General features: G+C 36.5%; 10 protein-coding genes, 1 long non-coding RNA gene and 1 pseudogene across 16 annotated transcripts in view; 9 read left to right on the top strand and 3 right to left on the bottom strand.

The window, feature by feature from the left end:
• Positions 1-5474, top strand: part of LOC133871836 (uncharacterized) — an 11153-nt gene extending 5679 nt beyond the window's left edge. Inside the window, exons 1-8 of one of the 2 annotated variants that reach the window (XM_062309275.1) lie at positions 2356-2377; positions 2556-3357; positions 3521-3765; positions 3868-4101; positions 4212-4304; positions 4425-4526; positions 4618-5071; positions 5179-5474. In XM_062309275.1, coding sequence (XP_062165259.1) covers positions 2360-2377; positions 2556-3357; positions 3521-3765; positions 3868-4101; positions 4212-4304; positions 4425-4526; positions 4618-5071; positions 5179-5351 — 2121 coding nt within the window. In that variant the 5' untranslated portion in view covers positions 2356-2359 and the 3' untranslated portion in view covers positions 5352-5474. Of the gene's footprint in view, positions 1-2355; positions 2378-2555; positions 3358-3520; positions 3766-3867; positions 4102-4211; positions 4305-4424; positions 4527-4617; positions 5072-5178 lie in introns of those variants that run through there. The other variant, XM_062309276.1, reaches the window with a different exon arrangement.
• Positions 5475-12374: 6900 nt separating this feature from the next.
• On the top strand, positions 12375-15694 carry LOC133871876 (uncharacterized). 5 transcript variants are annotated; one of them, XR_009900895.1, is made up of 9 exons: positions 12375-12659; positions 12754-12800; positions 13006-13129; positions 13591-13695; positions 14042-14344; positions 14467-14585; positions 14695-14763; positions 15209-15352; positions 15459-15694. It is a non-coding gene; the product is annotated as an uncharacterized LOC133871876 (long non-coding RNA). The 5 variants fall into 5 exon arrangements; XR_009900894.1 differs by lacking the exon at positions 13591-13695 and having other exon boundaries at positions 12378-12659; positions 15206-15352; XR_009900893.1 differs by lacking the exon at positions 13591-13695 and having other exon boundaries at positions 12379-12659; positions 15450-15694.
• Positions 15695-18089: 2395 nt separating this feature from the next.
• LOC133870377 (uncharacterized) lies at positions 18090-18845 on the top strand. Its single transcript, XM_062307486.1, is given in 2 exon segments — positions 18090-18470; positions 18472-18845. Coding segments are annotated over 2 exon segments (696 nt in total). The 3' UTR covers positions 18787-18845.
• Positions 18846-21216: 2371 nt separating this feature from the next.
• LOC133870226 (NADH dehydrogenase [ubiquinone] 1 beta subcomplex subunit 2) lies at positions 21217-26025 on the bottom strand. Its single transcript, XM_062307308.1, has 4 exons — positions 25844-26025; positions 25058-25103; positions 24881-24955; positions 21217-21486 (listed from the first exon to the last, which is right to left on the bottom strand). The coding sequence occupies exons 1-3, from the start codon at positions 25945-25947 to the stop codon at positions 24881-24883; spliced, it is 225 nt and encodes a 74-aa protein (XP_062163292.1). The 5' UTR covers positions 25948-26025; the 3' UTR covers positions 21217-21486.
• A 1439-nt stretch (positions 26026-27464) lies between these two features.
• LOC133870224 (probable CoA ligase CCL5) lies at positions 27465-30382 on the top strand. The gene is made up of 5 exons (XM_062307306.1): positions 27465-28786; positions 29335-29480; positions 29598-29665; positions 29873-29975; positions 30076-30382. Exons 1-5 carry the CDS (start codon positions 27562-27564, stop codon positions 30187-30189), a joined length of 1656 nt encoding a protein of 551 aa, XP_062163290.1. The 5' UTR covers positions 27465-27561; the 3' UTR covers positions 30190-30382.
• A 220-nt stretch (positions 30383-30602) lies between these two features.
• Positions 30603-31283, bottom strand: LOC133870225 (auxin-responsive protein SAUR66). Its single transcript, XM_062307307.1, has one exon. The coding sequence runs from the start codon at positions 31255-31257 to the stop codon at positions 30982-30984; it is 276 nt and encodes a 91-aa protein (XP_062163291.1). The 5' UTR covers positions 31258-31283; the 3' UTR covers positions 30603-30981.
• A 2036-nt stretch (positions 31284-33319) lies between these two features.
• Positions 33320-33721, top strand: LOC133871694 (auxin-responsive protein SAUR68-like). The gene has a single exon (XM_062309113.1). The coding sequence runs from the start codon at positions 33320-33322 to the stop codon at positions 33719-33721; it is 402 nt and encodes a 133-aa protein (XP_062165097.1).
• Positions 33722-34810: 1089 nt separating this feature from the next.
• LOC133871692 (lysine histidine transporter-like 8) lies at positions 34811-40525 on the top strand (annotated as a pseudogene).
• Positions 40526-46370: 5845 nt separating this feature from the next.
• LOC133870144 (lysine histidine transporter-like 8) lies at positions 46371-50513 on the top strand. Its single transcript, XM_062307202.1, has 5 exons — positions 46371-46801; positions 46927-47060; positions 48658-49085; positions 49234-49365; positions 49629-50513. The coding sequence occupies exons 1-5, from the start codon at positions 46404-46406 to the stop codon at positions 50112-50114; spliced, it is 1578 nt and encodes a 525-aa protein (XP_062163186.1). The 5' UTR covers positions 46371-46403; the 3' UTR covers positions 50115-50513.
• A 922-nt stretch (positions 50514-51435) lies between these two features.
• Positions 51436-56630, bottom strand: LOC133870098 (uncharacterized). The gene is made up of 2 exons (XM_062307144.1): positions 56275-56630; positions 51436-51822 (listed from the first exon to the last, which is right to left on the bottom strand). The coding sequence occupies exons 1-2, from the start codon at positions 56385-56387 to the stop codon at positions 51615-51617; spliced, it is 321 nt and encodes a 106-aa protein (XP_062163128.1). The 5' UTR covers positions 56388-56630; the 3' UTR covers positions 51436-51614.
• A 1551-nt stretch (positions 56631-58181) lies between these two features.
• Positions 58182-61072, top strand: LOC133870800 (lysine-specific histone demethylase 1 homolog 1). Its single transcript, XM_062308022.1, has one exon. It carries the CDS (start codon positions 58247-58249, stop codon positions 60680-60682), a length of 2436 nt encoding a protein of 811 aa, XP_062164006.1. The 5' UTR covers positions 58182-58246; the 3' UTR covers positions 60683-61072.
• A 3749-nt stretch (positions 61073-64821) lies between these two features.
• Positions 64822-66511, top strand: LOC133870473 (phosphoprotein ECPP44-like). The gene is made up of 2 exons (XM_062307603.1): positions 64822-65229; positions 65748-66511. The coding sequence occupies exons 1-2, from the start codon at positions 64945-64947 to the stop codon at positions 66288-66290; spliced, it is 828 nt and encodes a 275-aa protein (XP_062163587.1). The 5' UTR covers positions 64822-64944; the 3' UTR covers positions 66291-66511.
• Positions 66512-69759: the final 3248 nt, after the last annotated feature.

Below are 69759 nucleotides of genomic sequence, written 5' to 3'. Positions count from 1 at the left end.
TGCTGGAACTGTGGAATGTAGGGGTACGAACATTTGATGCTTCAAAGAAGGAAAATTTTATTATGCGATCTCAGTTGATGTGGACGATAAACGACTTTCCAGCGTATGCAGATTTATCTGGTTGGCCTAACAGGGGTGCGAAGGCATGTCCTTGCTGTATGCAATCGACGCGTTCTATACGCTTAAAGAACGGATGCAAATTTTGCTATATGGGGCACAGGAGATATCTGCCGCCTGAACATCTGTGGCGGCTTAACAGGAGGACATTTGACGGTACTGAAGAATTTGACAGCGCCCCGATTGTGCCATGCGGATACGAGGTTCTCCAACAGTTGGACGGAGTTGCGTTTGGGGATGAGACCGCGGGTAAGAAGAAGAAACGGAAGAAGCGGAAGAAGGGTGCAGGGAGTTCCGATGTTATATGGAAGAAGAAAAGTATATTTTTCAGATTGCCGTATTGGGAAGACAATTTGCTTCGGCACAATCTTGATGTTATGCACATAGAGAAAAATGTCATGGACAATATACTTGGCACTATTTTGGATATAAAAGGGAAAACGAAGGACAACTTGGCAGCTCGGCTGGACTTGCAGGAAATGGGGTTGAGACCTAAGTTGCATCCGTTCACGGCCGCCAATGGTAAAACGTATATTCCCGCTGCCTGTCACACCATGACTAGAGAGGACAAAGAAAGTTTTCTGAAGGTTCTTCGAAATGTAAGGGTCCCGGACGGATACGCCTCGAACATTTCACGATGTGTTCGGCTGAAGGACCGTACAATTTCCGGGTTGAAGAGCCACGATAGCCACATACTGATGCAACAGCTTCTTCCAATTGCACTGCGTAAGTCATTGCCTGATAAAGTTGTTAGACCTCTTGTGGAGATTTCGGCATTTTTTAGAGGCATATGCTCAACAAAGCTATCACAAGAAGATATGGACCGACTGCAGGGTGACGTCTGTATCACTTTGTGCAAACTAGAACAGATATTCCCTCCAGGGTTTTTTACGAGCATGGTCCACTTGGTCGTGCATCTTGTGCGCGAGTGTAGACTCGGCGGACCCGTGCAGTATAGATGGATGTACCCGGCGGAGAGGTAAAATTCAGCGTAATATGTAAATATATAATTTGATTTAAATGTAACCATAATTGACGACAATTAAATTGTCGTGTATGTGTGTACACCAGGAGTCTGGGGCATTTCAAGTCTACTGTGCGCAATAAAGCGGCTCCTGAGGGGTGCATTGCGGAGGGGTACATAGCGACCGAGCTGGTAACGTTCTGTTCAAGGTATCTGAATAACGCACCAACATTCCACAACAGACCTCAGAGGAATCCTGATGGATCCAAGGGGGCGGGCACGCGTGTTACCCTGAACCGGTTGATAATGCACCAGATTCATCGTTATATTGTGTTCAACTCTGAAGAGTTTCACAATTTGCGGACGTAAGTAGTGTTTATATATTTAACAGAATTCGAATAACGCATCTAATTGATTTTACTACATAATTGTATACGCTGAATGTAGGATGCACAAAGACGCGCTTAGGCGATCATGCACTAGAGGTCGCATTACGGAGGCTCTTATTGAAGCAGAACATCATGAGCAGTTCTGCGAATGGTACCCTGCATATGTAAGGAAATAGTTGTAATTTTTAAGTTGGATAAAGTTATGCGGGTTCAATATAATTACCCAATACACGTGTTTAATATTTGTAATTATAACATAGGTCGATGGCCTTGACGATCAACGTAGGGAGGAATTGGGCCACAACTTGGTTATGCGTTGTAGAGGGCTGAAGGAGACAGCGGTCAAGTACAACAGGTACGTGGTAAATGGGAAATTGTTTCGCACGCTTGCCCATGATGTGGGAAGGAGGACTCAGAACAGCGGCGTATGTGTTCCTACCGTTGAAGGCGAAACGTACTACGGGCAGTTAACCGATATAGTTGAGGTCGAGTACTATGACAGGACTACGTACGTCCTATTTAAGTGCAATTGGGCAGACCCCACGATGGAAAGAGGATTCACAATAGACGAGTATGGCCTAGTGTTTGTCAACTTCAATCACCTCGTCCACAGGGGAGAACTGATTCAGGACGAGCCGTACGTGCTTACATCTCAGGTGGATCAAGTATTCTACGTCGAAGATGGAAGGAACCCAAATTGGGTTTGTGCGGTTAGGACCAAACCGCGCAACGTGTACGACGTTGGCCAGGGGGATGGGAGTAATGAGGATGGTACAACCTACCATGAGTGCGTACCGCTCGTACTAGCCACTGATGACCTACCTGATACGAATGATGAATTCGAGTACGACAGGCCCGATATTGATCCGATTGAAGCTCCCGTGATACAATGATTGATGTATTTCTTGTGAGTATAATTAGCTTGAACTCAACACACTTGACTGATATATAAATTGTTTGTACAATTCGCTTGAACTGAATAAGGGTTTCTATTATTATATGCAAATTTCGTTGTATAATTTGCATATTCATTAAAAATATATTACAAAAAATATTCTAATTAATTTGTCTACATTTATTCGCAGGTATTGATGGACCAGGGACGCCATCCTTATGCATATCGGGCACCTCGCCCACCCGTGCCCCCCATGACCACGCCCACTGATTCGACGCCAGTATATACTGCGGCGTGGCCACCCCACCCAGACGGGGCTTATAGACCATTGTTGCCGGGTATGGTGGCCGTGCCCACGTCAGATCACGGGCAGACCAGCACAGCTGGAGTTGGCAGCTCTCCATTGTCGGAGCCGCCGACATTATCTCAGTTAGGGTTCACCCAACCGGGTAACGCCTATCGATGGTGGGTGCAAGAGGGGGTGGGGTCACAGGGTTATGCGCCGTACTTTCCGTATACGTATAGTCGACCTATGACGTGTAACCCTGATAGTGAGACGCAGGATTGTAGATTTCCACTGTCACAGACCGGGGAGATGCAGATGCCGGCTGTGGGGTTGGGACAGATACCGGCACAGGCGGCGATGCAGGGCCAGATTTTGGGGCCGAGACAGATGCCAGCATCGGGGGCGAGTCAGGGCCCGGGGCAAGTAGAGAGGCAGATGCCGTTACCTGGTGAGAGCCAGATGCCGCTTTCCGGTGAGAGTCAGATGCCGCTTTCCGGTGAGAGTCAGATGCCAGATGTGGGGGGGAGCCAGACTACCCATGAGGAGGACGTTGCGATGTTGGGTACCGATCAGTTGGCCCCCGGTAGCCCCCAGGGTATGGATTCAGATGATGATCAGCATCCTCCACCAGCCGGAGAGGTTGGCGAGGAGGTTGCAGGCGACCCAGCGACGCAGCACATAGGGACTGGGCAGATTCGGTTGATGGGTAAGTACATATGTAGACATCCTTAAAACTCATATTATGTTACCAAAATATTTTTTTTGGTTTGGAAAAAAATAACTATTTGATTACATTTTGTTTATATATGTGTGTGTGTGTTATTTAATGTTAACCAATTAAATTAATGTTGAATATATTTTTTCATTAGGGTACAACCCAGACGGGACCATTTATTATGAGGTGATTGACGACCCAGCGAGAAACTGGGTGCTCCCGAGGGGGAAGAAGGTTGTATTGCAGTACAATGCTGCTATACAACCTGTAGGACGAGCCTGCAATCGTTTTCGGCGGGAAGTGGGCAAGATGATCAGGAGTGGGTCCTACATACACATGCGGGACGAATGGGCGAGGGTAAATAGGCAGATTAAGCAGGCAATGTGGAACGCACTGATGGTATGTTTATGAATATAATTTAATTATTTATTTGAATTAAACTTGAGCTTAATGTTTAGGTTGAAGTTTTTAAACCTATAATGCTTTGATTGAAATGTGCAGGAGGAGTTCTATCTACCTGTATCAGTTGACATGCGCAGGGCACAACAGGAGGCGTGGAATGATATTGGACGTAAGCACCGCTCGTGGAAGTCGAGGTTCAAAACCCAACTAGGAATTGGAGACGGTGACACGCCCGAGAGTATCCGTGCGAGAATGCCGGAGAAATTTTTTGAGCAGTATGATGCAGAAGATGTAGAATTCCTGCTGAGAGATTGGTGCAGAGAGCATAAAATCGTATGTAGGCCAAAAAATTGTCAACTATTTTTTAATAACAGTTCATTTAATTTTAGTTTTAATTTAAGTGTGTCAATTGTTACATGTTTACTTTCATGTTCAATGCGTAGGCAACCTCTGAACGGATGAAGAGGTTGCGGGAGCGGAATGACCTACCCCATTGTGCGGGATCTAAAAGTTATGCCAGATTTAATCACGAGGAGGTAATTAAATATATATGTTTATGTTTTTAATATTTGTTGGTAATTGTTTTTCTTTTTCTTTTTCTTTAAACTATTTTTATCGCTATCTGTTTGTTATATATGTCAACTGCATGACGACAGGCATGTACATCTGGCACGCCCCCCACTCGCGCCGCGTCGTTCGTGAAGACCCACACAAAGAAGGACGGCACTTTCCTGAACGACCGTACACGGGTCTTATGCGTATGCTACTGATTTAGTTTACTAATATTTTTAAATTATGTGTGATATGTCATTATTCAATATATGACTTTTTCATGTTGACGACGTACAGGAGAGGATGACGCAGAGTTTAGCCAGTGATCCAGCCGCCACGCAAAGCGTCTCCGCAGACACGGTGCGTTGGGCACCGAACGACGCTTACGAACAGGCGATTGGGAGGCCTGAGTATGCAGGGAGGGTTCGGCAGGTTGGCCCGAACGTCACACCTGTTCGAGGGACATGTTTTTCATATAGGCCTCGGTCACAGGGGGGACCATCTCAGGGGACGTCTCGGGATTGGGCCGAACAGTCTCGGAAGATGGAAGAGATGCAAGCGGAGCTACATGCTGAGCGAGCGAGGAATGACCGTTTGGAGCAGCGCGTGCAACAGTTCGACGGCATAGAGCAGCGCTTGCGAGAGATGGAGGTCTTCATGTCCTCCATGGCAGTACCAGCACCATGTGTTGGTAATCAGTCTTCTCCTGCACACGTAGGTAGTACGTCGTCCGTTGGTAGTGCATCTGCAGGTATGGTTTATATTGTGTATAGGACAAAATTAATTTCAATTTGTTTTCATTACCCCTTTAATTTTGCAAGTAATATTATATACTTTAATTGTCTATATTATTTGCAGGTAATTCGACAACGGTTGGTACGTTGTCGCCTGTTGGACGACAGCTGAGCCAGCACTCCACTGTCGCTACACCTTCGCCCGCTACACCATTCATTGCGCAGCAATCGCCGGTGGGCGAGAACACGCCTGGGACGGTACCTCGTGATTCGCAGAGACGCCTTTCAGATTTGTAGATATTTTGTGTAATTATTTTTTGTTCGTAAATATTTGCTTGTTAACGAATATGTTATTAATTATTTGTTTGTGTAGTATGATTTCGTGTTGGTTTTGGGTAAAATAAATGCTGCGTTATTTGTGGTCGAAAATTACAAAATTTGAAAAATTCAAAAAAAAATTTAATTAACCCAAATAAATTTTATAAAACAATAAAAAATTTATTTTTTTTAAAAAAAAAACTAAATTCAGTTTTTTATTTAATTAAAATTTTTATTTAATTTTTTAATTGTATTTTTATTTTAATTAAAAATACAATTAAATAATTAAATAAAAATTTTAATTAAATAAAAAACTGAATTTAGTTTTTTTTTTAATTAAAAACATTTTGACACGTGTATCGGAATACACGTGTCAAATTTGACACGCGTATTCCGATACACGTGTCAAAATGTTTTGACACGCGTATTTGGAATACGCGTGTCTAATTTGACACGTGTATTCCAATACACGTGTCAAAACATTTTGACACGCGTATTGGAATACGCGTGTCAAATTTGACACGTGTATTCCAATACACGTGTCAAAACATTTTGACACGCGTATCGGAATACGCGTGTCAAATTTGACACGTGTATTCCGATACACGTGTCAAAATGTGCAGTTTGTAACATGCACATTTGACACGCGTAATACGCGTGTCAAAGTACACGTGTCTAAATGTTTGACACGTGTACGACACTGTACACGTGTCAAACTGCACGTGGCTATTTCATACCATTTTTGTGAAATAGCGATTGGAACTCTGTCATCCTAATTAACTTAAATCCTAAGCTCTCGGTCCCTTTTTCTAACCCGAATTGGTTGAGTGTATATCTAATTCATCACCAACAATCTTTTGTCGAATGGGTCAGAATGAAAAGACCATCCATTTTAAAAGACGTCATTAATCTTTTTGATAGGAAATATCCTAAAAAAAAAATCTACTGTCATGACGTGATATAGGATAAAACCAAAGCATTTCTCGTGGATTGCTGCCTTAGAAAAGTTGAACAATTATGCGTGAAGAAATAGACTTGAATATATTAAATAAAATCATATTCTCCATAAAATATGTCGGCAAAATGGCAATGCGGTATATATATGCCCGCATCAAAGGTGGCGGATGCGACCTTTCTTAATTCAGTTGGCCTCAAACGGCTGGACTCCGGAGAGAGACTGGTCGGAGGCTCACGACGTACCATCTGATTATAATAATTCAATGCCGAAAAGGATTTAAAGATGGAGAAATGATAAAAATACAACTAATGTACAGTTTCAAGACATATTCATGAATCACTTAAAGTTGATGATGATGATGATGATGAATATGAAAGGTAGCACAAAATTCCATGCAGATCAACATCCACTATCAGTCTATTACATTTCGTTTTCATTTCTCTTTTCTCTTTTGATAAACTTACAGAATTATATAGAAAGAGAATATTGAACAAGAGAAGGATTCGTTACGTGTACAACTTCTCTAGCTAAGTATTTCTTTGTAAGAAAATGACCATGCGTGTTGGACCCTTTAGAGCCCCACTTACGACCTAATCAACTTGGACTATCGGGAAAAAGACAGTCGTGGGTTCCACTCAGACCACCGATCAATCTCTCTCTCTCTCTCTCTCTGTTTTGGTTGGTTGGTTTTTGCCGGAGAAAATGAGTTCATCACTTTAATTAGCTTGTTGACCAACATGATGAATATGATTCTGCAGGTTCAGACGAATTATATATATAGAATAGAATCTCGTTGACCACCTTAATTAAGCTGCCAGGGTCTTGCGTAGGCGCCACAAATTAAATTGAACTTGTTGAAGTTCAATGCCGGGTTGGACACCGACTTTGATAGCGGGCTCCATGCCATTTCAACTCAGAAGTTTGGGACTTGTAATCCATGTTGCCTTGTTGCTTTTGTAATTAAATATTTAAACTTGAAAAAAATGTTGATTTAGGGTATTAATATTTTAATTTTTTTTAAAAAAAATTTCAATCATATGTTAGAATTTTTTGTTAAATCCTCTCAAAATTTTAAAAATATCCATGTCTTTTTTTCCTTAAAAAAAAAAGATAAAAATTTTTAAAGATTCAGGCATGGATATTTTTTTACAAATTTCTTTAAATTCTTACCAACATCTAAATCCTTGCAACTTTTTTTTTTTTTTTTTTTTTCCTAAAAAATGAAGGTTATTTTAGAAATTTTGACAGGATTTAACGGAAAATTCTAAATGAATGTTGAAATTGAAAAAAAAAAATTGAAAGATTGACGCCGGATAGAATAGCGATTATTCTGTAGGCTAATCAACAAGCAATTTGCAAGGAAGAAAACAGGAAAATTACCCCAAAGAAAACAGAAACAAACTCTGAATTTGATAAAATTATCAATAATCAACAACTGCTGGAAAAATGCCCACAAGCCAGGCTTAAATAGCTGAAAATTAGGTCTTTAGCAGAATTTTACCAAAAATTGCAAAATCCCGAAAACCCTACTAAAACAAAATACGGAATAAAATAAGCAGTTTGCCGAAAATCTGGCCCAAATCGAGTTCAGAATCACCTTCTAAACAATAAATAAAAAGTTACCATAAAATGAAAAAAAAAAAATAAAAAAAAATCTAAAATTAGGGTTTTGAAAAGGAAAACAGCGGATTTAGGGCTCGAAACGAGGCGCGGATTCATATTTGCGAATCGGATACTTGTAGCCAAAGTTATGGCCAAAAAAACTGCAGCGCATCCGGAAATTGCTTCAATTAGATTAGATTATGATTTCTTGACAATTTTGCGCTGATCTGCCTGCTCCAGGTAATTCAGCGCCATCAATGCGCAATTTGACAGCTCAGCATCGTCTGACTCAGATCCCCCTGCATCAAAGATTAATACCCTGAATTGACATTTTTTTAAGTTTGAATACTTAATTACAAAAGTGATGAAATATCAGGGATTATAAGTAAAGTTTTCCCTATAAATTTTGACATGTATTTATTGCTTGGCAACTAGGCAAACATTTTTATAAATTAAATGATTAAAATCTTATCTTCTTTTACTAGCATAATTTTTTTTGGAAAGATGATTTAAAATAGTATCACACAAAAGTTATGAATTTGAACATTGTCTCTGTAATTTACATTTAATTTCAGTTGAGGAAATACTCCTACACAACAATTGTGCACTTTTGTAGACACATGAGGTGGGACCCATGTGGTGAAACGCTCTCATTTTAGTTAAATATTTTAGAGTAATGTTTCTTGCACAACTCTTATACAATTTTTGCACAACTCTAACAACTTTTTATATGATTAACCATTAGATTTATTTTTCTACATGTGGGCTCTAAATATTCAATAGTTGATCTTAAAAAAATATTGTTAGAGTTGTGCAAAAATTGTGTAAGAATTGTGCAAAAAACATTGCTCAATATTTTACATATCGAGAGTAGGAGAGTTTTAAAATATAATTGAACTATCAAATTCAGCATTACTTAGCTCAACTAGAAAAGTGAAAGTTTCAAATGATGCTTGGGATGTAATAGGTAAGATGAAATGATCAGATAAAAGAGTGTTTTATGAGGTGTACGTCTCCTATTCTTTCGAATTTTTTTCATTGTAGGAAGAAAATAATTCCTCTCCTAATAAAAATAAAATTTACATAAATTAGTTACAAATTACTGAGTTACACTTAATAATTAATTTATTAAACTGGTTTGTAGTTAATTTTTATCTAAATAAAATTAGGAATATAAAAAATATTTAACAAATAAATTTTATTATTTAGTGAACGACATGAGATACAAACTATCCATTATTAAGTTGTAAAGAATTTATATAATAAAAATTAAAATACCCCTTGGGACACTGGAAATAAACTAGTTCCATGCAAGCCAAGAAATGAAGTCAACACAAACTTAAGAGCACTTTATGCTTTCGTCATATTGTTGAGTTTTTTAAATTAATATTAGTCACGGCACGACAATCTGATCTAATATTTCCTTTCGTTGGACTAACAAATTAAAGCATAAAATTCAGCGAACTTCCTCCCATTTTTTTAAAATAAAGAAATGAAATCAATGGTTTGTTACACCTTCATCCCATTGTTTTACTACCTGTAAATTGCAGTCAAACATAATTTTATCCGTTTGTTAAGAATTTTAGAATACGCTTTTATGTATTCTTTAGTGTATATATATATGTTTAAAAAAAATCATTCTGATATGTATAAAGATGGAAGTAATTTTAAGTATTTTGTGTTTGTATTTGGATTGTTTGTTAGATGTTTTTGACCTTTTGTTTTGAGAAGAGAAAACAAAAATACTAGCGTCGATCGCTGCCCAAACCAATCTTTGATTTTGATTTTGATTTTTTTTTATATTAATGACTAATCCATAAGTTGGTTAGGACTGCCACGTTAGCATTATAGGATAATTGTGATCGAGATAAAAATATAGTTTTTAAAATTACTCAAAGAAAAATGAAACTATTTTTATTTATTCACAGTTGTTTTTTATTTTCCTAATGATTTTGAGTTTGGCCCAGGTAGGGATGTAAAAAAACCAGTCCGTTCGACAACTCGCTCGATACCCGCCCGGTTAAACTCGACCCGAACTCGAGCTCGGCACTGTACAAACCCGCTCGTTACTGTAGAAACCCGCTCGATTAATAAGTGATACATACCCGACTCGCTCGACAAAACTCGATAGGGGCTCGCGAGCCTAACTCGTTTAAAGCTCGACCCAACCCGCTCGCCCGACTCGTTTAAGGGCTCGTGAGCCTAGCTAGCTCGTTTAAAGCTCGACTCAACCCGCTCGCCCGACTCGTTAGCTTTTATATATATATATATATATATATATATATATATATATATATATATATTTATATATTTATATAGATATAAGAATGTATATTAATAATTAAGTAGTATATATTATATTTATATTGGTTATTCAATATTTGTATTTATATTACTCAATTTAATCTTTATATCATTATCATATGAATATAACCATATAATTTAAGTATTATTATTATATATTTATGAAATCATTAAATCACATGATCTGATATTTAAAATCATATAAATTATGTGATCATGTGATAGTACTTAGCTCATATGATATAATTTAAGTATTATCATTAAATACTTATGAGTTGTGATGAAGCTCGACTCAACTTGTTAACTCATTCATACATCTTTGTATATATATACAAATATATTATAATATAGTTAGAATATTTTAATTAAAATGAGTGATATACATTTAAATATGTATATTAGTAATTGAGTAATATATGCTATATAAATAACTTTAGGATAACATATTAACTAGTTAGTTAATAAACTAATATATTATTTAGTTAATTAATATATACTAAGTAAATAAGTGAATTAGTAATATAGTTAGAATACTCAATATTTTGTGTTAATATATCTATATATATATGTGTGTGTATTATATATTAGCATCGAGTACTGACATACTAACTAGTAATGAGTTAGTTAATATGTTCGTAGTTAACTATAGGTTATTTTAATAAAAAAAAGAAAAAAAAAAGGTTACTTAATATTTGTATATGTGTTATATATATGAATGTGTCTAAACAAAAATTCGTGAACAACGAACAATTAGAGCTATTACTCACTACATATGCATTTGTGTGTATATATGTTAGTATTAATGTCCTAACTAGCTAATTAGTTAATAAACAAACATATTAAATAGTTAGTTAATATATACTAACTTAATATTACTAAGTTACTAATTAAGTTAATTAATATAAGTTATATGTTATAACTATATAAGTAGTTAGAAAGTTAGTTAATAGGTAATATGTTACTATGTTTGTGCATATTAAATTATCAATTATAGTTATAAATGTATTAAATTATTAATTAACCGTATATGATTCATAAAGTATAGGTAAGAAATTAGAGTATTATTAAGTAACTAACTAGCTATTAAGAAACTAATTACCTAGATAATTTCATATCATATCATATGATTCATAAAGTATAGTCAAGGAATTAGAGTTTTATTAAGTAACTAATTAACTATCAAGTAACTAAGTAACTAACTAACTAAGCATAGTTAAGGAATTAGAATTTAGGGTTTAGGGTACATAATATTTTGTATATATATCATATATTATTAAGTTATTAACCCATAGTAACTAGTTACTTAATAAAGTAACATTTTAACTAGTTAGTCAATACATAATTATATACTAACTTATATTTACATTATGTATTAATTACTATATTTTTATATTTACACAAATAACAAATTATAGTTACATTATGTCTGTGTGTGTCTATAAATAAATTACATTAGTATAGTCACATTAGTATATTAAATTACATAATCATATTGTGTATAGAATATAGATAATAGATATACATATATGAGGAATGTTAGAATATCTCCTGGTGTTCTTCTGAAATGACATAGATGTAATTTTTTTGATTAAAAAATTGCATCTATGTCATCTAAAAGGACTATATGTAATTTTTTAATTACATTTATGCAATTCCAAGAGAATACTATGAGATATTGAGATGCATTACATATATGTATTACATATATATACGTAATACATTGACATTGGACATTGAATATAGATGTATTTTAATTTGATATCTTTGGACTTTCATTAATATTATATTTTTTAAATTTAAACTTTTTATGATAGAATATGGCAATTTGGTTGTTAAAAAAAAAAAAATTATGGCAATTTAGCAAATCCTAAGTCCTAACTGTTGAATTAGTATGGACAAATCCTAACCATCAGAATTCATATTAGAGGGTACCACGTGTCCCTCGTGCAGGTTATAGAAACAAGAGACTTAACCTTAGCCACACGATCTCGTTATTTACATCATAATCGTCCAACTCTTATCAATTATCATCTGCATTAATATATTGAAAAAAGAAAATTACCCCCCTACCCTTTTACAACCTCATGCTACAACGGCCTATACGGGACCTTTCGGTCATTTCCGCATTTTGCCCTAAAACTTTTCTCTACATTTCTAGATTTCTTTGAGACTTATCTTCTGCGCCGTCTGCCTTCCCTTCAGCCTTCTTCTTGTATTTTCACTCACGCCCTGCCCCTGCCTTCTTCTTCTTCAATCTTCACGCCCAGGACGTCGTGCCTTCTTCTTCTTCTTTAATCTTCACGCCGTCGTCGCCTGCCTTCTTCTTCTTCACACCATCTGACGCGTCATCACAGTCCAATCCACTGCACACCCACGACTCCACCAGCACACATGTCTTCTTCTTCGGCCTTACACGTTTTTAGGTATACACCCCTTTCAGTTCTTCTCCTTCGGACGAACCGGCCTTGGTCTTTGATCTTTCTCACACTTACTGACTTCGTCTTTGTTTCTCTACAGATCTGGTGATTTCTGAAGCAAACGGAGCAAAAGAAGGAGGCGGTTAGGTTAGATCTGGTTAATTTTTTTTAGATCTGGTTCATTTTTTTGGATTTGATTTTTTTTTTTCGTGGATCTGTTAGTTGATTTTTAGATCTGTTCTTTACCTCTTTAAATCTTTTGTTTTGGGGGAACTAAGCATGTTGTGAACTCTCTGTTTTTTGATCTATTTATTTTGATGTCCATTGGTTGTGGTTTTACTCTGATGTTTAGTTTCGGTGCATACCGAGTACATGGAGGTGTTGAAATGGAAAACCTTGAATGTCACACGCACATTGATCGGCGACCCACGAAGAGGGCGCATATGGGCTGGGACGTTCTTCCTCAGATCCCAAAGGTATAATCTTTACACTCCCACCCTATAGATCTCTCAGATCCATTTTGTTTCCTTGATGGACGTATCATTTTTTTTTGTAGATCTGGTTTTATTTCTCTGTATTGGCTGTGTTTTGTTACAAATTTTCCTTTTCTTTGGCCAGATCTGTTATTCGATATATTAGATTCTTTGGTTTTTCTTATTCTAGATTTTAAGATCATAGTTTATCTATAAATTTGGTTTATTCAAATGAAAATTGATTACCTCCACCTAAAGCTCATAGTTTGTCTATAAATTCACTTTACCATCATTGAAAACTTTTGTTCATTGTCTGTTTGATTTAAGCCATTAAATGGGCTGAATTTTGTTTTGATTATGTTTTGTGCTACTAATTTTTTTTAAGAGTATAGTATGCACAGTTTAGAGAGTAAACGAACTCTGTTTTTCAAATTCTAATTCTCTAGATTTAACCTACTATGTAGATGCTGCAGCAGTTCCATGTGGTTTTGGGCTTGCAATTGTTTGTGTGCTCTTTGTGTTCTTGATGGGGATTCGCATGGGGCCATGGGGAACAAGTATAGGTTGAGGTAATCAACTAGTTATGCATAGTTTTATCAGATCCAAATCCATAGGTTGAGGTAATCTAAATATTCATAGTTTGTTTTAGATATTTCTGTGGTCCTGCATTGCTATATGACCTATGCTTTTTTAGACACAGCAAGTCTCCTTTTGGAATTTTGCTTGTTTTATGTATTTGTTCATGCCTATTTGCTCAAATGCCAAGTTTATGTTAACAATTCCTCTAATAGCGTGCTTATTAAGTGTTTCAATTTTTGTTGCAAGAGAAAACTGTTGATTTGGTCCCTGCTACTTCAATTTTTGTGGTCTCTTGGTTTATGCTTCTGTAAATCATTTTGATCTTATGTTTTTCAGGTAATATTCTATTGTCATGAACTTGATTTCGTAGCACTTTGTGGTCTGGTATTCCTTTACGTAAAAGGATCAGAGGTTATATTTTTCTTACCGACGGTTCCTTCAATCCAATTTTCTTTGGTTCTTCATCAGTGCAACATGAATATTCCTCAAGCTATCCTGGGTATGGATGTCATTTGACAAGAGAAGTCTAGAATGGGTAAAACTGCTGTTTTTGTTCTTTTAACATTGCAACAAATTAAACCTGTTGCTGGACAAGTTTCTGCAATTGTGCTGTGTCATACAAGGGAGTTAGCTTACCAGGTATAATTCAATATCTTCCATTATCACAAGGCCACTAATTTTAAATGCATTTACTTTACATTGTTAAGCTTATTGGATTGTGTAGTCCCTCATATAATTTTTTTTATCATTCTCTTCTGCAGATTTGCTATGAGTTCGAGAGGCTCATAGTTTTATGCATAGTTTTATCAGATCCAAATCTGATGATATCAATTTTATCAGATCCAAATCAGTAATTGTAAAAAATCTGGAACAAGTTGATGTAATCAATTAGTTATGCATTGTTTTATCATATCCAAATCTATAGGTTGAGCTAATCTATAGTTTTATCAGATCCCTCATGGTTTATAATTTTTTTTTTGTTGATGCAGATTTTATTTGGCCTTTTGTACATTATAAATCTGGGAATCATCTTATTCATCTACACGAAGACTGATGTGGTATGATAGATGCTTTAGTTTTTTGAAGATAAAGTGCTAATTTGTCTTTAACAGACTTGTATATCACTTTCAACCCAAAAAATAGACATTTTTGTCACTAATGTATTTATGGTAGTGATTTTGATATAAAACTATCATACATATTAGTTGATATATGGAGTGTAATTGAAGGATTCAGTAGTTAGATTGTATTCATTGTCAAACTGCTGCATGCATTTTCAGGGTGGTGAGTTACCCCCATCATGTTAACCCATTTGTAAGTAAATTATAAGTGGAGGTTTCAATAAACATGTCTTGGTGTTAGGCTGTTAGCTATTTGTTTTGTTGGTCCTGTTTATGTTGCTGGGAAATAGATCTTAGAGAAGAATTTGAATTTCTAATTTATTGCTTTGGGACAATTCTTGTCTTTCTCTATTTGCTAAATATTGGTGCTCTTGTGAAGCAGAGGAATGGTGGGGAGGAAGTCATTCAGGAGGAATGGGGAGGAAGTCATTCAGCTGGGCCGGTCTAGGAAAAGGAAGAAATCTAATAGAAAGAATAATTGGGCTAAACGTAGATCATAGTCCAACTGAGCAGCAGCCAAGCTAAGGTCTTTCTCTCCCTCAATCTATAGTTCTAAAAGATTCGTAAATTCTACATGCTAAATAATAAACGGTGGAAAAATTATCTAACTTACTTTTTTTTAGTGAATGCAGGGTGGCAAGGGGGAAGTGCAACCCTTTAGAGTTGAGATTACATTGTTTTAAATTGTAATTTGTGTTGTATTTTAGTTATTTATGTAAATTTTATCTTTTAGTTTAGTTACAATTATGCTTATTTCATTTTTTGTATTTTTTTTTTCTTGTAATTCAAGATTTATTTTTTGAAAGTTTCTTGTAATATTGTGAATTTTTTGTGCCTGAAATAAGTTATTTAGTATTTTTAGAATAAAGTTTGTATTTAATAATTTCTATATTCACAACAAACTAAACGAGCCATAAACGAGCTGAGTTGCTCAAATAAGGCTCGAATAGATTTTAATCGAGCTCGGGCTCGGGCTCGTATCAAGCTCACTTAAAATTTTATTTACATCTCGAGCTCGAGCCGGTCCGAGCCTATCGAGTCCCGGTTCGGCTCGATATGGTTTACTTAGCGAGCTCAAGCTCGAGCTCGAGTCATGGTATTTATCAAACGAGCCGAGCTCGGACAAGGTTTCTAAAGCTCGGCTCGAGCTCGAGCTCGGCTCGATTATAGGTCTTCTTAAACGAGCCAGTCCTGAAAATGTCAAACTCGACTCGGCTCGGCTCGATTACATCCCTAGGCCCAGGGATGGATTTAAGGGTGGTATTAAAAAAAAAAAAAAAATAGCTTGCTGGCCCCTACCTATAAATTTTTGAACCCCCATACCCTACTTGTAAAAGTTTCTGGCTCCGTCATTGTTTGACCCCAAAGAAAAAGAATGGAAAATTCAATCTAATAACCTTTGTAGTTCATCAGAGTTTATATATTCCTAACATATTACATTCTCTCTTGAGAATATTTACAACATTTTTAATTACTTACCCCATCTACATATTGTGTCATAAAACGAATGGCTTTTGTGACTCAATTCGGTGTGCAACGCAAAAGACTAATATTACATTTTTAAGCCATATTGTTTATTTGTATTTTTGTTTCTAGCTATCTTCTAATTTTTGTTTTAAAGATAGATACATTAATAACAAACAACTCAAAATAGAAACCACTCTTAAAAACATTAAAAAAATATATATATATAAAAAAATAATAATAATAATAAAAATCACTTTTTATCTTTCTGTCATATTAATTAGAACACGTTTTCAAATTAAACGTACCCAAAATTCTCAACAAGAAGTTGCAGAGACAGATGAGTACGTAATAGTTCTGTTCTAATGAGACGCACATGTAGCCTCTGCAAGAATGCACTATCCAAATCAGTACAGCATTAGCCTTCGTCGGATGGTGCTCCTTTTCCTTTTGTCCAACCAAATTGAGACCACAGAGATCCATATCCTCTGCTTTAGAAAAACACAGGTACTCCTTTCTTCCTTTTTTCTTTCTTGTCTTCCTTTCTTCTTTTTTGTCTTCGTTTTTTTTTTTTTTTTTAATTATTTATATTATATGTGTGGTGTTCTTTCAGCAAGGCGATTCCCTTCTCTCTTTTTTTTTTTTCTTTGAATCTTTTAGAAAATGTCGGTTCTTTGAACCGATTGGGTTATGAGTGTTGACCGAAAATGAATGGGTAGAGAAGTTTGGGTTCTCCTTTTCTTGGGTGCTTTAGTCAAATATAATGGGTAATTTTCTGTGTTTCAATAGAATGAGTTTGATTTTTGTCTCATGGAAGAAGTGTTTTGGTGAAGAAGGAAGAAAAAGGAAGCAGGATAGGAAGAAAAAATTTAATCTCTCTTTCTTTCTTTCTTTCTTTTTTAAAAAAATTTAATATTATTTTCTGCATTAAATTGCAGGTTATCTACTGCACAAGCTTGAACTGGAGTGCCGATGGAAGCACACTGTTTAGTGGTTATACTGATGGTGTCGTAAGAGTGTGGGGGAATTGGGCGTTACCAGTTACTCTTCTTAATTGTAGCAGATCTTAAAGTTTTAGGATTTTGTTGGTTTTATATTTATGTTGGACATGGCTTCTTGCATGCCTTTGTTTTGTTGCAAATAGTTCAGCATGATCAAAAGGGCTTGAATTCATTTATTAGTACTACTGATGAATTTTTTATTTTTTTGCCACGCCATAATCAGTGGTGTGGCTGATCTTAACACACGCCACTAATTTAGTGGCATGTCAGATATAGTCACGCCACTAATTAGTGGTATGGCAACTTAGACACACCACTAAATGAGAATTAGTGACGAACTAATTAGTGGTGCCATTTAGTGGTGTGGCAAAAACACCACTAATTATAAGTCACTAACATTTAGTGATGTGTCAGACGACCAAAAACGTCACTAAATGCAAGTCACTAAAAACCAGTTTTTTTTTTTGGTTTGTAGCGGTTGCCCTAGATGACAAGGGATACATCCTCGATCACAAAGAACACATTTGATATGCTTAAGCCCTTTATAATTAAACCCAGGTTGGCAGTGGCACCTCCCTCTCTCGTGCATGTATATTCACCATATATAGCAGTCCAATCACCAACAACATATATAATTTGGCCTCTTAGCTGTAGCCAGCAGTTTACGCCTATCCGTACAAGAAAGGATACTTCGTTCTGGTCCTTTTTCTGTAAGACCTCAGAGATCTGATTCAGGAATTAGTTGCCTATCTTCTCAAAACCCAGAAATCCTCTTCAGAATCAAAATCATTTCCAAAGATGGCACGCCCAAATTTTGATGCCCTCAGAGACATGCACAACTCTGCCAATGACCTTCTTCACTCCCCCACAATCCAACGAGCTCTTCTGCACCAACGACAAGAAAAATGGGTTCATGAGGTCTCGGAGGCATCTCTAAGGATGTTGGACGTGTGCGGCACTTCTAAAGATGTTCTGTTGCTCGTCAACCAACAGCTCCAACATCTCCAATTCACGTTACGTAGAGTATGCACTGGCGAGCCGGACATTGGTAGCAAAATTGCTGCTTGTAATCGCTACGGAAGGAAGCCAAAGAAAGAAACGTTAAAGTGCTTGAATTCTTTGAAGCGGATGAAGAACAAGAAGTCCAGCACTTCGGACCACCTCTCACCAATAGACGACAAACCTTAAAGTAGTTGTCGATGTTCTAAAGGAAGTGAGAGTAACTACTATTTCTATCGTGGAATCACTGTTGTCCCTGATTTCCATACCCAGCTGGCTAGATCAGAAAGCAGCGAAAGGGTCTTTTGCGTCAAGGTTTATACGGGTGAGTTTGCAAGGTTTGTATGATATTTGCGATGTAACGGCTGTCCAGAGTGCCAATAAAAGATTGGAGGCAGTGGAGATAGCCATCGAAGACCTTGAAGTTGAGTTAGCGTGTATGTTTAGGTGTTTGATCCAGACTAGGGTTTCACTTCTCAACATTCTAACAAACTAGCTAGATATGTACGTACGTAACGTACACTGTTGTAAATCCCATTCATGGTTGGCAACCCAATTTTAAGGCTTGCTTGACTTCTATCTCTGGTTCAGATTAGAATTTCCAGTAATTTGCTATCAAAATGGTTAGTAATTTGAACAGTAAATGTGAGAGAGTTCCAATAAGCAAGCTCACTTGTTCAAATAGGTGAGCATGAAGTACAACTCAAAACTTATTTTTGTACGTAGGTGGGTCTCATACTAGCTCTTTCACATTTGCTATCTAAATTGCTAGCAACTTAGCTAGATAGCAAAATTATTGAAAATCTTTATCCGGCTCGCCACTTCGGGCTCATTACAAAGCTAGCTAGATATATAATCATTCGTAGAATTCTATTGTATTCTTTTAAATCTTTCCAATGTTTGCACTCTATAAAGATTTTCAAGCCCGGTCGCTGGCTTGTGTTGTTTTGGATTTTTCTCTAACTTCATGAATCCATAATTAAGTTCATATTGTCTAGGTCGTTTGTTTAAAGTTATGAATGAAAACCATATTTCTGGGGTGTAAAATGAAAGTGGATCAGATATATTTTTGGACAGTGAGAGCTAAAAGAAGAACCAAAAGCTAAATAGTCTCATCACCGCCATAAAAATCACATAATGAATTTGGGTAGAATACAATTAGGGATTGGGGTTTCCTTGGAATCCAAGGCCATCTTAATATACAGATTCTAAGGCCACAAATTTTACTGAGGCCTTCTTGTTCATTTCACTTTAATTTTGCTCTTAATTTTTTCCAAACATGTGAGTTCATCTTTGCTGTGAGATTTTTGAGAAGAAAAAACAAAATGTTTAACAAATAGAGCAGAAGTTTCTTGTCAATTTCATTTCACGTTGGATTCTCGTAATAAAATTTCACACGGTTGTAGCTGCGAAGAATAATAATATGAAGTAAACGAATTCTTTGGCACTTACCAACGATAACCAAAAGAATCCAACATCCCAACAACAAAATATTTTCTCGTGTGGCAGTGTATACAACGTAAATCTTGCTACATAGTATTAATTAGTAGGTTATGGTGTCCCTTTGTCTAGTACTGTTTACAAGCATGCCAGCCTAATTATTATTATTTTTTTTAATGACTTGTGATTTAGACTATGGAGATATGATTTGAGAATCAATAACTTGTTTATTATGCCTAATAATCAAATCAAGAGTTATTTATGGAGAAGTCTCTCTTTTGCTTCGTCACAAAGCGGATGTTTATATATGGTTTATGTTTACTCCATTTGGTGGGGGAGATAATTGCAAAAAGTTTTCGAAGCAACCCTTGGGGTGCTAATGTCAGAATTAGGCTGAATTCCTTGTCCTATATCTTAAGACAAGATATTTACCATCTGACAACATTTATATCATAAGGTAAAAAACGACAGAGAAGAGACAGAAGGTCTCCCTTCTCTCTAGAATTTTTCCACGCCGACTCTCTTTCTGCTGGTTTTCCAACCATGGGAGGGAAGCTTTCCCTCCCCATCGTTTCATCACCTCCCATCATCCTCTCCCCATACACCCACCCACCATACAACAACCCATCACAGAACTTCCTCAACCATCTCTTCACACAACTTTCTACGGCTAGCATCGGAGCAACTATCCGCCATCTACATCAACGGTGACGGCCTATCCCTCTTTGGATCGGTCTCTCCTTCCTCCTCCTGTTTTAAGCCATGGTTCCCCCCAAATATCTTGAAGTTTTTAGATCTAATTTTTTTCAAATCAGATCTACTAACTTCAGGTGGCCTTTTCATTCATTCCTCCACACCACCAGGTTCCATTATCACTGCACATTATCACTGCAGTGAGCAACTGCATTATCACTGCACATTATTAAAAAACAAGTGCTTAATTCAGGAGCACGCCAAACACACTGATCAACTGGACTGTTACTCTGGCACTGAGATACTCTCGTTCTTAATTTTAATTTTGAGTTGTCCAGCCCTTGTGTAATTTCTTTCCTGTTGTAATTTTGTTTTCATGTATCTATAAAAATAAAAAAGACAACATTTATATCATTAAATTTTTTAAAACAAAATTTGGAACGTGAATAGTAAAGATCCTATTTTGTTTTTTAGTCTGGTTTTAGGGTTTTGATGTGTTGCTCTTTGTTGCCTTGCTGCTTGTTTTAGAGACCCTTGTGGCGCTGTAATCTTGAAGTTTTGTTTGCTTAACGAATTTCTTATTCATCCAAAAAAGAAATTAAAAAATATAACACAGGGATGGGCAATCAGCAATTTTGTTGCCTCCTAAGATGGTAATTGTATGCTATTTATGTGTATGCCAGCTTGTTTCAATACCTTGTGCCGTTGAATCTATGGAGCAAGTCTTTTATATGCTTCTCATCCTTCAAAATGGTGTTTTATGATAATTAAAAAAAAAAAAATTAAAAAGAAGAAGAAGAAGAAGCTTGGCTAGGTGTTTCAATAAATAATAAAGATTGAAGGTCAGAAATGTAAATAACATGTAAAAACCGCAAATAGTATTCATGCTTACAGACTAACATGTTGAAATGAAGTTTGAAAATCATCACATCAAGCCCACAGTCAATTTTTTTTTCACAATCATTTTATTGAAACAGAAATAGACAAAGTTCACATGACATTTGTGCCAAGAACCCACCAACAGAACTCTCTGTCCTCTTCTTTCAGCTCCTCAATGGGATACCTGAAAATAAGTTAAGTAACAGTATATGATCATGTTTAGTTCGCCTTTTTTTTTTTTTTTTTTTTTTTTTTTTTTTTGGCATCTTATAATATTACAAATAAAGTTATGCACACACGCACTCTCTAAATAATGATTTTAAAATGCAATTAATGAAAATGTGATTTTTAAAAATTTGGTCAAGTGTTTGATAAAATTCATATCGACCTTTAAAATCGTGCACTCTCATATATGTGATTTGATGGGCCATTTGTTTTTCAAACCACCATTTTTTTTAAATGCACATCCAAACAGGACAATTTCCGCAATTTTGTTAGAAACACAATTTGAGCCTAAATTTCACCTCCATGGCCACACCTCTCAAAACTCACGTATGACACCCCATTCACCAATAATTCACACATAATCTTTCGTATCCCATGCCAAAATTCAGAAAGCTAAACAACAAAAAATGGAAAAAATGATGAGATGCCATATTATTAAACCTTCATATAGAGTAAAAAAGCCAGACAAGCAAAAATAGATAAACTCCATCTTTTTTACTCATGCACTCTTGCCCAGATGCATAAACTCAGTATCAGAAATCATAAACAAAGTAGGCATCTTTTTAAAAGAACCTCCCCCAATCTCCATGAGCAGCAAAATATTTTTCAGTAGATACTAACTCTTCATCATTCTTCTAAGAATAAAAAGTTCTGATATAATGACAAACAAATCAAAATAATGAAAAGGAAACCACCTCCCCAAACAAGTAGAAATAACAGATATTCTTTTTCACCACAGCATTTTTGGGAAGACTAGCAATCCAGATGTGAGATTGGTCAAGAAAATCATGGAGGTTTTGCTACTTAAATGTTCTGGTACCCTGAAGGTGACTGATACTGCTGAAAATAGAAGCTCCTTCAATGTAATGGTGGTTGTGGCGTATGGAATCAAAAGGCAACAGATTGGTAGGTGGGTCCCTCCTCCTGAAGGAGTTTTGGTCCCTGAATTCAGATGGATCCTTATCTGAGCATAGAGGTTGTTATCAAGCGTTTCAAGGAACCACAATAGAGACGCTTTATGCACTTACCCTAGTGCTAGGGGTGTTCAAACGGAGCGGTTATAACCGCTTTAAAACCGCTAACCGCTTATAACCGCTAACCGCTTTTAAAAGCGGTTATAAATAACCGCTAACCGCTTTTATATATATATATATTTAAAAAAAAAAAAAAAAAAAAAAAAAAAAAAAAAAAAAACTGACATGAGCCTAAAGGGGCGTCGTTTTGGGCATTCAGCAATGCCCAAAACGACGCCGTTTTGATAATATATATAAACAATCTCATCTCAGATGTTTTAGGTTTAGGTCTCCCCATTCCATTTTCATTTTTGTCGCCGCCCCCTCGTCTGCCCAGTGCCCATCTCGTCTCAGCCGTAAGTCGTCTCTGCCCTCTCATCTCTGCCGATCTCGTCTCAGCCGCCTTGTCGCCGCCCCCTCGTCTGCCCAGTGCCCATCTCATCTCAGCCGTAAGTCATCTCTGCCCTCTCATCTCTGCCGATCTCGTGTATATATATATATATATATGTCTATTGATTGTGAAATCCACGTGTTTGACATAATACATATCCCAATTTGAGACCCATACTTGTGCACGTTCCCTTTTCACTGATCGTTCAAAAATATGGGTGGTGTTGTTGTGCTTTTTTTTTTTTTTTTTTTTTTTTTTTTTTTTTTCTTTTATATATATATATATATATATATATATATATATATATATATATATATATATATAGGCAAATAAGAGAAGAAAAGATTTTCTCTCAAAAAAAAAAAAAAATGAAGAAGAAAAGAAGATGAACGATCAAGCTCAGATCAAAGAACCAGTTTAATGCATGGGAGGATAGAGCGGAAGAAGAGAGGATGGAAATGCTACTGGTGAAATCAATGATGAAGATAGTCTACTACTTCTATGATTCTAAAGTTTTTTTTTTTACTCAGATTATATATTTGCTTTGTAAATGAGAAAACGAATTAATATCAATGATGATGGGGAGGATGTTCCAATTTAGGGAGTGATATTTATTACGAAATGCTTTAATCACTTTTAAGGAGTTACCTTTGGAATTTAGAATATGTTTGGATTAGTAATTTTTTGGTTTTGAATTTGGTTATTTGGATTTGAAAAATTAGATTTGAATTTGGTTATGTGTTTTGGATTTGTAATTTTGTATTTAGATTTATTAATTTTGTAACAAAGGACAAAAGGCCCAAAAAGTAATAAATTTTTTTCTTGAAAAAATTAAAATCTGTACAAAAAATGGCCCAAAACCGGCCCAAAACTGGTATAAAAAGTAGCCCAAAACTGATTTTAACCCGGCCCAAAACCGGTCTAAACCCGGCCCAAAACCAGAATTTGAAAGCGGTTTCAAACCGCCGGTTATAACCGCTAACCGGCGGTTATAAAAATAACCGCCTCCGCCTAGGCGGTTAGCGGTTGCGGTTGGTAAAAAAAAATAACCGCTAGGCGGTTAGCGGTTTTAGCCAATAACCGCCGGTTATAACCGCTTGTACACCCCTACCTAGTGCAACTAAAACTGCTATAGTGTTCCATCATGAATTTCGGGCTGTCAGGCTTGGGTTATAAGTGGCAAAGATCTCTATTGTGGACACTAACTCACAGGATACTGAGACGATCCTTAATAAAACTATGCTGAATCTATGGAGAGTAAAGTGTACGGCCAACCTGTGGCTTAAATATTTCTCTGCTGGTTTTCTTGTAAAATTGTTCGTGCGTATCTAGAAACCAATGCGTTCACTAACTAATTTGCCAGTTTCTGTACTGATATCAGTACCCATAAGAGGGTAAGAAGTGGATAGATAGAGATGACAAGATGCATACTAATAAATTAAAAATACTTGTTCAATAAATTTCATTCATTCAATGCCCCCCCCTCCCCCCCTCCCCTCTTCTCTTTTAAAAAAGTAAAGCCTTTTGTGTCCTGACAGTCGCATCTTAAGACATAAAAATTGACCATCCAATAATTCAACCTTCACCAAAATTATCAACACACTAAACACAGCAGAACATACAACAATTCCTCCAAGGATCTTGGTTTAAAAACTAAATTGTAATTAGTTTGGCTGGATGGCAGATTCTTTTCAACATATTAGAGCCATGTCCAAAATAAAGCAAGATTTAGAATATGCACATGTATCCATGGAGTATATGCCACTATGCATGACCCATTTAAAACAAAAAGGTTCGACATTCAATGAGTATTGCCTATGAAAAAAACTCATCCATAAAGAACCAAATGAAAGCAATAAGAGTTCCTCTACTATTTTCTAAACAAGAAGCAAAAATCCAATCAACTCATTTGATTGAACCTTAAACAAGCAAAGAAAGATAAAAGGTACCTAATGTTCATGGCCATGGCCTTGGCCATGGGAATGATCGTCATGCCCATGGCCCTCCCAAGGATGTCGCCAACCCTAAAGGCACAACACAAAAGAGAAAACAAGTTGGAAAAGCAGACAATAACGAAAAAGGGCTCAAAAAAATACATTGAAAGCTGGAGCCAAATTCAATCTTACCAGTACTACAGGACCATCTTGCTTGGCCCTGTACAGCACCCAAAACCTGACATATAAATTTCAAAAAATTCATAAACTCACCAGCAAATGAAAGGAACAATTAAAATTAAATAAAAAATTAAATCCCTTCATCATCAAATTTTGAAAGACCCATCGACGGATACCATTACTGTCATTTTCATACACACGCTAATCAGCTAATTTTGTCTTCAAATATAGCCTTTGCCCCTTTTATTTGGAGAAGTTTATATACTTGTTGTATAATTTGAATGTTTTGCAGAACTTTATTTTTTTGATAAGTAAATAAAGTTTTTTTTTTTTTTTTGCAGAACTTTATACTCCCATAACTAAAATGGAGCAAGGAAAACCATTTTATTGAATCCAGAAACCCATAATTATGCAAAAGAAAAGAAAAAGAACTAAAAAAAAAAAATGAACTTTCATTGTTACAAGGCATGCCTCCAAATCAAAAGTTTTATGTTTAAGCTTGAACCCAGGTTTCAACAGCTAAATAACCCACTTACAACGCAGATGTCCACAAAATTACTCGTTTTATACGCGTTAATCAATGTTACACTCACACAGTCTACATAGCATTTTCTCCTTTCCGACTTCCGACCCTAAAATGAAATTTCAGATTACAATAAATAATATTAAGCATGCAGATCTGGGGTACCAAATTGGTATACAACCAAGTGATTGATTGTGAAAACGAAATTAGGGTTTTGTTAATAGAAAATAGATTGAAATAAAGAAGAAGAGGAAAGAAAGTGGGCTAACACTGACCACATGATAGCGCACATGCCCTTCCCGGTGAGCGCGTGCCAGCGCTTTGGGTGGTGCACCGTGAAGCCCTTGTACGTTGTGCCCTCTCCATGGCCTCCTCCCATCTCTCTCTCTCTCTGCGCAAACCTTTACTCGGAAATGGTCGGGATGCGAAGACTGATCCGTGGAAGCTTAGCACCAAAAAACGGAAAGATTAACAGAAAAAGAGAAAACATCTCGTTGTACTGAGCCCAATTGAGGCCCAATTATATTTATCTGATTGTGGTCCATTGAATGTATGGGCCAGACAATAATGTCTTTGTTTGATTTTCTCTTCTTTTTTTTTTTTTTTTTCTCAAAATAAAAATATTGAGGAACATTTCAAAACATAAAATACACCTAAAAATATAAGAATTATTTTATTCTTTATGTTACCTAAAAATATTTTTTTCAAACCAAAAATAAAAAATGCCTCCCAAACCATTATTTCTCTGACTCTCAGGAGTCACGACCGTCCTCTTTATATGGAGCAACGCTAAATTAAAAATATAATTTTTTTTTTTTTTTAAAAAAGAGTGAAAAAGAGAACTTATAGAGGTAGATTCAGTTGACTCTTTCAGCATTGCCCTGTTGCTTGGGTTCTTTATTGGGCAAAAAGCGTAAGATAGGCCTATCTGAGATGCACATTCCTTATTAGGAATTTTCAAGATAATGTTATGAGGAATGATATTCTGTTCACTTAAAGACATAGTTATTGGTATAAATATTGATTTTTTTTTTTTTTAAAAAAAAAAAAATAAGAAACACAAAACTAGACTTCAATCCATTTATATAATTTTGTGATTTTTTTGTTTTATAAAAAGAAATTAATAATTGTATCATGAGGTGACAACATATCATATTTCGTATGTTATACTTTGTATGCTAAGAGGATGAGATTTATGTTCATTAATCCCTACTCGTCGGCTTTCTTCTTTTATGTACAAGGTGAGATTGGATCATTTTAAAGTTTGATTCGTCTTAGGTAAATACCTGCAAATTTTTAAATATTATATATGTTTTAAAGTGCTTATTTCTTAATATAACGATAAAAATTACTAGTAAATTTTAGACAAATTAATTTATGAATTTTATATTAATAATATTTTTCAATCTCACGTTAGAGAGTAATCATTTAAAAAACAAGTATTATTTCGTTTTCTATATTAAGGCCATCTAAGCCCCTCTCTGTTGGTTCTGAACTTCTGATTGACCCCCTCTACCCATGTTTCCTTTAAAAAAAAAAAATTAATAATAATAATATTTTCCTCAACGACAGCATGTTCAACGTTATCATTTTCCTGACGACGTCTAAACGGCCACCAGGTACGGTATCAGATAAAAGACATTGAGACAATAAGATAAGGGAAATACGCCTGCGATTAACACGTGAAATTTTTGAGGAAAAAAGGTTCGCAACTCATTTCACCGGCCACCAATCACCACAACTAAACGTGGCTAAATCCCCAATCCCCGGAAAAGGACCTCTCAGCCGAGATCGTACGTACAACACACCACGTAAGCAAATCCAACGGCCACAGTAGCCCCAAGAAAACGCCTCCGACCATGTTCTTAACACTAGTCGGCGCACGTAGTCAAAAGGGTCAGCTATTCAACCAATATTAAATTATTAATACTCGAGCTGAAAAATCAGAGTGTAAGAGGCAGCAGATCAGAGAAGAAAGCGGCGTCGTATCGTAATGGCGCAGAGTAGCAGCAACCTGGTGATCGATCAAAGGAGCGGTTTCTGCAATTCCAACTCCATCTTCTACAGCAAGCGCAAGCCCACCGTGCACCCACCGAACCATTCACTGGACGTGACCACGTTCATCTCGTCCCGGGCCCACCATGGCAAGATCGCCTTCGTCGACGCCTCCACCGGCAGCCAGCTCACCTTTGCCGAACTCTGGAGAGCCGTCGATTCCGTCGCCACGTGTCTCTCCAACATGGGCGTCAGGAAAGGCCAGGTCATCCTCCTACTCTCCCCCAACTCCATCTTCTTCCCAGTGGTGTGCCTCGCCGTCATGTCCCTCGGCGCCGTAATAACTACCACGAATCCCCTCAATACCCCCCGAGAAATCGCCAAGCAAATCGCCGATTCGAAACCGGTCCTCGCTTTCACGACTCGCCAACTCGTCCCCAAACTTGCCGGGTCGAACCTCCGGATCGTCCTCCTCGACGAGCAGTCAATCCCAGCCGTTCAAAACGCGAGAATCGTGGCCACGTTGGAGGAAATGCTGAAGCAGCAGCCGAGTGGGCCCCGAGTCAGGGACCGTGTCGACCAGGACGACACGGCGACTCTGCTCTACTCGTCAGGCACCACCGGCGCGAGCAAAGGCGTGGTGGGTTCGCACAGGAGCCTCATAGCGATGGTTCAGATCGTGCTGAGTCGGTTCAATTTGGACGATGGAGACCACAGGTTCATCTGCACCGTCCCTATGTTCCACATCTACGGCCTAGCCGTGTTCGCGCTAGCCCTGCTAGCTTCGGGAACGACGGTGGTGATCCTCTCCAAGTACGAGCTGCACGATATGCTCTCATCGATCGAGAAGTACCGGGTCACGTACCTCCCGCTCGTGCCGCCGATACTGGTGGCGCTCGTGAACGGCGTGGATCGGATACGGGCCAAGTACGACCTGAGCTCGCTGCAGTCGGTTTTGTCGGGTGGGGCTCCACTGGGGAAGGAGGTGATCGAAGGCTTCGTGGAGAGGTATCCGACGGTGACGATTCTTCAGGGGTACGGGTTGACGGAATCGACGGGGGTCGGGGCGTCCACGGACTCGCTGGAGGAGAGTAGAAGGTACGGTACGGCAGGGTTGTTGTCGCCGGGCATGAATGCGAAGATTGTGGATCCGGAGACCGGTAAGGCTCTGCCGGTGAACCGAACCGGTGAGCTTTGGCTTAGAGGTCCCTCCATCATGAAAGGTACAGTGGAAATATAATTTTCTTCTTTATCCAATCTTATATTATTAATTTGTAACAGTAGAGGGGGGGTGTAGTAAGTTTATTAGACTTTTTTTTAAAAAAAAAAAAGAATTAGATAAGAATTTGTGTACATGAAAACTGAGCTATGATGGGGTACTCAATTTGACACATCTGGATTAAGGATTAAGCGATTTAAAAACGTAATTTTTAAAAATGTAATTAAGGATTAAAATCGTGCATTTTTAAGAGGCGCCCCTTTGCCTTGGTTAAGTGGTGAGTGCATGGTGGCTGCATCCTGCATGCCTCCTTCGGCAACTGATGGTTGGGCATGTTATGTAGTATTTATTGGCAACATTTCTGTCATACTCTTTTAGGCCTTCCACCAAAAAATTTAGACCGACGTTTGCCTGCAGCACATATCTCTTCTGATTTGTTCCTTCATCTTGTTGCTAATGTTTATTCCAGATTGCTTGATGGTAAAATGTCAAAAGGTGTTTGCCATGTCTTGAAGATTTACTTGAGTAATACCGGGAATGTTGTTGTTGCAGGTTATTTCTGTAATGCCGAGGCGACAGCATTAACTCTTGATTCAGAGGGATGGTTGAAAACTGGAGATCTATGCTACATTGATGATGATGGCTTCATTTTTGTGGTTGATAGGTTGAAGGAGCTGATTAAATACAAGGGATATCAGGTGAGACATGGGTCAATAATTTTCTTTTAATTTGGCCTTTCTTTCCAGCATTCCTCTGCTTTAGTTCTGAAAAATTGTATCTTGAAAAATATGCTGATTTGTATTTTAATGTACCAGGTTCCCCCAGCGGAGCTGGAGGCCTTGTTGCTCACTCATCCAGAAATCTCTGATGCTGCTGTTATACCGTAAGTCTTCTTCTCCATTGACAAGAAAAGAACTTGAAAACTCTAGCTTTTTCTATACAGTATATGGATAAACTTCTTTTTTCATTGTAATTTACGCGTCCTTGTGAATCTTATAGATGGCTTTGCTAGAGATTAATATGTAATTTACCTGCTCCTTTTAAAAAAAGGTTGAAAAACAGAGCCTCAGTCTAAGTTCTTTTGTTTTAGGATTCCTGATAAGGAGGCTGGACAGTGTCCCATGGCATATGTGGTAAGAAAAGCTGGAAGTAATTTATCTGAGGGTGCAGTCATGGATTTCATAGCGGGACAGGTGAGCTGAAGCCTGAAGTAGTTTTATATGAGTTGTGTTGTTGAATCTCTAGGCACAAATTCTTTGTTATCACTGTATTGATCCGCTGTCATCTTCGCAGGTGGCTCCATACAAGAGAATCAGGAGAGTTGCATTTATAGCTACTGTACCCAAGAATCCCTCCGGCAAGATTCTTAGGAAGGATCTAATACAACTTGCAACCTCCAAGCTTTGAACTGTTTGCATTTCGTTGCTTATTTAGATTATTAAACCCCATGTTTGCAGGCATTTTATGCTGTCATGTATCATATGTGCTTGTTATTTTGGTTTGACATTGTGGTTTATGCTCTCTGTTTTCTGTGAGAAGTTAACTTGGTTGAACAGAAAAGCCATATATATCTACTTGATGATCAGACAAATTTTTGTTCTGCTGTGTTTTTCCTCCACACAGGAGGAAATGAATGAATGGCAACAACAATAATAATAGCTAGAAATTCGAGTCCTGTTACTGTGCACGGTGTTAGAATAACACAAAAAATAGTTATGTTCTTCCTTCGTAGCATGTGTAGACCAAGTATGTGAACGACATACTTCCATTGTTAGAGGACGAACTTTCCATTGTCTGTCTGATATCCCCCAAGTGCATGATAGAGGAGACTAGTATCTAAACCATATTTTCACTTATTGACATAATGAAGTCTAATGGACCAACTCTTCTTATATAAAGGGTGAAAGTACTTTTTCAAGTGTTCACAAAAAATTTGCACAACTCGTTATATGCCCAAAATAAATAAATGACTATGCCAATCCACACAAAAAGAAATAAATACAACACATAGGACACAAGTTAAAGAGAGCCCTTAATTACAAATGTGTCACTCTTAACATGCGTCTTGTGTGTACAAAACACAAAAGCAAGCCTTACTCGTGAGAAATTAGTCTTACATTCTTTTCAATGTACAAGAGTTTATCCTCGGAAATGTCAACAAAATCAAAATCGAGGATGTTGAAGGTCCCCTACAAGTGTTCATGGAGAGTTGCCAGGAGGATTCTTCCTCAATAAAGAGAGAATGAAGTCCATCAATCCTTCCTCACAAGGAATTTGTAGTGGCCCAAGAATGGTTGACCCAAACTCCTCCTCGGCCATCTCCAACAGCACCCGAAAAATAGGATGGTTCAAGTAGTAGAGAGGCACAACAAATCTTCTGCCTTCCTTTGTATACACGGCAAAGTAACCCTTCTTCCTCTTCCTCCATTTCTCTATAATCTCACTTAACTTCTTAGAACTTCTCTTCATGCTCATGAAGCCATTGATCTTTCTGAAGATTTTGAAGCTTTGATGGGTAAGTTGAACTAGATGGTTAAGATTCTAATTTATAGGCAGTTGGGCGGAAGTAGATGGTTGAAATGATAAGACTAAAGATTGATTATGTGTGGAGGCAATGTGGTGCCTTGTGACATTGTGTTGTTGGGGGGACCTTTTGCTAAAAATCACGCAAGAAAAAGCAACATGTGCTTTAAATGCGTGAGCCAATGCTCTAGTTTTATCTCCAACTTACTTGTGGCCGGAGGCTTGTAGAACTTGGGCAAGAATGAGGCCATTGAAGGATGATAGATAGACTTCGATGAATTATCTAGTTTTTATCTTTTCTGTTTGGTGCTGTTTTTGCTTAATTAGGCTATCAAAGTGGGATCTGAGCAAAAACAGCAATCTTTTTCAAATTTTGAAATTTATGCATAATTTGTGATGAAACATGAGGATCTCTAGGGTCATAGCCGCCGAGGGTATTCTTGGTTCTGAGACATCACTCTGTCAGGCTCCTATCAATCTCCGGTAGATTCTACAAGAACTCTAGATGTAAACTTTACTAATCTTTTAGAATAATAATACAGATGTTTAGTGCTTTTTCTAGGTCATTACCTAATCTTTTAGTAATAACACAGATGTTTTAATGCCTTTCCTAAATCGTTACCTCTAAAGCAGTTTATCGATTTCGTATTTAGATTCTATCCGGTTCGGATACTCACCAATTTAGTGCGTTTCCATCGATTTCATATGCAAATTTGACTTCTTTTTTAAAAGAATAGTAACACATGTGCACTAATGCTTTTTTGTAGGTCGTTACCTCTAAAGCGGTTTGTCGGTTTTGTATGCAAACTGCTGGCAGCCACCTGATATATCATAGCTAGAATAATGATTGGTGTTTAGTGGGCCAAGTTATCAATCTCTGGTAGGCTCTGCAAGAACTGTGGTTCATCACCACCCACCCCCCCAGTGCAAAAAGTACTGACAATTGCGGAATTGCCGCTTGGCTCTTGTACACTTGGCCTTTTCAATCGTATTTGCTGCGGTCGAGTTTGGATAGGCATTCCAAGTTTAATTTCTATACTTTTAGGGAAATAATCGAAATTAAAAAAAAAAAAAAAAAAAAAAAAAAAAAAAAGGTGAAAAATTGCTATAGCGGCGCTTTTTATTTTATTTTCTTTTTAGAAAAATGTCCCATTTGAAAGTTTATTTATAAAAAAAAAAATACGGTTTAAAAATATTAAAATAAAAAAAATTCTTAATGCATTTTTTAAAAAATATACGATTTTAAAGGTTAAACTTTAAATGTGTTTTTTAAAATTGACAGAAATAAGTCTTTTAATATACATTTTTTACCAAACAGTTAACAGTGATTTTAAAAATTGTTTTTTTTATTAATTACATTTTAAATTGTTATTTTCAAATAAAACCGCACGTCTCAAAACCGCTAAACTAAACATGCAATTAGCTTATTGTAAATTAATTTGGAAGATTTGGTAAAATTCTTTTCCCTCTAGGATTGGTCACTATTTGTCTACCAAATGTGCCTCAATTACACGTACATGCAGCCATATATATAGTTGAGCTAGCTCCATGTTTGGTGTTGGCCTTGCAGTTAATTTCCACCAGAACTCTTTGTGGTCAGGGCGGAACCACGTACTCATGGCCTTACTGCCCATGCATCCAAATTTTTAAAAAATTCCCTAAAATCTTAAAAAATACTTTGAAATTTTATTTTATTAATGAGTTGAACCTCCAAAATGGCAAAATCTAATGTATGTGATCACTTGGCCCCCACCACGTACAACTACTGGGAGCATTAAATCCAGAACAATCGATCCCACATCCAAAACCATGTGTTCCAATCAGCACATGGTTTTGGCTGAAACGTGAAGTTCGGTTCATATATATATAAGTTCCCTGCAGGGCATTCTACTGATCATACCACAACCTCTCCAGTAACCATATACCTAGCTTGCTAGTCCTACGACGTCGTTGTTTGTAGCCGCTGCATGCATGTTTCCTCATCAATATGATCAGCTTGAGAAAACTCATCGCCATGGTAAGGAAGTGGAAGAAAATGGCCGGCATTGATCGGAGGAGAGCCATCCCACTGCCAAAACAGAGCTATAGGCAAACTCATAAGGGTCACTTTGTGGTATATACCGCCGATAAGAAGCGGTTTGTGGTGCCCTTGGCTTGTTTGGGCAGCAAAATCTTTAAAGAGCTATTCAGAATGTCTGAGGAGGAGTTTGGGCTACCGAGGGATGGGCCAATCACTTTGCCGTGCGACGCAGCTTTCATGGACTACGTTATCTCAGTGGTCCGAACCAGCTGTGTCTCAGAGCTCGACATGATCATGGCAATGTCGCTACCCTCTTGTGCAGCAGTCTCTGAAGGGTTAAGTTGTCGTCAAATATCCATCCATCATCCATGGCTTCTGATGCATGCATACATGTAGCTCCTATGATCAAAACAGTCATTAAAATTACGTTAACATTGAAGATTACATTTTCTTTTTTCATCACCCTGTTAATGCAGCCATGATTAATTCAATAAAGATCTTGTAATTTTTGTTGCAACATTCATTGTGAACTTCGTTAGACCACAACTTGTCGGCCCATGATTTTTATATATTTATTTTTCTTAACAAGGATAGATCTAATAATTATATATTTGACAATATCCACATCAATAAAGGGAAATAAAATATAATTTTTAGTATTTCTCGATTAGTTTATGGACTTGTCTAAGCATACCACACTGCCTTGAAAAATCTCGATCTGTAGTGTATTATAATATTATTTAGCTTTAAAACCTAAAACTTTTAATTTTAGACTTAATTAAGATATATCCACCAATTAATCCTTCTTATCACAACTATTAATGGTTAAAGTACTATTGATTAAATGACTAAATTTAACTATTTTTATCAATTTAAATTTTTAGGATAAGTGGTAATTTAACATGACATCAGAGCATGAGTCATGAGTTTGAACTATGTCTTATTCATTTTCCTCCTATTTCAATTAAATATTTCACGGACCTCACATATTAGAAGGGATTTTGAGCTTACACTTGATGGGGAGTGTTAAAGTATTTATTAAATGATTAAATTTAGTTTTTCCTATCAGCTTATCATTTTTTCTTTTTTCTTTTTTTTAACGAAATATATGAGTATTTCATTCATCAAAGATTACGAGCATAAAGTTCTTACGTCACAAAACATAAAGTTCTGCAAAATCATAGCCACATGCTATGAGGTTACAAAATCATAGATACAAACAAATTCTTATGATAAAGTACTATCTATGACTTTCATATTCCGTTAACCCATGTACAAAAATAGTTAAAGAACATACTAAATCTAAGATCGACAAGGGTAGCCAAATATTTTAGAAAAATTTATTTGAACTGGTCGTGAGAGATAACTCCTCAAACCAAACTGTCCAGGCAGTAAGAGATAACCATTCACACCAGACTATCCAATGTATGTATGTATGTATGTATGTATTAACAAACCAAAATGTCTTCCTCTACAGGAGACAAAATGGGAAAGATCTTTGCCCACGGCTGCAACGAAAAACCACTAACAACTTTGGAATGGTATCTGGTGTTTACATCTGCTGCGCTACTTCGATCTGTCTTAGCTCCCTAACTTGATCGAACTCCATAGCTAGGGTCTCTCTCACCGGTGCAGCCACGTATGACCATAGGGTATAGTACTGTACAATCATGTGGCTAGTGTCCTTTAAGAAGGGAAGGCTTAATTGATCGTGTTTCTTAATTATGACCCAATAATCAAAGATTGAGAACGATAATATGGCTATGATTTTCAGATTTCTAAATGCGCTCCCTTAGTATCATAGCTTTTGCTTTCAGAGGCCATAACCTTACGCTTGAAATTCAAGTATTTTTGCTTCCCTAAGAAAGAAGGTGGTTTGGGCTTAAAATGCCTTGATATTTGGAACAAATCTTCCATGCTTAGACATATATGGAATCTTTTTGCTAGGTCTGGTTTCATATGGGTTAGAGCTTACTTGCAAAAATGGCAGAGCTTCTGACATACAAGTCTCCCCCAGAACTGCTCGTGGAGTTGGAGAAAGGGTGATAGTCGACAGAGAAATCAAAGCAGTATTAGTACGTGCCAAAGTAAAGGTCTTTTGGCAAATCATATCCGAGGTGTAGGGCAAGAAAATTAATCAAGACATGGCGATTAATATATATAAACTGAAATAAAATGGTATTTTCTTGAATAATTTAATATATGAATTCAAAACACATCTTTGGAAGTTGTGTCGCGCTTACTTATAAGGCCACATAATGGAATAATTCTAATAGTGCATTAAGTGTCCTTCAAAAAATGATGTGGTTTTTAAAATTACTATTTGATCAAAATCATCATTTGATCAATCACATGTAAGTAATTCTAAGAGTACATTAAGTGTCCATCAAAAAATGAGGCGGCTTTTAAAATCACCATTAGGCGTGTGATTGATTAAATGATGATTTTAAAAGCCACATCATTCTTTTATGGACACTTGATGGACTCTTTATGTACTCCTAGAATTACTCATCACATGTCCAATGGTGATTTTAAATGTCATCTCATTTTTTGATGGATATATATATATATATATATATATATATATATATACTTTTAATATTCTGATAAATACTTGATGAACACTTAATGTATATATAGAATTACTTCGCATAATGTGATAGTCGACAGAGAAATCAAAGCAGGCTCCCAGAAGTCCACCTTAGGAATGTGAATAAGCCTGTGTGGACTATATACCGAAAGGGTGTCTTTGTTAGTTCAAATACCTAGGATTTTATGAGAGAGAAAGCAAGAAGTTAAGTGGTGGCCTATTGTTTGGTTCCCTTAAGCTATCCCTAAACAAGCGTTCATCTTATGGCTGGCTGTGCTTAATAGAGGTGGGGTTTTCAAGGTGATTCTTAGTGTTTGTTTTGTAGAAATTGTATATAGAGCCGTGACCACCTCTTTTTCCAGTGCAGCTTTAGTTCCCGCATCTGGAAAGCTTGTATGCTCTTATGCTTTAAGCTCAATCCTAAGCTTGAAATGCAAGGTGTGTTGGAGGAAGCCTACAGCAAGTGGAGAACAAAAAATTTACTGGCTGTTTTGTGTAGGTTAATCTTAAGCTTTGTTGTGTACCATCTTTGGCAAGGAAGGAATGGGCTTAGATTTCAAGGTCTGCCAAAAACGGAGGAGCAGATTCTTAGAGGGATTTTGTGAGAGATCCGTTCTCTAATTTCAAGGAAAGGCAGGTTTATCAAGTCTAAAGAAATTGCAACTCTTTGCCAAATGTAGAACATAACTAGTTCTGTCCTGGTTTGAATGTTTCCCTTTATGTTTGTTGTTTGTGCCCTTGTTAATTTGTTTCAGAGTTCTAGTTTGGGCCTTGTTGGTTTGATGGTCTTGTTAGACCTTTGATTGTATAATTTTGCAGTTGTTTGGAATGAAAGTACTCACTTATTCATAAAAATAAAAATAAAAAGAATTTCAGGTATTTTTGTATGCTTTTGAGTGATAATAAATATTGACATAGAGTAGGCTCCCTTGTCACCCATTCTTTTAAGGAAACAGATCCGTTAATTACAAAACAAAAGGCAAAATTATCTTCGGATTCTCTCTATTTAATTTGAAATTGAGAAGATCCTATTCCCGGGTTATTACAAGTGTTACTTACCGCTTATACTACAAGTCCTTTGTATACTCTATCAGCAGTCCACGGAAGCCAAATTCTAAAATATAAACTGTTACTGTACGTTATGTGACGTTTATTTAATATTTTCATAAAATGTAGATATATTATTACGAAAATTTATAAAAGATTATAGGAAAAATTGTAATACTTAATTCATGCACCGGACTGAATTTTATCATGACTTTAAATTACATGTTTGGCGGCAAGGATGCTGATTATTATTATTTTAAACTTCTTTTTGTGTAATTTATAATGTTCACATATTAGATGATAGTCTAGTTGAAGGCCTGGTTCTTGAAATCAAAAATGAAGGACATTTAAGCGGCTCAGCCTCTCAACCTTGCCCACTTAATTGTGATCACCAGGATAAACATTGTAATTAAGGCTTTCTGGGCTTTATCCATTAATGGGTCAATTTTCCTATCGGGTACAAAAAGACATTCGTTAGGATATATACGACCCAAAACAAAGAAATTATCTGAAATCTTCTTGCAGATTCTCGATCTTAGCCTTTGGATAGGACGGGATAAGAGGGAAATAAAGACGGTATTAAATTCAAAATTAGCGGCCGATATACAAGTCGATCTTTCTACTCGGCAAAGTTGGCAAATTAGGATATTCAAAGAGTGGCAAATTCAGCAGCTCATAGCGTTACGGTTAAGGCAGCGATAAAACAAATTATGGATAAAGTTTGGATTGAAAAAATTCTTAAAGGTATTCGTGACATTGTTATTCTAAAGCAAATTGCTCTTGTTCTATAGAGATTTAGTCTCTTGATTGTTCTTAGAGATTCTCTCTAGGTTATTTCCCTATTGGGTTGAATAAATGTCAAATTTTATGTCCATAAAAAAAAAAAAAAGGGTTCAAAATTAGTATGTTAAACATTTAATACTAGTTACTCTAAACCCCAATAATTGGAATTCGGGTGCAATATTATATACTTCAGAATATTCTAAGACATTATGCAAAGAAATTTATATTTTAAATGCCAATAAAGGTAGCTATTACCTATTAAAAAAATTGTAAAGAGTATGCGCATGCGTTCAAATTAAGATCCTTTATAATTGGAGTGTCTGAAATTGGGGGAGCCCACAAAGAGGGTTGCATGTGTGGTTCACCCATTCTGGACAGGTGAGCTCCTCCTTGGGCAGTCTGGGGTGCGGCACATGAGCCCCGCATCCTTATTTTTTGTGTCCTACACGAATTACACGACAATTCAAACATACTTCAATTATAGGAAATTCCAACCATGATTAATTGTCTATCCAATCCAAAAATCAAGTAGATCCAATGGACCTTGTTTTTACAATTTTTTTTTTTTTTTTTTTTTAAAAGCTTTAAGACCATTAATGGTTGACTAATGAAAATATAATTTTTTAGGATAATATATAATTGAAATGATCAGTTGTTAAAACTTTTTTCTTAATTTTTTTCTTTTTTAAGTGCTATTATGTATAGAATAGATCTCTTTAACAAAACAACAAATCATTGATCATGGCCAATATAAATTTAAAGAACATTGCAAAAGTTTTTAACCTTATCTTAAAAAATACAAAATGATTTTGTACGACAAAGGTAAAAAAAACAATATCAAGTTGGAAAAGATTGAGCATAACATGAGATGTTCTTATCCATCGATCCCACTTGCCAATGTGGAGAGGGGTGCAAGTTGCATACACTATCATCCCAATGTGCCTGTTTCCCCTTGCAATTGGAGGACACTGGGCTTATGGACACAAGGTAATTAATTAATAACATCACTTCAAAATATAATCCAAAAGAGAAAGGATAAAAATTTTAATCAAATTGAGTTGGACGAATTTTCTTCCATTCAATTTATATATTGACATGTGTCCCAAATGAATTTAAAATTATTTATGAAGATAAGAATTAAGTCGAGCAAACAGAACGGTTGCAATTATACAACAGTTTCAGTTAATGTTTGCATACCAACAAACGTCAAATGTTGCATATATAATAGCAACATTTGAACATGAAAATCACATAGATTTGATGAATTTCTTTCGACCGAATTTGAACAAATATGCTAATTAATTATCATTTTATGCAAAACTAAATATGTTTTATTTTCACAAAGAAAATCATTTTGTTTTTGGTTTTTTTGTCGGATACCAGCCAAACGTATGGTGGGATGCTAACAGCAATTTGTCAGTACCATGGGGCCACAGGCGAGACACTACTCATTTTATTTTCGTACCGAGAAATGTTAAGTTTATTTTAGAGTTTTTTTTATATTAACATGACACCTTGTATTTAATAAAATAATAATAATAATTAATGCTATGAGCTCATTGTAAATCTATGGCACGCCCATGTTTGATGACGTGGAGTCCAAATACACCAAAAGGAAAAAGAAACCATCTCCATGGTGGCTGAGGTCACTGTTTCTAACCTTGTTTGGATATGGATGCTTTTTTTTTTTTTTGTGGCAGTGACAATCCCGTTCTTTTATTTATTTATTTAATTTTTTTTAGATACAACAAAAACGATTATAACAAAAAATAAAAAGTACAAATACAGTAGGGCTTGATCAACTCAAAATATAAACTATGAACGAAAGTATGCGGAGGCAATGCTATCGAAGATGTGAGCCATTTGGCTCAAGGCACAGATGTCACAAAATCGGAGTCACCATTGAAGGTGATTTCACAAGTGTATTGAGTCACAAGGATTCAAACACTAAAACAAGGATAAATAGGGGGAGAGGGTACAACAAATAAGCCCAATAAAAGAAACAAACAAATACAAAAACAATAGCAACAAATCTGGCGGAGCTGGCGGGGTGAGAGCCATCCCTATACGTGCATGAGAACCATGCGCCGCTCAGGGAAGGCCTCTCAACACTAGGAAGTGGCAGAATCATTCGGAACCACCGGGAGTTGGTGCGGAAAGTGGAGGAGGGTGCTGTCTAAGGCTCCACGCACCGGTTGAGTCCATGAGCTTGTTGGTGCGTGGGAAGCATGGGCCATCTTCTAGGAGACGGAGGAGATGAGGAAGATTACCAGCGGACTCCAGAAACTCCGGCGAACCCATTGCTGAGGAGCATGTCTTGAGAAAGAGGATGGAAGTGAGTAGATCTAAAACCTAAAAAATGATTCAAAACTTCAAACCTTAATAACCCAAAAACATGGTGGATGAAGAAGGATAGAGCCAAAAGTGTCAGCTGGTTGAAGGAAAATCGAGGAAAAGCAAGAAAAGGGTGAGGATAAGACAATCTTGTTCTTGAGTATACTCAAGAACGGGATTAGCCTAGCTGGCTTGATCGGAGGGATTGCAGTTCCGGTCACTTTTGCCTATCCGAGTTTTATGTGGTTGAAGATTAAGAAGCCCAGGAAATATAGCATAATGTGGTGGCTAAACTGGGAGTACTAGGACTTGATCTGGCAGGGCATGATTCTTAGCGTGGTGCGCTCTGATCTCCGCCGGCCGGGATGTATGTCGTGAACGACACCGGCGTTGAAGTTAGCCTTTTCAAGCCTCACTTGTTCAAACAATTGGATGGAAATGATTAGCCTGTATCTTTTTTGGTTGTAATTATGGACATCTGCTTCTTCTTTTTCTTTTTTTCTTTTTTATTTTTTTATTTTCATATATATATATATATATGTTAGCATTTGTTTGTAAACAAAATTTTTCTCTAAATGGGATTCAAAGAATTTATTTCAACTCGATTTATTAAACTGACATGTGTTCTTAGAGCATATGATTCTCACATACATTTTTAATAAAACATGTCATTCTCATATGATTTTTTAAAAATATATGTGAGAATCACACGCTGTAAGATCACATGTAAGTTTAATGGATCGAGTTTGGAGAATTTCCTCAAACCAAGCTAGTTTCAAGGAAAACTTTATTCTTCGTTTGTGAAGCACTGAAACTAATTAATCAATATATTTGATCTCTTTACAATTATCTCACTAAGAGCATTTGCATCCAGCTTAGCAAAGTTTCTCTCTATTTTAACAAAAAAAAATTAGCTTTTCACTTTTACTATTCAATTTAAATATTCTTTTTTCAATGTTTATTAATTTTTTATTCTTCCTCTAACAATCATATTTTTTAAAATTTATCTTTTCTTACCGGTCTTCAAAGAAGAGAAAGAAAGGGATGGAGAAGATCGAGAACAAAGCAACAAAAAGAAACAAAAATTGAAAGGAAAGACAATGATAAATTTATTTTTTTAAAATGTTTTCTTGATTTCTTCGTTTGGTTTAATTTGGTGAGTGTAATAGCAGTTAGCATATTAATTTTTTTTTTTTTTTTTGTTAAAATAGCTAATCGAACGTGGGTGGTTTTTTATCCAAATTTGCATAAAGGCCCAATGTGAATGCCCTAAAAGAGACAAGAAAACGACAGTTTGGAAAAGAGAGGGAAATAAGGCATTGCCAAGGGAGATAAAAGAAAAACAAAGCTCTAAAGCAGCTTTCACGAATGGCACTGTTCGGCAAACAAATGGGTCCTCCTCCCGTACGCCACTACCAAAATATATATACGAAAGAAATTAAACCGCATCTTCATGGAAAGCGATCGATCTTATAATTGCTTGAAGGCCACACCACACGTACAGTTAATTAATATTAATTCTTTGGTTAACCTCGAGGATCAATATTAATGTAGCTTCAAACCATCGAATCTCTTTTGATTCATTCATGCATGGGTCCCTCCCTACATGCACTGAAAGCTTCACGTGGCATTTAGGACATTAATTAAAGTAGCTGATAGAAAAAGATGAAATTATTCAAAATAAAGTAAGAAAAAGAAGAAACGAAGAAGGTTTACTTGAAACATGACTATGAAAAAGGCCTTATCATGATGAGGAGGCCAGGTTTACACGGATAAGGAAAGAAAAAAAGAAGAATCGAGGAGGGTTTGCGTGGTGCATGGAGTAATTAAGGTTGAAAAGATAGTGCTATATATTTAAACTTGCTACTGCATGCTTCCACTACTATTGGAGGATGCTTCCACTACTATTGGAGGATGAAGAGAGATATATTAAATTATTACTTATTTTAAAAGTTTAAGCTAATAAGAAGAAATAGGTTTAATAATTTAATCAATACTTTAACAAAAGATAAAATTATTATCTATTAAAAGTCTAAAAGGAAAGTAAAAAGAACCTCATTAAAGCTGAAATTGTATATGTGATGATTTCTTGTGATGGATCGAGCTTTTGGCATATTAATTAGCAATATATACTACCAAAAAAAAAAAAAAATTGAATTTAGTGACGTTTGGGACTAAACTTGGGACATGTTTGGCAAGCAATTCCCACGGATTTGTCATCACCTTTTTGCCCATCAGCTATAGTAAACCCATGTGACAACTTTGTTAAAAGTCTCCTACCAAGCTGCCACGCTCAATAAAGAAATTTCTTCCCGTTGATTTTTCTTTCCTCCCGCTCAGCATATTTTCTGTCAGTTTTCTAACGTGCGCCTCATATCTTCTCACCAACACCTTGAGCCTTTCGGATTCCTTCTTCAATCTTCACGCCATCAACCTAGCTCCTCACCGACACACCATCACCCCTCTATCTTCAGATCTCCATCTCCTCTTTCTCAGACTCGCTTCTATCGCCATTCTCTTCTGAAAATTTATCTCCTCTCTCCATATCCCCTCAGTTGCAGGCGAATAAAGGAAAAGCCTATGAATTCCTCATTTTCGAGCCAAACGCCATCAACGCGCCATGCCCAGTGATTCAGACAATGGGCAAAGCTTTTTTACCGTTTCCCTATCAATCTTTCCCCTCTACTTCCCCACCTCTCTCCATCAACATTCAACAACATGTCTGTGAGGATTTTGGTTGATGGTGTGAAGAACGATTCCATCTATAATGGTGATGTGAGGTGCACGTTATTCGCCTACGACTATACTGATTGGAGAGAGGTGGTAGAAGCGAGAGATTGAAGCAAGAGGGCTGATGGCGTGTCGGTGAGGAGGTGGGTTGATGGCATGAAGAAGCTTAAATCTGAAAGGCTGAAGCGTGGGAGAAGATATGAGGCGCTCGTTAGAAAACTGAGAGAAATTATGTTGAGCGGGAAGAACAAAAAATCAACAGGAAAAAATTTCTTTATTGAGCGTGGCAGCCTGGCATGAGACTTTTAGCAGAGTTGTCGCATGGGTTTACTATAGTTGATGGGCAAAAAAGCGATGACGGATCCGTGGGAATTGCTTGCCAAACAGGTCCTCGCTAAAGCTATAATTGTTGTTTGAACTATAAATGACACTAAAATTTAGTCGTTTAATCCCAAACAACGTAATTAATTTTGATATGGTCATCCTTTACCCACCACCTCATGTGCTGTCATGCTTCCAAGGAAGAGATCAGAGATGGAAGAGTTGGTCTTCCAAATTTCCAATATAGGTCTTCATATTTTTTTATGATTTGAAAATACGTAGTTTTGTTAGAGAGGAGGTTTACTTTTTTCACTTTTTTACTTTTTTTTTTTTTTTTTTCTTCAAAGAAGTGTAAAAGAGGAAGGACTACCATATATGTCTCAAGTGAAAGCCGCCATAGAGTGGGACGTAAGCTCAAAAGCATGGTAGACCCTTATGATATATCCTAGTTGGACTAATTTGGAGATTGGGCGCTAAATTGGGCCAGCCTAATATGAGATACGTTTAAAGACTTAACTTTTTGCGTTCCATCAACCTTGAGCTTTTGATGTATTGGTTAGGTTAAAGCAAGCATCACATCCTATATACGAATCTAAGGGGTTGCAACATATGGATAATTAAGGCTATTTGTTGCCTGAGTAAAGCCGCCATAACAGTGAAAAAGGCTACCAGATCAAGAGTAAAAAGTGACAAAGAGTAGGCCGTGTCGTGGACGTCGGCACAGAAATGTGGTAGAATATTGTTAGGATCTTGATGTGGCCTAATTTGGGCATGAGCACTAGTTAGCTAGCCCAGATTGAACCAACTTAATTAGTATTAGTTAGGTAATATCCTTAAAGTAATCTACCAATTTGAGGTAAATTTAAAAAAGGGCTTTGGTGGAGTAATAGGGTATCTCTCTAATGGATCAGGATATACCTACAGTAATTAGCCGTTAAAATTATTGAGAAAATTAGTTAGGATTCATCTGTTCAAATAAATTTTAAGCAAGTAGGTTTCATATGGGCTATTTTATAATTAACTGCCAGATTAATAGCAATTTAAGCAACTAATTGCTGTGAAACTTTCCCCTCTACAAATCCTCACAAATCCTCTTCCCCTCTCCCAAAAAATTATATCCTAATTAGAGAAAGGTGATCTTATACTCTTCGTTTAAAACGTGCAATTAATTTCCAAATGTCATACAATTAACGTGTATTATCATGATCAGCCATTTACTTAAAACAAGGCTCGCGGACTTGGGCCCATTGAAAAAAAAAACATAAAACATAAAACAAAAAATAAAAAATGTTGGAAGTATGCAGACTATATATTTATTCATGGAATAATTGTACCATTGGTTATTGGAGTATGCCATAATTATGAATCACTTCCTATGGTTTAAAAAGTTACTGGAAAGTTCTTATAGTAAATTATAATTACAAATTGATCTATGAAGTCAAATTATGTTAACAAATTTGACAGATTCTGTTAAATTTCACGTCATCGCCACATTAAACTAATAAGATGACGACACGTGTCCATTTGAATAAAAAAATATAAATTTATTAAAAAAATAAATAAATAAACTTATTTAAAAACAAAAAAACAAAACAAAATAGGGATGGGGTGGCGAAGGTCCAGGGGTGGCCCAGCCACCCTTTTTCTTTTTTTTTTTTCTTTTTTTTTTTTTAAAAAAATAAGTTTATTTATTTATTTTTTAATAAATTTATATTTTTTTATTTAGATGGACACTTGTCGCTATCTTATTAGTTTGATGTGGCGATGGCGTGACATTTAACAGAATATATATGTCAAAAAATTTAACGGAATTTGACTATAGGGATCGATTTGTAATTATAGTTTACTACAAGGACCTTTTATTAACTTTTTAAACTATAAAAAATAATTCGTAATTATAGCATATCTCAAAGACTAGTGATGCAATTATCTCTTTATTCATCGATCAACATGTGTAGGGGAATAGCTGACTGTATATCCTTGTCCATACTTTCATTACTTTGCCAGCAAATTAAATACTATTATACTATTATTCTCTCCGTGTCTCACGAGGCCGGGATGTGGAGTACATGCAAGTGGAATAGTGCTTGTTCCACATGACATCTTATATACGTACGTATGATTGTTAACGTAAGCAATTTTTTTTTAGAATACGTAAGCAAAATTGTGTTATATATGATGTATTCATGTGATTATGTGAACACAACTTATTGGCCGGATCGATCTCATGGATGTGCTTGCATTGATATTCCTCTCATTTTACTCCCCTTCAATTCATTTACTCTTCTGATGTGGCAATGCGACATGACGTGCATCACTATGTTAGTTCTCCAATAGCAATTATTACCGTAACATGCGGTGTGACAAGCACCACTATGTTAATTTTTCAATAACAGTTATTAACGTAACAGTGTGATGTGACACTGTCATATCAATTATATATTTATATGAATGGAAGAATTGAAACAAATTCCGGCAAATCCGTCCTTTTATACTCTGTTTCTCTCTTTAATTACCATCAGGGAAGATTAACATTAATCCTAAATCAGTGAATCTAATCTCTCCTCCGCCTAGAAGATCCTACTTCGGTCCCACTATCTTCAAATGCATGACTATTTTCACAGGTCGATGAACTCCCAATACGTCACACATGCACTGATAATGGATCGATTTTTATAAAGTTAATGACACCAAAGTAGACCACTGAGATTAGAGGAGGAAAATTGATCACCACTCTTTCGTATAGTAGTTGCTGCCTTTTCAAACCAGACAAGATTCAAAAGTTTCCATGCATGCACCAAATCACCAATTGGTTTGTGCCATCTTTATGGTAGATAATAGCAGCCACATGTGTGCACAGTCAAAGATCCCCTTTTATTTCTTCCCTAATTTTCTGCCCGGCCACGTAAATTTTCCAATACATTAACCCACTCAGCATTCACATCGATCAGTCCCATGAGCTTTCTCTATTTTGCAAATATATTGCACATCAAAATCTTTAACTAGATAAATTTTTAACAACTTTATTGTTTGTATTATTAGTAATAAATTTATAGAGTTCACTTGCTCGAATAGATTTCGAACACGTACTTCTTATTCAGACAAATAAGCCTCGTAACAACTCTCTTATATTTTATTATGAGATTGCAATAAATTGTTGTGGACCGTATTTCCTTTTAATTAACCTTTATAAACTTCTATATATAGTCATGTATTAGTCCTTAGTGCACATCAAATTAAACATCGATCCAAAAGCTTCTCTAATACAGTACGATGAGAGAGGGGGTGGAAGTGAACATAAGTCCGGCAGTAGCAAAGAGGAGGGAAGACGAGGCAGAAACTCCGGCAATCTCGGCGCCGCCGTTTCAACTTGAGTGTCCTTCAATGAGTCGGTCGCCACTTCTGGATATAGGGCGCCCAAAGACCCCTAGAAGCCCGTATGCTTCGCGTTTGATGACTCCAATAGCAAGCCCCATGAAAAAGGCGATCACAAACATGCAAGGTTGCTTGGAAGAAGTTGGCCACTTCACCAAGCTTGACCCACAGGACGCCTGGCTTCCCATCACCGAGTCCAGGAACGGCAACGCCTTCTACTCAGCATTTCATACGCTATGCTCGGGAATCGGCGTTCAAGCCCTTGTTCTTCCCTTATCTTTCACTACACTCGGCTGGTAAATATTAATCAAGTTGGTCGACCCTTTTTTATAGGCTAAATAGTACTACGTACGTACGTTTTATATATATATATATATAACATTTTAAGAAATTAAAGCTAGCTTGTCTTAATTTGTTTCAGGACATGGGGAATTTTATGTGTTTCGGTGGCTTTTATATGGCAGATGTACACTCTGTGGTTACTGGTTCAGCTACATGAATCGGAGTCCGGGGCGCGCTACAGCAGATATCTCCGCCTTTCCATGGCGGCTTTTGGTATGCTTTGTATTAATCATATATTGCTCCTGACAGTACTTAATTGTCTTGTTATGACACCAAGAGTCAACAGAAAATTGAACATGTTAAAAGCTAAACATATGCATATAAAATCAACGCTCTTGCGACATGGTAAAAGTTAAACATCAGAGCATCATGTGGGACGTTGAAAATTGAACCTGTTTGTCTGTCCCGTCTTTTTCGAATTAAGATCTCCTCAAATTTTTTGCTCGAATTTGATAGAATTCGGGCAGGTAGTTGTGAATGAGCATTTATGAGACCCACCTGACCAAATAAAAGTTGGGCTGCCCAACTGCTTATCCGGTCAGGTGAATCTCATAAATGCTTACTCACAACAACCTGCCCGAATTGTATCAAATTCGAACAAAGAATTTGAGGGGATCCTGATCCGTCTTTTTCTTCCGTTCGGGCGGTGTTGAAAAATATGTAACCTCCTCACCTAAAAGTGTAGAAGACTTGACAGAGGGCTAGTCAAAGTATTAAATATAAATATATATAACAACAACAATAATAATAATAATAAATTTGGGTGATAAATTACTATATTTGACTTTTTTGGCTAACTATTTTCGTCAATAAATTGTTGGAGTGCTGCTACAATTAATTTGGTGAGCACTTTTTTTTAAAAAAAAAAATAAAATTATCACTCTCTTTTTTCTTGCTTTCTTTTCTTCGATCTCTCCTATGTCTTTCTTCCTCGAGAAATGCTAGAGTATCTTCTGGTGTTCTCCTGACATGACATAGATGTAATTAAAAAATTATATCTATGTCCTTTTGGATGACATAGATGTAATTTTTGAATCAAAAAAATTACATTTATGTCATCCCAGGAGAACACTAAAAAAACACTAGAAGATGCTCTAGCATTCCTCTTCTTCCTCTCCTTGTAAAGCATATTTTGACCATTAGAAAAAAGAACCTTTTAAATTATGTTCATTAAAAGAGATGGAATTTTGAAAATATGACTCTTAAAAAAGAAAAAATTTAAAAAGTATGATCATTGGAAAAAGAAAAAAAAAAAGTCCTTAGTTAAAATAAAAAATTATAATTTTTAACTAAAATTTAAAGCAAATTTGATGAGTCGGATGTGAATGCTTTAACCTTTAACAAGAACAAGAGGGAGGATAATTCTCTATTAATTAAGTCTAATCCAAAGATTATTGACAAAAAAAACCTCTTACCGCCTTAATCATAAAAGGAAAATGATTGAGTACAATAGTCTCTTTATTACAATTTTATTATAAATTCACATGAAAGTATACATTTTTTGAAACTTTGTGTCACGTGAACTGTTACATAATAGTCTACATGCATTTTAGTGGATCACATAATTAGCGTCATGTGAATTACTATGGTAGTCTATAAACGTGGTAAGTGTCATGTGAGCTGTCCTATAACGGTCCATATTTTAATGATTAGCGTAATAAGTGTCATATAAATTGTCACGTTAATTTATAAAGAAAAACTGCAGTCGTAATAAGAAGGAAAGAATTTCCTATACTCTGTTTTTCTTTTCCTTCATTTATATATATGTGCTGTTTACAAGGAAAAAATTTACGGGATCAATGCATAACAGGTGAGAAGCGAGGAAAACTGTTTGCACTACTTCCGACGATGTATTTATCAGGCGGCACATGTGTGACCCTAATCATGATCGGAGGTACGACCATGAAAATATTTTTCCAAACCGTTTGTGGGGCAACATGCGACGTAAACCCACTAACAACGTTGGAGTGGTACGTAGTTTTCACTTGCTGCAGCATCGTTCTGGCACAGCTTCCCAACCTGAATTCAATCGCCGGAGTTTCCCTGATCGGAGCAATTACTGCCATAAGCTACTGCACACTGATATGGGTAGTCTCTATAAGCAAAAGTAGGCCCATGGGTGTCTCCTATGACCCACTGGAGGCAAAATCTGATACAGAAAGGCTTTTCAGTATTTTCAATGCGCTTGGGATTATCGGCTTCGCTTTCAGAGGCCACAATCTTGTTCTTGAAATACAGGTAAATTAACATAATAAGATGCCATGTATTACTCATCTATTATTGTGATTAATTGATTATAACTATAAAAAAATACAAAGAAAACCAAAAACAAAAACAAAAGCAAAATGCTATTGAACAGAATTTGACAATTTTGTTGTCATTGCAGGGGACCATGCCTTCGAGCTTAAAGCGCCCATCCCGTGTTCCAATGTGGAGAGGAGTGAAGTATGCATATCTAATCATCGCAATGTGTTTGTTTCCCATTGCAATTGGCGGCTATTGGGCTTATGGCAATTTAGTAACCATCTTATAACCTAACCTGAGTAGTTTGCGTCTCTCAAATTTTCTGTTCGAATTTCATAAAATTCAGACAAAAATGGGAGAGTGGATTGAGGCTTGAGTACCTTGGGCATCCCGAAGGTTCAAGACCCACCTGCCCAAGGCATCCAAGCCCTGTACCTCCATCTCTCATTCATTACTCGAATTCTATGAAATTTAAGCAAAGAATTCCAAGGGATCCCTATTCTGCTTGTTCACTAATGATTTCTGCTTGATTGCCAGATACCTAATGGAGGGATGCTAGATGCTTTGCACAAATACCACGCACATGACACACCAAGATTTCTCTTAGGATTAACAAGCTTGCTTGTGGTGCTCAACAGTCTAAGCTCATTCCAAATATATGCAATGCCAGTATTTGACAATCTGGAGTTGAGATATACAAGCAAGATGAACAAACCCTGTCCATGGTGGCTTCGCTCGGGGATTCGAGCCGCCTTTGGATGTCTTGCATTTTTCATAGCAGTGGCACTACCATTCTTGCCAAGCTTGGCAGGATTGATCGGAGGGATAGCGCTGCCAATCACCTTAGCATACCCCTGTTTCATGTGGGTGCTAATCAAGAAACCCCAGAAATATAGTAGATTTTGGTACCTCAATTTGGTATTGGGAGCTTTGGGAATGGTTGTCAGCATTCTTGTTGTCACTGGAGCAATTTGGAGCATAGTGACCATAGGGATAAAGATCCACTTTTTCAAGCCCCAATAAGTCGTAGAGTAATGCTAAAAACCACACTTTTATTTCACTTCTATCCCGCTTTGCTGACGTGACAGTGCCAATAATCAATTGTTATATAAAATAAAAAATCAATGGTTGATTGACATTGTTACGTCAACAAAGGTAGAATAATGGTGAGATAAAACTTAAAAGTGTAGTTTCTAACATTACTCTAAATAGTGACAAGAAGAAAGCAAATCGCCCTTAATCTTGGGTTTCCAAATTGACCTGTTGACCTCAAAGGAAGCCAGGTAAGGTCCCAACATTTGTGTATAAGCAACAATAGCATGTCTGTCTACTTTCTGAGATGATTTGTAAACCCATCTAGCCCTTGCTTACTTGTCAAGTAATTAACCATGCATACAAGTGTTTGGTTTATTATTACCGCAACCCTGTCTAGCAGTTGCTTACCTGTCATGTAATTATATGCATAAAGCGTTTTCTTTTGTTATTATTGCTAAGTAAATATGAGTTTTTGTTTGGTTTAGCAATTTCAAAACAAGCTAGTAAAAAGTTCTGTAAAATTTGTAAAATAGTACATTAAAAAAAAAAAAAAAAAACAGCGGTTTGACCTTAACCTAAAAAATAATACATTTTTAAAAAATGTACCATCTTGCCTATAGCGCGAAAACATGAATTTTTTTCACATTTTCATATTGCCATTTCCTTTTTTAAACTCGGGAACACTTTCTGCAGTTTACCAACAGCCAAATATCTGGGAAATTTCAGTATCATACTTCCACTGCAAAAATGTGGGGCATTCTCCCACAAAAGACGAATTAGAAAGGGGTTGCACTTTGGATACATTGAGACACAGAAGTGGCAGCTACAAATGAATAGCCACTACTTTTCTAAAGTATTTTCATATCATAATAGTCAATGATAAAATACAATCATATCTTAACGTAATTATCTTATAATAGCATTCATCTCATTACATAGTGGAGCTTCAACAGCGTTAATCATAAGGGAGAAAGAATGAACTTTGAGAAGAAACTGCTTCGACTACATTATGCATACAGCAAACAGACAGCAAGAATGAAGCCAAAACTACGAATAGAACCCCACTCATAGTACCCACAATTTTCTATCTCCAGAGTAAAAGTAATGCTAAAAACCATACTTTTGTTCCACAACTACCTCACAATACTTGCGTATTAGTCCCAACCAACCTTTGGATTAGTCCTTGTTAAAAAAGGAAAAAATCAAAGAGTTGATTAAGACTGTCACGTCAGCATTGTGAAATAAAAATATAATTTCTAGCATTTCTCCACAAATAAACCAGTTTATAAACCAATCTGATGAGCTCGTGTTGAAGTAAACACATCATTATATTCTTTATCAACTTTCTTTCGGTGCAGTACATGTCCAATAACTAAAAATAGAAGCTCGACCAATAGCAATGGCCAAGAATATAACACAACAAAGTTGGGTTATACTAGAAAAAAAAAAAAAAAAAAAAAAAAAAAAAGATTGCAACTACATGTAGTTTCACATTGATAATGGTAGAAGCATCCTTCGCTTCTTTTTCCTGGCCAATCTCACTTGCTTTGTAATTCTCATACACAAAAGCAATAGCATTGTGATGCATACTAGAATTAAAGCAAGTTGCATATGCCTAAAATATAGAGATACTGCTGAAAAAACCAGGAAAGCTAGAATAACAAGTTCCCATATTACAAAGATCACAACATCCACCCTGCATCCAGAAAGAGGGAAAGTGGGTAAAAAATACCATCAGAAGTCAGGTTATCTTATAAATGCAAGAACTCCTGCTAAATAGAGAAGACCTAGATTAAAATTAAAACTCATCTATAAAGCAATAGCTTATCAACAAAATTTTTAACTAGTGAGAAATCAAACTCAGTAATTACAAAAAAGCAAGGCACTCAATAACATTTATGACCTACAATGTTCCCCCTCACACACATTCGCAGTTCAATCCTGTGTATTTATTAAAATATAAATCCCTTCACTCTTCTAAAGTGAAGGTGATAGCCCTCTTTTTTTCTCTGTGTTGTTTTCTAGAAGATAGTCCATCAACAAAAACCTCATTCAAATATATTAAACATATGTTCAAAAATTACTTACTACAATCATTAACATGATGATGCTAGTCGCTAGATGTGTCATCCAACAGTATATACACACTCATTTTCCTAATCAATTCAGTTTCAGCTAGAACAGACTCAAAATGAAGTCATAAAGAAAATTTGTTCTTGAATCTGATATAACCTAAATCATAAAGATCATTACATTTAAATGAAAGCTTGACAGAAATAGACGTAAGAACTAAGGGGCGGGCAACCTTCTTAGTTATGAACTTTTTCAAATGCAATTCAGATAGACATAAATTAATGCGGTACAATTCCATCAAGATATTTGGAAGACTACAGTGCAACAGCAACAATGTCAGTATTCTTGCACATTGATTAATAAATTATGCTTGCAGTTGAATGATTAATGCTCCGTAAGTCAAGCAAGCCTTAAGCTAGACTTGTGTCCACCACAAATGACTACGGTGCCTAGACTACCATTCAAACAAACAGCCAATATCATGTTGTTCGAGGTTCGGAGCTTGATTATAAGACAAAGGAGGCATACAGAAGATGGTGATACTAATTCAAGCCATGGTTTAAAAAACCAGACAGGACTGGGCACTCTGACTGGTTCACTATCATAAGCCAAAGGACTGGGCACTCTGACTGCTTAATATGTCTATAACAGGCTTTGAACCTCAACTTGAACCCAAATTGACATAATCATTGTACTAGCATTCTAACCATTAGACACAAAATTCTACTAATCTTAATTTCATTCATTTAATATTTTAAATATTTATGATGTGATGTCATGGTCTGACTCCAAACAAGTCCCTATTTAGATCTCTGAACTTTGAGTCCTACAGTTATTCAGTTCTCTCAACGGGCCGGTTTTCAAAACCATGATTCAAGCACAGAGTGGCACAAATGGACAAAAAATGAGGCATCAGCATTAATGTATATGACCAAGAAGATAGTAATTTTGGGCAGGTCCATTCAGTGGAATGTGAGCTTTGTTAGAGAGGCACATGATTAGGAAGTAGATGTTTTTGCCTCCTTTTTCCAGGTTTTACACTCTACCAGGGTGAATAGAAATCGGGCTGACAGCCTTAGATGGGTCTCTTCCAAGAAAGGTGTGTTCAGAGTTAAGTCTTATTTTTGTTCCTTGACGTGTTCTAGAGGAACTCGGTTCCCTTGGAAGAGTGTGTGGCGGACTCAGGCACCCCCGAGGGCAGCTTTCTTCACATGGTCTGCAGCTTTAGGTAAAATCCTTATTATAGACAATCTCAAGAAGAGGCACATAATCATTGTTGATAGATGTTGCCTATGCAAATGAGATGGGGAATTAGTGGACCATATTCTTCTGCATTGTGATGTGGCCTCCACTTTGTAGAACATCTTCTCTCGCTTTGGTATTTCTTGGGTCATGCCTAGGAGAGTGCTAGACCTAGTTGCCTGTTAGTGGAAGTTTGGAAGATCAAGGAGCGCTACAACATGGAAGATGGTGCTTATCTGCATTTTTTGGTGTATTTGGAGAGAGAAAAACCTTAGGTGTTTTGAGAACCTAGAGAGCTCCCTAGAGGAGGTGTTAGAGTCGTTTCTCCATACGCTGTATCTCTGGTCGATGGCTTTTTTGTACCCTTTATCTATTAGCTTTGCTGATTTTCTTGTTTCTTTTTCCTTTTCTAGTTAGGTATTTCCTGTTGTATACTTCCAGTGTACTCAGGAGCGCCTTACGCTTTCAATAAGACTAAATTTACTAATCAAAAAAAATATATCTACTTCGCCCCTTAACTCTCAAACCACGAAAGTATTCCATTCCAAGTATAATTAGACTCTGTAACTAGTCTACCACATAATACAAACATCTTAATTTGGTTCAACTGTTCACTTATCTGTCCCAACAGTCGAGAGGAATCTCTCAGATAAGTAGACAACCTAAGTAAATGCCCTTTGCAACACCGACTGCCATATATGTCTCTCCCTCTTCATCCAATAACTTAAGACATCATTTCAACCCTGACAAGTGGCAATCCACCACACACGTCTATGGCTTAAAGTCCCTTTGTTCAAATTCATCATAATTTTGACAAAAAGAGAAATATGTATCCATTACTCCCCAGTATTGAAAATGAATCTCTGGATAGTTCAGTAAAAACATTATACAAGTATCAAGAGTGTTGCTCTTAACCCCTTTGCAGTGGACCATCAGAAACTATTCAGCATGTTTTTCTGGATTGCCCTTTTTCCAGATCCATTTGGAGAAACGCAATTTGGCCCTTGAATTAGTGAACAACTTTGTATTTGGTTCCCAGCCCATTGAGGTATGGTCCAAGCCCTTGCTAAGGCATCACCTCTTGCTGGGCATTCCTAGAAGCAAAGTGTTGGAATTCGAAATCTCAGCCTTGGTCACCTTAGACCATATCTGGCTGGCTAGGAACAAGTTGGTTCGTGATGAAAATCAGCCTAGTCCCCCCAACACTCTCAAGCTCATATTTTCCTCCGTTAAGGCTTAACTCTCAGCCTGGAAGAATTCTTCTACTTCCCCTGAAGACTGGACCCCTCCGTCGAGGGGCTCCCTTAAGACTAATTTTGATCTAGCAATCTGGCAGTCTGGCCTCTCTTTAATGTTGTTGCTGCAGTTTTAAGTGATCATGAGGGAAATATCCTTGTTGCATCCTCCGAGAAACTTCCTCCCTATGAAGCATCTGTTGGGAAAGCTCAGTCTTCTCTCCTAGCAGCCCACTTAGCCATCTCCATTGGTTGTCCGTCTCATATCATTGAAGGTGATTCCTAGTTGACACTTTTGGACATCAACAAAGGCCACTTGTTCTCTACTGGCCATGTGCCCCCACCAGCAGCTCCTCCTATTAAAGAAGTGCACACCAAGTTGATAAATGGGCTGCTTCTCACTATATGTTTGGAAGCATTCCCACCAAAACCCCTTTTCTTTATTCTATTAGAATTAGGAGTGGCACATATTAGGAGTGGCAATTCGTATTCACGGGTCGGGTCAGGCCAATGCATGTGTGTAAAACTATATAGGTCAACCCGAACTCAACCCATTTAATTAAATGGGTCAATCCCTTAAACCATGACACAACTCATTTAAATAAGCGAGTGACACAACCTGACCTGCATAACCCATTTAATAAAAAGATCCAATAAGACCCACATAACTTGTTTAATTAACAAAATTCTCAATTATTTAGCATGAAAATGCTATTTTATACAAAGATAATGGCACAATAATTCCCAATTATTGAACATAAAAATAAATTACACTACCAAAGTTATATCTTTCAAACTAGGGACGAGACTGAGGGTAATTTTTTGTCTTAGACTTTAGGGTTTTAATTTTTTAATGGTAAAAATTAGAAAGAAAAAAAAATGTTTTAATTTCTACAGGTTATACAAGTTACCCGTGAGTTTAGAGGGTTGACTCGAAACTAACCCGTTTATTAATTGGGTCAACCCGGTTTGTCCCAAATTCTATTTTACTAAATTCTAATCCACCTAATCCGCTAATTAGGTCTTTTGTTTCGACGGAAGGGCGGGAGGTCGGCCATGGCTACTCGGCTAATGCAGATTTGGAGATTGTAAATGTTCTGTAGTTGTTTTGAGCTGTTGGTAGATTGCTGGCTGCTTACTGTAAAGCTAGTTTAGCTTGTGTTGATTTTGTTGAGATTCCAGTTTATACTGGAGAGATTGTACGTACAGTGTTTGGTTTACAAAAGTGTTAGTTCATCCAAAAAAAATAAAATAAAAATTGTCAAGAAAAAATCCCATTTAACCTCCTTTCTCCAGCATTTTATAGGGGGAAAAAAAAAAATTCTCCAAATCCAATTTAGTACTTTCTAATCAAAATTCAAAAACAATCAAAAGCCTGACCCCAAATACCCAAAACCCTAGCCAACCTAATCGAATTAGCAGCTCCGAATGTTGATACATATCATCAGCATCAGTTCTATACCAGATTTCTAACCACGTCGAGCCCAATACGAGTCATCAACAAAGTAAATAATGCAAGAATCGTAAGAATATAAACCTAAGCGAATAAAATCACAAAATTTTGAAAAAAAAAAAAAGAAAAGAATAATTTGACATACCTTGAAGAAGGGAGATTAGAAGTGGAGGAGAAGAAGGAGACGGAGGCCCAGTCGTGCTTCGATCGAATCTGGTACTCTCTCAATTGCTCTGCCAGATTCGATCGCGTTATCATGGCTTCCACTCTCTCTCTCTGAAACGCTGTCGTTTCTATCTCCTAGAGCTAACAGGTCGTCCTCGTCGTCGACAACAGAGACTCGGCAGAGTCAACGACGATTATGAACGATGGAACGCAACGGAGTGAGCATCAGCGTTCAATTCTGTCTCGGCCTGGGTTCGTTGCGTGACCCTTCTCTCACTCTTAACTTTCTCTCTCGTTCTGTTTTTTCATGTTTTTTAGTTTTTAGTTTTTTAAATTAAGCCGGCAGGATTGACGGTTCGGCAAAACTTGAAGCCCGGGCACATGTCAGACGTGGGCTCACTCTCTAATGGGCTGAAATGAGCCCACGGCAGTTTACAAGATCAAAAGGTAAATTACAAATAGCACTCTAATCAAGCTCAGGTCAAGCTACGTATTGAATGTTGAAATTGAATTTATTTAATTTTGTTTTAAAAATGAGCCAAGCTAATTAGATTAAAACATATGGACCACCAACCTTAGTCAGACCATTGCTGCTGTAGAAAACCCGAAATACCACCCGTAATGTTAGAAACTACACTTCTATTTCGCTATTATTTTACTAGATCTATGAAACAATGCCATCACTACTGATTAAAAAAAAAAAATAAAGAACTAATAAGTACTGCAATGTTAGAAGGTTATGGAGCCTATTTTTTTCGGAGCAACTTATGATCATGGGCGTACAAGCAGTGCGGTTATTAATTGCAAATAATCGCTAACCGGATAATTAAAAATAATTGAAACTGAAAAATTGAGTACTCCGATTGCGGTTACTGGTTATAAGGTTTTAGAAAACCGTTTAATAACCGAATAACTGGTGTATATATATATTAAAAATGAAAAAAAAATGTAAATAATTTTTTTATTAAAAAAAAAAAAAAAAAAAAAAAAACCCTCTATTGAACGAATGAATACGCCAACGCCTAGAGCAACATCAACAAAAAATTGAATGAATACCTATATTCATCCTAAACATGCTTAAGTTGTAGTGGAATATGGATTCAAATGCAAAAGTTTAAAAGACAAATTCGACTCATAGAGAAATAACATAAACAAAAATCTTATTATTATAGAAATGAGAATTGGTGGCCCATGGCTGGCCATCCATTTAGACTGATTTTTGTTTTGAACTTGTAATGTTTTTTAATTCCTAACAGAGAAAACTGGTTTTAGATTAATTTTGGATTTGTAATGTTGTTTTTTTGTAATCATTTTATTTAATCCATAGACTTTGTTTTTTTTTTTTTGAAATAAGATTGTGAGCTCAATGAGTTGAGTAAATGGTAAATGAAATTAGGCACGCCCAGTAGTATTTACTACGTAGCATTGAATATTGAATGGTTTGATATTTAATTTCTTTTTTTTTTAAAAAAAAAAAATTAACAATGTGTGAAAACCGGTTACCCTGTTAATAATCGGATAATCAGTAGTTAATAACCGGATAACCAGTGGTTGCGGTTATTTAAATAAAAAGAACCGAGTACTCCAATTGCATTTTTAAAAAAATAACCGCAACCAATTGTACACTTATATTTATGATGCTAGGCTTACTTATTCGAGTTAATAGGCCTCACAAATCTCTTCTCATAGACTTCTTAAACTTTGTGCATTTAAGTTTGGAGAATGCAATAAGAGAAGAGTCTCAATACCAAAATATGGTATGGGCCAATCCATGTTTTCCATATGTAGGCTTGGGATAGTGCCCAACGCTAGAAAGTAGAAATGGGCTGTGTTCGTGATCTATTTTGAGTCAATGACAGCTCATGAAAGCCAATCCCTCGTTTTAATTGGGGATTCCTGATTAAAGCCCTAAAGTGACTAACAACCAAAATTAGCTCGATGTTGTAAAACACATGGAGCCAACGGATCCTCCCCAAGACCCCTCCGATAACCCTAACGACGTCGCATCCGGCGACTCCTCACCCGATACCGAACTCACTCACTCCAACAGCGCAACCCCGTCCCTATCAGAAAACAATCCACCTTCCAAAACGACACCCGAAGCCCCCGTTTCGGATTCCCAAGACGACTCCTCCTCCGACCCCATCCAAGACGACAACGACGACAACAACAACGATCCCGATGGACCGCCTCAAAACCCTAGCCTGTCCGAACCCGCTCCAGCAGAGCCCGGTCCGCCGCCCAAGAAGCGCCGCCGGAGAAAGAAATTCTTTACGGAGCTCAACGGCAACCCCTCGCTCTCTCGGAGCCGCCGGTCCGACATGGCCAAGGACGTCGATGTGGAGGCCCTGATCGCGATCTCGGTGGGCTTCCCGGTGGACTCGCTCACCGAGGAGGAGATCGAGGCCAACGTGGTGTCCACCATCGGCGGCGTCGAGCAGGCCAACTACATCGTAGTCCGGAACCACATTCTGACCCGGTGGCGCTCCAACGTGTCGGTCTGGCTGACCCGGGACCACTCGCTCGAGTCCATACGGTCCGAGCACAAGGGCCTCGTCGACTCTGCCTACCGGTTCCTCCTCAACCACGGCTACATCAACTTCGGGCTCGCCCCGGCGATTAAAGAAGCGAAGCTGAGGTCGGTCGACGGAATCGAGAGAGGCAATGTGGTAATCGTCGGCGCGGGTCTCGCCGGTTTGATCGCAGCGAGGCAATTGGTGTTTATGGGGTTCAATGTCGTGGTCTTGGAGGGCAGGGCACGCCCTGGTGGGCGCGTTAAGACGAGGAGAATGAACGGTGACGGCGTCGAGGCCGCAGGGGATCTCGGTGGGAGCGTCCTCACCGGAATAAACGGAAACCCACTTGGGGTTCTCGCGAGGCAATTGGGACTACCGCTTCACAAGGTGAGAGATATATGCCCCTTGTATCTACCCGATGGCAAAGCTGTGAATTCTGAGATTGATTCTAAAGTAGAGGTTTCGTTTAATAAGTTGTTAGATAGGGTTTGTAAGCTTAGGCACGCAATGATAGAGGAAGTTAAGTCTGTAGATGTTCCCTTAGGGACCGCCCTTGAAGCGTTTCGGCGCATTTATAATGTGGCTGAGGACCCGCAGGAGCGGATGTTGTTGAATTGGCATCTGGCCAATTTGGAATATGCCAATGCTTCCTTGATGTCGAATTTGTCGATGGCGTATTGGGATCAGGATGATCCGTATGAGATGGGCGGTGATCATTGTTTTATTCCCGGAGGTAATGAGACATTTGTGCGAGCCCTTTGTGAGGACCTTCCGATTTTCTATGAGAGGACTGTGGAGAGTATTAGGTATGGGACTGATGGGGTGCTTGTTTATGCTGGTGGGCAGGAGTTTCGTGGGGATATGGTTCTGTGCACGGTGCCATTAGGCGTGCTGAAGAAGGGAACGATTGAATTCGTTCCTGAGCTTCCTCAACGAAAGAGAGAAGCAATTCAGAGACTAGGATTTGGCTTGCTAAATAAGGTTGCCATGTTGTTTCCATATAATTTTTGGGGTGGTGATATTGATACGTTTGGGCATTTGAGTGAAGACCCGAGTATGAGAGGCGAATTCTTTTTGTTTTATAGCTATTCTTCTGTGTCTGGAGGCCCACTTCTTGTTGCGCTTGTGGCGGGAGACGCTGCAAACAAGTTTGAGACGATGTCGCCTGTGGAGTCTGTGAGAAGGGTGTTGGACATATTGAGGGGTATCTTTCATCCGAAAGGGATTGCTGTTCCGGATCCGGTTCAGGCAGTCTGTACTCGCTGGGGAAAGGATCCATTCGCCTACGGGTCTTACTCTTATGTTGCAATTGGGTCTTCGGGAGATGACTATGACATTCTGGCTGAGAGTGTTGGAGATGGGAGGGTCTTCTTTGCAGGAGAGGCAACTAATAAACAGTATCCAGCAACAATGCATGGAGCTTTTCTTAGTGGGATGAGAGAGGCTGCTAATATAGTGAGAGTGGCCAAGAGGAGGTCATTGATTCCAGCTGACAAATTAAATAATGTTAGAGAGGAAAGTGACGATTTGAATAAATTATTTGAGACTCCTGACCTGACATTTGGGAGCTTCTCTGTTTTGTTTGATCCAAGGTCAAACGACCTTAATTCATATTCATTGTTAAGAGTGAAATTTAGAGGGGAGAAATTAGACTCTGGTTGTCTCTGTCTTTTTGGCTTGATTTCAAGGAACCAGGCCATCCAGCTGAGCGAGGTAGATGGAGATGAGAACAGGATGAGGATGTTGAATCATGACTTTGGGGTGAGGTTAGTTGGGAGCAAAGGGTTATCTGGTGCTGGGGAATCCCTAATCTCCCAAATAAAATCAGCTAGATCCAACCTAAATGGTGGATTTAAAGATGGTGCTGTGTAGAGGAAGACGAGCATCAACTGATTGGTGGAAGTGGCTAACTCATTGCTTGTCTGAATTTTGATTTTCTTTATGTTGGAGAATAACTTAGACTAGCTGGAGGGAGTTCACAGTCATTTGAGTGAATAGCAATTATGCCTTCAGCTTATGGTTAAAGTTGTACCAAAGCTGCTTCATCCTGTACAGTACTTGCATGCTTAGATGAGCACATTTAAGTTTAGGATTTGGTTGGTCTGAATTGTTTCTAAATTCTAATGCCTTTGATTTATTTTCGAATTCCTCTTGGGGGCTGCAAGATTTTTTGTAGTAACTAATTGGGAATTATTTTATCCTCTTAGGTGGTTGTAAATTTCATCATTGAGTTGAATTACAATTATTGTTAGTTTCCAATAATTGCACGTTCCCTCATCCTTAGTACAAAAGCTATACTCAGCATTCCAACATGGCACGACTGCTTCTGGTATTTATGAGAATTTGTAGAGAAATAAGTTTGGACATAGATCTCGTCATTTTTATTTTACTAATCTACACACTCGATATATTTTGTATCTTAGGATTTCAAGTCTTGAATTATTGCTTTCTGGTGGGTCCAGGGAATTTTGGTAATAAATTTTACTTGATTGAAGAATCTAATTCTATTTGTTGGTGTATATAAGAATAGGTATCGCCTGGCTGTCCTATTCTGCCCTGTTCCTTCCCCCTTATCGTTTGTATTCTTCTTCTTCTTTCCCCTTCTTTACCCTTTTGCTTCCATGGAACAAAAGTGCTTTTTCTTTTTTTTTTTGGTCTGTTTGTAGGTCAAAAGAAGATTATGATATTTCCCTACCAACCATAGTCCTGTGTACTCTGTCATGGGCATAAAAAATAAAGGTCTTCCTTTTCTCATTAATACCTATTCCTCTGCTTTAGCTGTTAGTCCTCTTTGTATTGGTGCTTCAAATAAGGAGCACTCATTTTAAATTGCCCCTACTGTCAAGTTCATTAGCTCTTCAAATCGTCTGATATAACCCCACGGCCTTTGGGCACATGCATGTTGCATCAATCGTTGCTTCTTTAAACCAGGGAGACTACAAACAACTTTTCCAATGCTTGATCCATCCAAAACTGAAATGGATTTGGTTGCAATTGTGGTATGACTACTTTGAATTTGCTGTCTAACTAAAGGTCGACATTTGTGTTCGCCTGTCTATTCGAGTCGTGTCAAGGTATAAGTATAAGACTATGTAGGTTAATTTTATTTCAACCTATCTCTCAATCTTAACTCGCTAATTTCGTATAGAGTTAATAGGTCGGGTTTATGTCGTATTGTAGTATGAGTATAAATTTATATAAGATAACTTTAATCTTCAATTTTATGTCGGGCTTGTTAATCAGATAAACAAATTGTCAATCATAAGAGTATGATTTCACTATGCCTTACTTGATTGGCAAACAAATGAGGCTGACGACTCGAGCCTAATCATTGACTGTTGTAGCCACCTTTGCAAGTTAAGGCTTGTTTGGATGTGAAATTTTTTTGTATTATATTTTACTATTTTATATTATATTTAAAATTACGAATATCGAAAGAACTTATTTTTTGAAATTATATTTGAATGGTTTAAAAAATTTGATACAAAATTAAAAAAAAAAAAAGTTCAATAAAATTTAATTAGAATTTGAATTTTAAAAACCAACTCAAACTTATTTTTAAAAATAACAAAAAAAAATAATAATCATTACCCAATCATGCCCCTAGTTTGTTGAAGATGTACGAAGCCAGCTAAGATTCAGGGTAGCTGGGCCAAAAGTACATCGACAAGCCAACAAGTTAGTTTATCCCAAGTTCCCAACTGGAGCTCGTCAGCTGCCAACAAGACTCACGCAAGTGCATTTGCATTACAGGGCTAAGAAATAAAGAAAAGTCATCCCATTATATAATTCAAGCTTACTAATACTTCTATAAATACGCAATGTTTTTCTTATAAAGAAATGTTTGCCTTATTTTGCAAATCACGCAATAAGTAATATTACTCTAACGTTAATTTTGGCTTGAAACATCCCATAAACCACCACCTAATTCTGCTTAAAATGGGAAGAATTTTGTACTTTCATGTGATATCACCCCCCAACCGAATTGTTAAAATGTTTGATATTTTCATAATTATTTGACAAATGAAGGTTAAAATGCAAGTTATGAACTTTAATTGGGTTTGATTGAGCCTATGGAATATGTCACACTAGTGTTGTAATTGGTAATAGAGTTTTTACTGTTAAATTCTTTCTAAATTGATATATCAGTTTATTTGACATTTATTACGACAGTTACTAAAATGTATATTGACATGTAATAGTTTACATGGTATTTATTATTTTTACAAATTGAGGTGACAGTCTATATTCAAATTATCACATTAACTATTAAAATGTAGATTGTCATATCACGTGCCAATTCACGTGACCTCGTTTTTATAAAATATAAATTTGTAAGTGAATTTTCATGATAGATACCTCAAACATTTTACTTTAATGAAACGTGACACATTTTAGAAAATGTAAATGGAGTTAAGTAAATTTGTATAGTAGATACCCTATACGTAATGACCCAAAACATTGGAGGTTATCTACTCATCTTTTTTTTTTTTTTTTAGCATAATAAATAAAAAGTATAACTGCAATCAGCACCACATTAAGATGTGGGTCTATATATTAAAAAAAATAAATGTTATATAACACATCAATACCTCACTATACGTATTTGGCAAGACTTGGTATCCATTCAATCGGCCTTTAAAAAAAATATATATATATCTAGCGACTATTAAATCCAATAAAATCAGCAACTTACAAAAAAAAATAAAAAAAAATAATAATAATTAAGCATATTAGGATATTTTTATTATGATATTTGTGAGATATTGTACACCGCCCCAAACCGACTACCTGTTAAAGCACTCCGCCCAAAGTAACGTATCTTGGGAAAGTGACGACATGAAACGGATAAACGAAACCTCCACATGGAGGTGTACAATTTGTCCGCCAGTCGCAAATCTCGATGCTCCAAACGCATTGCCACGTGTACAGGCTCCCAACTTTCACTGGGTCCCCGCACCGACCTACCCATATTTATCTGTCACAGGCCGACAATTTCGGGTCCCACAAGTACACCCTTCCACGTTCTTCTTCCACGTGTCAGTGGCATCATTGGTCAGAATGCACGCACCAAGAGTACAGCGTGTCCTCTTCTCTTTTCTACTTTCTTCTTTAATTCTTTTGACTTCTCCTTCCCATTCTCGCCAGCGTATTCTACACGCACAAACTTGCACTAAAATCGCATCAATGTTCGAAATTTTAGAATTATTTTTGAAAATCAAATGTTTAAAATTTTATAATATTTATAAATATAATTAAAAATAATATATTATACATTACATTTTTATACTATTTTTATCTTACCACGTAGATGAGGTAAATTTAGTAGTCATTATTGATTTTTTTCTCCTAATTATGTTACAATGTTAATATGACAGCCTTAACAAACTCTTGAATTTTTTATTTTTAACAATAACTGATCTAAAGGAAGGATGTGACTGTCACGCTAACATTATAAGATAGTTGTATGATAAAAATATAATTTTTATTATTACTCTTTTTTATTTTTAGAAATGTTATGTATTACACCCCATTTCACTGGGAGCGAGCGTTGTCACGTTACTTCAATAAGATGGAAGTGTAATGTATAGCATTATTTTATTTATTTATTTATTTTTGTTTTAAAATAATCCATAGACTTTAGAACCTATCACCCCAACATAATAAGATAGGAATAGAATGCTAGTGTGATATATAACATTTTTTTGCGAAAAAATTAATAAATATTAATACTAAAATTATGATTATTTAATTTTAAAATAATATTTGAGATTTAAGAAATTGTATTAAATAGGATAGAAATAGCAAAGGTTAATAATAGTGGACAGTTGTCAAGCCAATGTCGGCGAGTATCTTTTAGCGTGTAAACCCGAGAGTATGAAGGCATTTTTTATGGAAGCTAATGCGACACGTCGGTTACAGAAATGGTACATTGATTGGCTGAACCGATGAGCATAATCGCGTCAGATCCGTGTGGCGGGGGTGCTATATAAACCTCCTTACTCTCGTAATGCTAATCCATCGATACAAATCTGAAAAAAACTCTCACAAGCATAATTCAGTGACCAAGAGTAACTTGAATCCATCGTTGTTCTTCTTTATTTCTGTGTTGATCGTATTCTAGTTGTTTGAGTATGGCGGAACAACACATCAAGCCGAGTTATGAGTACGACACCGCGCCCGTTGGGGATGATCAGCAGGGTGGGGTGGAGACCAAGGACCGTGGGTTGTTCGATTTCTTGGGGAAGAAAAAGGACGAGAAACCCCAAGAAGAGGTGATGGTCACTGAGTTCGAGAAATGCAAGGTGTCTGAACCTGAGCCAAAGGTAGAGGAACATTACAAGCAGGAGGAGCAGAAGGACAAGAAGGAACACGCTCCCTCAGAGAAGTTCCGTCGATCCGGCAGCAGTTCTAGCTCTGTATGTATCTATACTTTTCATTTTTATTTTTATATGCTTTCTATTTGTTTTGGTTATTCCTCCGATTTTCGTTCTGTCGTCTCTGTAACTTAAACGTAAGAAACTGTACATGGGGATCTGTCGAATGGCCTCATCGTGTTTATCTGAACCAATATTTCCATTTTCGAACCCTTGAGATTGTAAGATCCAAGACATGAAACAGTACCTCACAGATATTGGCAATGGAAAGCCAGTCCCCATCAACTTTTCTTTTTGGATGAATAACCCATCATCCCCATCAACTTTTTTGGCATGTTCAATCGCATGAATCACTGCATAACTTTTGCCACTTGCCGGCACATGTAAACGGGACCCATGTTGCCACCTTTAATGATCAGATTTATGATATACGTTATAACTAGAGCTTAGGAAAAAAATTTCACACGTAAATTAGAGTTCTCTAAATATATATATGAGTTTTTGTTTTTTCTTCTCTCTTTTAAAAGAGGTTATATATGGTTATTGCTTGAAATTTGCAGTCTAGCGATGAGGAGGAAGGTGAAGGAGAAGAAAAGAAGAAGAAAAGGAAGGAAAGGAAGGAAAAGAAGGGACTGAAGGGTACACTCCAGGAGAAGTTAGCAGGAGAGAAGGAAGAGGAGAAGCACGAGAAGTACGAGGATAAGCACGAGAGGGAAGAGGATAAGTATGTGGAGAAGCACGAGAAGAAAGAGGAGAAGCACGAGAAGTACGAGGACACTACCGTTCCGGTACACGTTGAGAAGTACGAGGAGGAAGTAGCCCATATTCCTGAAGAGCCGGCCCAAACTGAGGAAAAGAAGGGCTTCCTTGAGAAAATCAAGGAAAAACTTCCAGGCGGCCAGCACAACAAGAAGGCTGAAGAGGTCCCTCCTCCCTCGTCGACCGAGTACGGCTCCTCTGCTCTGCCGCCTGCTTATGAAGGCGAGGCGAAGGAGAAGAAGGGCATTTTGGAGAAGATCAAGGAGAAGATCCCTGGATACCACCCCAAGACCGAGGAGGAGAAAGAAAAAGAGAAGGATGTGAAGAAAGAGTCTGCTTATTGAGTGGACCATTTCTGTGTTTAAAGGAATTGATGATAAGTGGGCGTGCTTTGTTTGTTTATTTGATGGTATTTTTTTTGCTTTTATTTGTTATTGTTTGGGTTTGTAATCTTTGTTTGTAAGTGCTTTATATATATATATATATATGCTTATATCTAAGTTGTTTAATTAGATTTAAATTCTTGTTTTTTAAAATTTAAATAAAAGATATCCGTTTGTTATTTTGTCTGTATTGTACCTGTGATTCATGGTTAAATTTGTGTTCTTTTTAATGGATCAATTTCTAGTACAGAAAGAGAAGGAAGGGCCAGGATTTTTTTTATTATTATTTTTGGTTATAAAGCATTTTTAGCAGATTCATCCAATTTTATTTAGTGAAAACAATTAATTATTTTCTTTTATTTTAACTATCAATTTTTTTAAAGCAATTTTTTTATAGTATTCTTAACAGTTTTACTATTTTAGTTATTTATTATCATTATTATTCTATTTAAATAATATTTTTTTAGTTTTCTTTATTTTTTTTTAATGGTGGTAATTTTGAATTTATCTTTATCCTAACAGGTCGTATTCATAAATACGAAAATGTGCTTTTCATATTAGAATTTTCAAACATGTTTAGATGCTAAGAAAACATTGAAAAAAGCCATTCAACTAACTAAAACAACCCAAGACCTCAAAAATTGTAAGATTAAAAAAGTATATTCGTTTTTTTTCTGTCAATTTAATTATCAAAAGCTTTCTTGGCCATCAACATTACAAGAGAGAGAATGGAAAACGGAAGAGAAGGGGCTTTGTGGGAGAGAAACGAGAAAAAAAAAAAAATTAATTAATTTAATGATATTTTAATTATTTGGTAGGCGAATAATTCTTTGTGTTTACTCGCCAAAACCTTTTAGTTATAATAAATTAATAATGAAGTTGCTGCAATACATTTCTGTATGTTTTTACTAAATTACATAAGGCCTTTAGGAATGCAAATAGTGGGAGTCACTTGTTTTTTTTCCAAGATAATAGGAAAAATGTTGGAACTTTTGTATTATCCGAGAAAATGTTGGAACTTTTTCCAAGATAATAGGGAAAATGCGGGATCACCTATTTGGAATATGTAGGTTTTGCAACTCTTCTCTTTTAAGGCATACGAATTTTTATCCTCATTGTAGAGTTTAATATAAAAATGTGTTTAGTATCTAAAAATTTGTGCTAAATAAAAAGTTTGTATATTTGGTGAAAACCAAAAAAAAAACACTTCAACTTTATAAGCTTTCTTTTTCAACGCAACGTACTTTTAACAATTTGTATTTTAAGTAACTTTTTATATCAATAATTTAATTTAATTTTTTTAAAAAAAAAAACACTTAAAATACATCACATATAAAAAAAAAAATTGTAATAAATAAATACAAAAATTAGCATTCTTTAATATAACAGAAAATTCCCTGTTTGTTTGGGTGTTTGATTTTTGAAATCAGAATTCAATTTTTATTTGGTGCGTGAATTTTAAAGTTTGAATTTGTGAGATAAAATTAAATAAAGTTGAATAAAATATTATTTATTTAGAAAAAGTAGAATAAAATATTATTTATTTGTAAGAAAAAACAAAAATAAAATCATATTTACTTTGAAATCATAGTCGCCAAACCATCCAGAATAATAATTACTAACTTGGAATATATCACTTCACTTTGAGGCCTTTGGCGTATTGACGAAGGTGCAACTTGCAAGTGATGATGCCCTCTCTGACCCACTTTGAACTGACATTGTCTATCGGCTAAACATGAATTTGGCCTAAAAAATGGGTAAAGTTCGACAAGTTGATCATGTCGACACGCCTCATTCCCCCCATGGAAGGCTAGAAAGAGACACCCAATGCTCAATTATATAAATTAATTTCAAGATTATTAAAAGTTTTGAATTATTGTACCAAACCCACGGCTTTTCTTCTTTAATTTGTTGTACTCGCAATCCCGCGTCAAAGGGCAACAAGAAATTTTGTAATGGACCACGGAGACATGCTGTTAATAGGTCCTTTTGAGTCATGGACTCCAGAAAGAAAGCACTGAAATCGAATCCAATTTTACAACTTGGAAATTAACAGTAATTATATTTTGTTTTTGACGGTTTGTAGAGTCATCTTATGGCTATAAATTTTATTTTTTTTATTTAACAATATATATATACACAATGTTATATCACTCGTTTAAAATTTTCAAATGAAATGATAATATAAATTTTGATCATTAAATGACTCATCTCCATTTCAAATGAAATTGATCATTCTTTTGATTAGTATTGCTCAATCGGATGGGGACCACGCTTTATGAAGCGGAGGTCACTAGTTCGAATCTCCCCTCTCCCATTAGTGTGGACATGTCAAAAAAAAAAAAAAATTAAGCCTTTTAAGGACCGAAAATAGATTATTATATCAGTTTGTAAAAGATTTATGATAAGAGTGATGCCAAGTCTACTACAACTTTTACTGTAAAATTAATTCCCGTCAAAAGTCGTGTTATTTACAAAATGATGTAAAAATTCATATTTAATTATTTCACTAATTATATATTATCGTGTCGGTTAGTCAAATGACTTTGTAATAGTACCCGCAAGGTTCCCAAACATTTTCTTTTTATATATCTTGATTAATTTGGTGAATAAAGTGAAATCTTGCTACACAATACATGTATGTTCTTAATAAATGGATTGAAATTTTTTTCAAATTAAAAAATTATGTACTTTTCATATATTAAAGAAGACATATCAATTTTATAATTTAGATCGAATAAAATTAATCCGACCTAATTGAGGGGAAATTCATGCCCATAAATGATTTATGCTTTGATTTAAATAACTTTGGGAATGGAGAGGAGCCCAGCTGTTCCTTGACGGAGATGGCGCTAATCTCTCACTTGGACGTCCTAAGAGAAGAACGCCAGGTGTCAATCCAAGGAAAGTTCGGGAATGTTTTCAATCGTGGTGGTACGTAATAAATCTTTTTCTTTATGTTGGTGTAAAATGTGACAGCTGCCCTTCAGTCGCCTAATTTGTGTCGGCAAATTTGGTGAGGAGTATGGCATCAGCCTTTTGGCATTAATAACAGCTTCACGATGCAGACTGATTTGATGCACTTCTTGTGGATATGTTAGATGCGAATTAATTAGTGCATCCAGCTAATGGCCAAGATCTTTTAAAATAAATTAAAGGCCTAAAACCTGCCACGTGACGTGATCAACAAATACCTTTAACGGGTATTAAAAAAATAAGAAAAATTTTACTTATTATTCTTATGTTTCATCACTTTTGTAAAAAATACTTAAATATTAAAAAATATCAATTTAAAGTATCAATTTTTTAAGTTTTTTCAATTTCAACCGTTCGTTAGAATTTTTCGTTAGATCCTATCAAAAAAATTATCAAAATACCCTTGTGTTTATTTTTAAAAAAAAAAATTAAAATCTTTTCAAAAGTTTAGACA

The sequence above is a fragment of the Alnus glutinosa genome, chromosome 6 (genome assembly GCF_958979055.1).
Source record: "Alnus glutinosa chromosome 6, dhAlnGlut1.1, whole genome shotgun sequence".
In the NCBI taxonomy this organism is placed as follows: Eukaryota; Viridiplantae; Streptophyta; class Magnoliopsida; order Fagales; family Betulaceae; genus Alnus; species Alnus glutinosa.
The sequence above is the reverse complement of the archived record's forward strand: the minus strand, read 5'-3'. Positions and strand labels throughout refer to the sequence as shown.

Excerpts from the sequence above, each read along its gene's own strand:
- LOC133870225 (XM_062307307.1), bottom strand. The coding sequence starts at position 31,257 with ATGAGCATGAAGAGAAGTTCTAAGAAGTTAAGTGAGATTATAGAGAAA.
- LOC133870098 (XM_062307144.1), bottom strand. The coding sequence starts at position 56,387 with ATGATAACGCGATCGAATCTGGCAGAGCAATTGAGAGAGTACCAGATT. Across the intron at positions 51,823-56,274 it reads TCTAATCTCCCTTCTTCAAG|GGTGGATGTTGTGATCTTTG; the intron begins GTATGTCAAATT and ends TTCTGGATGCAG.
- LOC133870800 (XM_062308022.1), top strand. The coding sequence starts at position 58,247 with ATGGAGCCAACGGATCCTCCCCAAGACCCCTCCGATAACCCTAACGAC.
- LOC133871694 (XM_062309113.1), top strand. The coding sequence starts at position 33,320 with ATGGTAAGGAAGTGGAAGAAAATGGCCGGCATTGATCGGAGGAGAGCC.
- LOC133870224 (XM_062307306.1), top strand. The coding sequence starts at position 27,562 with ATGGCGCAGAGTAGCAGCAACCTGGTGATCGATCAAAGGAGCGGTTTC. Across the intron at positions 29,666-29,872 it reads TCTGATGCTGCTGTTATACC|GATTCCTGATAAGGAGGCTG; the intron begins GTAAGTCTTCTT and ends CTTTTGTTTTAG. Across the intron at positions 29,976-30,075 it reads TGGATTTCATAGCGGGACAG|GTGGCTCCATACAAGAGAAT; the intron begins GTGAGCTGAAGC and ends TCATCTTCGCAG.
- LOC133870226 (XM_062307308.1), bottom strand. The coding sequence starts at position 25,947 with ATGGGAGGAGGCCATGGAGAGGGCACAACGTACAAGGGCTTCACGGTG. Across the intron at positions 25,104-25,843 it reads GGCATGTGCGCTATCATGTG|GTTTTGGGTGCTGTACAGGG; the intron begins GTCAGTGTTAGC and ends TTTATATGTCAG. Across the intron at positions 24,956-25,057 it reads AAGATGGTCCTGTAGTACTG|GGTTGGCGACATCCTTGGGA; the intron begins GTAAGATTGAAT and ends TTGTGCCTTTAG.
- LOC133870473 (XM_062307603.1), top strand. The coding sequence starts at position 64,945 with ATGGCGGAACAACACATCAAGCCGAGTTATGAGTACGACACCGCGCCC. Across the intron at positions 65,230-65,747 it reads CCGGCAGCAGTTCTAGCTCT|TCTAGCGATGAGGAGGAAGG; the intron begins GTATGTATCTAT and ends TGAAATTTGCAG.
- LOC133870144 (XM_062307202.1), top strand. The coding sequence starts at position 46,404 with ATGAGAGAGGGGGTGGAAGTGAACATAAGTCCGGCAGTAGCAAAGAGG. Across the intron at positions 47,061-48,657 it reads CCTTTCCATGGCGGCTTTTG|GTGAGAAGCGAGGAAAACTG; the intron begins GTATGCTTTGTA and ends AATGCATAACAG. Across the intron at positions 49,086-49,233 it reads ATCTTGTTCTTGAAATACAG|GGGACCATGCCTTCGAGCTT; the intron begins GTAAATTAACAT and ends TTGTCATTGCAG.